Genomic DNA, 72,089 nt, shown 5'->3' with positions numbered 1-72,089 from the left:
TATTGGCTAGTTTTTTGTTTGTTTGTTTTTTAAATGTTTTGACTCCTGGGGTGCCTGGGTGGCTCAGTTGTTAAGTGTCTGCCTTCGGCTCAGGTTGTGATCTCAGTGTCTTGGGATCCAGCCCCACCTGGGGCTTCCTGCTTGATGGGAAACCTGCTTTCCCTCTCCTAGTCCCCCTGCTTGTGTTCCCTCTCTTGCTGTGTCTCTTGTCAAATAAATAAATAAAGTCTTTAAAAAATAAATAAAATAAATTTTTGACTCCTAATGGTTTGCCTCTAAAAAGAAGAGATTTCTCTCATTTATTTAGATTACTTTATATAATCATTATCACACAATAATTTATATTCATTCATTCAGCAAGTATTGATGCCTGTTTTCTATAGGTATGCTTTATCAAATAAACACATATGCAAGTTTAGTCATCCAATAACACAGAAAAGTATGAATAAAAGCAGTGGCCTTCTTCCTTCTTCCAATGAATGACAGCCTCACACGACAAAGAAAGCCTTCTTAATGGTTTGTATTTTTATTTTCCAATGTGATTTTTTTACTATATATCTCTTATTTGGTCTCTCCATTTATCCAGATCCAAAATCTATTGGTTTCCCAGTATGAAAACCTATGACTTAGTTAAAAAATCTTACCTTTCTTGGATCTCATCCTCTAGATGTTGAAAGTTTTGTGATTATTTTTTGTTCCTTAAGTAGTTAGCTTTTTAACTACTATAAGCTTTTATTTCTTTTTTCCTACTAACTTTCCACATGTCAGTTTAAGATAGGAGTATTATTTCCCTCATTCTTTACTGCATCTCATATCTCTTCTTCCTGATACCATATTCCATTAACCAAATTTTTCCTTTAAATTCTCAAGATTATTAACATTTACAATCTATCTAGCAACCAAAGCCAATCAACTCCCCAAACTCCTGATGCGAAAGGTCGAAATGTTTTGAGTTGGGGGAAAGATTTTATAAGTAGGTTTTGTTGAAAAAGCTATGGGAGGGTTGGGAGTCTTAGTACACTATAGTACTGACACAAAAATAGACATATACATCAATAGAGCAGAATAGAGATCTCAGAAATAAGCCTACATTCTCATGTCCAATTAATCTTCAACAAAGGAAGAAAAAATACTCAATGGGAAAAAGATACTTTCTTCAACAGTGTTGGGAAACAGGATAGCTACACACAAAATAATAAAACTGCACCACTTTCTTTTTTTTTAGTTTTTTAAAAAAATATTTTACTTATTTATTTGACAGACGGAGATCACAAGCAGACAGAGAGAGAGGAGGAAGCAGGCTCCCTGCTGAACAGAGAGCCTGATGCGGGGCTCAATCCCAGGACCCTGAGATCATGACCTGATCCGAAGGCAGAGGCTTTAACCCATTGAACCACCCAGGTGCCCCAAAACTGAACCACTTTCTTAACACCACACACAAAAATAAATTCAAAATAGATTAAGGACCTAAATGTGAGATCTGAAACCATAAAAATCCCCGAAGAAAGCATGGGGCAGAACTTTTCTGACATTGGCCAAGGCAACATTTTTCTAGATATGCCTCCTGAGGCAAAGGGAACAAAAATGAAAATAAGCTATTGGAGCTATGTGAAAATAAAAAGTTTCTGCACAGAAAAGAAAGTAATGAACAAAACTAAAAGATCACTGACTGAATGGAAGAAGATATTTGCAAATGATGCATCTGATAAAGGTTTAGTATCAAAAATATATACAGAACTTATACAATTCAACTCCAAAAAAAAGAACAAATAACTCACTTGAAAATGGACAGAAGATGTGAACAGACACTTCTTCAAAGAAGACATACAGATGGCCAACAGACACATGAAAAGATGCTCAACATCACTCATCATCACATACATGCAAATCAAAGCCACAGTGAGATATCACCTTATACCTGTCAAAATGACTAACATCAAAAAACACGAGAAACAATACATATTAGTGAGGGTGTAGAGAAAAAGATATTTTGTGCACTGTTGTAGTAGGTGTATCCACTGTGGAAAACAGTATGGAGCTTTCTCAAAAAATTAAAACCAGAACTACCATATGATCCAATAATATCACTATTGAGTATTTGTCCTAAGAATACAAAAACACTAATTTGAAAAAATATGTGTACCCCTATGTTTATTGAGGCCCTATTTACAATAGCCAAGATATGGAAGCAGCTCAAGTGCCCATCGATAGATGAATAGATAAAGAAGATGTAGTATGTGTATACAATGGAATATTAGCTATAAAAAAGAGTACAATCTTGTCATTTGCAACAACATCTATGGATCTAGAAAGTATAATGTAAAGTGAAATGAGTCAATCAGAGAAAGACAAATATCGTGATTTTACTCAAATGTGGAATTTAAGAAACAAAACAAATGAACAAAGGAAAAAAAGAGACAAACCAGAAAACAGACTCTTAACTGTAGAGAGCAAACCAATGGTTAGCAGAGGGGAAGTGAGTGGGGGAGTGTGTGAAATAGGTGAAGGGTTTTAAGAGTGCACTACCAGGAAGAGCACAGAATAATATATTAAATTGTTGAATCACTGTATTGGGCTCACCTGAAACTGATGTAACACTGTATATCAACTATACTGGAATTAAACTTAAAAAAAATAGGAGTAAGCTTTCTGATTATTTGCCTCTTTGAAAATGTCTTATCATACTTCATTCTTCAGTGATAATTTGCCTAGTTAGAGATGACCTGGTTTTATCAGCTTAGAAAAGTTAGATCATGCTGCTTGGACAAAGAGCCTCCAAACCTCAGTGATTTAGCATAAAATCTTATTTTTTTTTACTCAAGCTCCACGTCCAGTGCAGATTGGGAAGGAGTTCAGCTCTCAACAAATGCTTCTGCAATGATGAAGGCAGAGAAATGGTAATATCATACATTATCTCTGAAAAAAGCCACCTGGAAATGACATACTTACTTCCATTTATATTTTACTGTCTAAGGAAGTCACATGAATATACTTATCCAGGTAGACTAAAGGGAGTATGACACATTATGCGTCTTCCACCTAGAAGTAGTATACGTGACTTCTACTCATATTTAATCGACCAAAGCAAGTGCCAACAACCCATTTAGTATTAAAGATAAAAGTGCAAATCCTACAACATGCCAAGAAAGAGAAGAGAATCAGATGATTTGTGAATAGTCATAGTTCCATACATTGCTTAGCAATGAGTTTCCTGTCAATTTCCAAGACATTCTCTCATTGTCTTCTAACATCCAGTGAACTTTTGACTGCTTTTCCCTTGAGTGTGACCTGTGCACTCCCACAGGGGAAGGTATTAGAAATTTCATTTTAGCCTCTTATGCTATACAATTTTATGTTATTGTGATTCAGTGTGGATTTTTAAAAATTTCTTTTACTGGGCATTGAGCAGGAATTTTAAGACAGAAGTTTTGCACCCTTCAATTGTGAATGGATTCTTGAATTATTTCTTCAACAATTTTCTCTCTTTATGTCTTTGTTCTCTTATTCTGGAATCCCTACTAGTTTACTTCAGGGTAAATTAGAGGTTTGAAAATCTTACATAAGATACCAGAAAAGTGAATTATAGTAGACAGTTCTATGAACTTAGGTGAATGGTGAAAAAGAAGATCTGTCTCATGGGTCTGAAAGCACCATAAAAAGATAAAAGAGTGAATAGTCACTGCACATTTAGCTTTTTCAACAAATGCTTTAATTCCATCGTATTAGTGTCTTTTTCACCTGAATATTTTAACTCAATATTTTATCAAGGATATGAAGACTGTCTCAAGTTGTTTAAGAAAATTAAAAAGAGAAATTATTTCTTAGTATAATAGAAAGTATTGCTTAAATATATCTATGCCAGAAAATAAGAATAATACAAGTCAAATTTTTAAATATAGAATAATTATTTATGGGCACCTGGGTGACTCAGTGGGTTAAGCCTCTGCCTTCGGCTCAGGTCATGATCTCAGGGTCGTGGGATCGAGTCCCGCATTGGGTCTCTGCTCAGTGGGGAGCCTGCTTCCCTCTCTCTCTCTCTCTCTGCCTGCCTCTCCTAATCTACTCTCCATCTACTTGCAATCTCTGTCTGTCAAATAAATAAATAAAATCTTTAAAAAAATTATTTATAAATATAAGACCCCCAAATTATATCACGTTTATTTATTACTTATACTCTGTATTGATGAAGAATATTTTCAGCTGTAGGTAAAGCGAACAGAGGCAGTGGATGAAAGCAAAAAGATAATTATTACCCACCTAAAAATAAGTTCAGAGGTGTGGCCTACTATTGTTTTGAAAGTTAAACCAGATCACCGAGAAACACAGCTCCTTATAAGCCTTCCACTTTGCAAGCCTTAGAAGGTTTATTTTTCTAGTGGATGTGGATCCCTTATTATAATACTATTACTTATATAGGTGGCAAAAATTAGATGACTTAAGGGAAAATGGTTAATACATTTTCAAGAAGTCAGAATTACAAATTTATGCCTAGGATTTTCACCTTTACCAGACAAATGGTCTCATTCATTCAGCCATGTACTGTCCAAGACCAACCAAAGCTCAATTAAACAAAATGCTTTATAGGTGCCAGTTCTGAGATGTATGTGGGAAAAAGAAATCTTCTCCTTCACCATCATATATGAGTGACCAGTTGTCAAATCTTCAAAAATAGGAAAGTGATGTCATTTACCCCCTTGGGACCCAACAGTTTGGATAAATTCTAACCCAAAGGTGTCACATTCTATTCTCAACATCAGATACCTCAAAGAAGGTCCAAGTTCATTGCGTTCCAAGAACCAATGCCAAGAATAAGAGCCAAATACAGTTGGATTAACATGAAGGAAATTCTATTCTTGGGGCAACTTAGCAGCAATCAGGGTCCATGGAGCCTAGGATGAAATAAAGTGCCAGAGATATGGTGGCAAAAGTTACAGAACACATTTGCGGATAAAATAGACCATCTTTTGTAATGATTGATTTTCCTCTTTTTGTTCCTATTTGTTTAAAAGCTACGTGAAGGCAGTGCTTCTTCTGCTTTTAAGTTTAGAACTAAAAGAGGACAGATCAGCCCATAAGACAAAACCAGATCTATAAACACTCTAACAAGGAGGGATAATCACTAGTTTAAGCAAGTGTGTTCTTTGCATTTAAAGCAACATTTTGCTCTGGTATTATATTCATGTCCTTTTTATCCCAAAGGGTCTTGTATTTTGACGGTTTCCCTTTCACCAGTTAAGTGCTTAAAACCTGGAGTGGTACTTCTAGAAACTAGTTTATAAATAAAGTTGGCAGTTTTTTACATACCTAAAACTGATTTCATAATAGAAAGTAGCCAAAGGAGCTCTAAGATTAAGGACACAGGGTATTTTGCCTGCCTCTCTCACGAACAGGCTACGTAAGTGTTGGCAAGAATATAAGCTCTCTAGACTTTCTTGTCTGTAATGTGGAGACTTTGGACCAGGTGGCTAAAGTCTTTCCAGTTTCACTAGTGTACCATGTCAAGACGATGGATGCTGTCAGGCTTTCCCTAGGTTCACATCCCATGAGGCAACAAGGAAGCCAAGCACAGTGAACTCTCCTCTTCAGCCTGGCATACATCACACCACACAGAAAGGAGGTAGCTAGTTTTCACCCCATTTATTCCCTCTTACCTCACATGTTGTCATTTCTAAGCTAATTTCATGCTCTTACAACTTGGGCATGAAAGTTCTGAGAGTTTCCCAGCAGGCCTTTGGTTTGCCTGTTGACTTTGTGAATCCAAAGTCCAGCTTCCTTTGTTTCTTTCACTTCCTTTCTCTTTCTTTCCACATGGTTTAGATAACCTTATGCTGTCATATTCGATTTTCTAATTCTTCCTCAGAGTGACAAACCTACTGTATGCATTATACGGCATATGACAGATACGGAAATACAGATTCCTCAAATACAAACTATTGTATCATACCTCAGATAACTCTTGTCCTAAAAGCATTCACAAACTTGCTTGTACCTGAAAGAACTAAAACAGATTGTTCAACACCTCAGCTGTGGGGCTGAGAGATGGGAAGGCCCCATTTCTGAGCACATCCATGGAGAGGAATCTCAGAAAATATGTTACTAAAATTCTTCCAGACTGCAGTCCAACTCAGGTCACATGGAAACAGCTGCCATTTTGCAATGTCATCTACACTTATTGGCTCTTCTTCACGTCTCTATGATTTTATGGGCTGATACTAATGTCTTGCTCATCCACTTCAGCAACAGTTCAAGATACTCACTAGCTTATAGTCTACATGCATTGATGACTGATCTGTAGAGAACAAATAAAAGAAACACAATTTACCTCAAGTTATCCATGTGTTGTGTTGGAGTTTCTTACCATACAACACAGAACAAGTTCTCGGTAGACCAGTATCAATAAAGGAAGCAGGTACTTCATTTTTACTGATTGTCTGTTTTGTGCAAGGGACTATAAGGAAATCAGAGACATCTAAGATGTGCTTGTGAAGAGCCCAGAATCCAGCAGGGAAATGATCAGCCTATCATAAAAAATATAAGACACCTGTGATAAAGAGCATAATGCCTCCTCCATTTCCAAATGTCCAAGTTAAAATCTTTGGGACCTGTGAATACGTTATATTATTGACAAAGGAAAGTTAAGGTTACAGATGGAATTAAGGATGTAATCATTGGACCTTAAAATAGAGAGATTATCCTGGATTTTCCAGAAGGGACCAATGTCTTCACAAAGGCCCTTAGAAGTGGATAAGGGAGGCAGAAGAGATTCAAAGTGAATCAGAGTGAAAGGATTTTGAAATGCTGTTGCTGGCTTTGAAGATGGAAGAAAGGGGACATGAACCTTCTACTTCAGATGCTGTAAGATTAAACAGATACTATACAAGGGCCTCCAGGAGGAATGCAGTCCTGCCAACAGCCCGATGTTAGCCCAAGGAGGCCCACGTCAGATATCTGACTTACAGAACTAGAGGATAATAAATATGTGTTGTTCCAAGCCACTAAATTTGTGGTCATTTGTTATATTAGCAATGGAAAACTAATATAGCACCATATGATGAATGCAGAATGAGAGGTTATAACCAGTCAAAAGAGAGAGAGAAAATATGTATGAAAGCACTTTTTTCAACTTGAAATGTAATGTCCATTCTTAACAGCTGTAAAAAAAATAGTAAAAAGAGGTTAATAATAGTACTTACCTCATATGGCTGTAGTGAGGATTAAGTAAATCTATACATATAAAGTCTTGGAACAATGTCTGACATATAAGAAGTGACGCATGAATGTGAGGTGTGATCATCCCTTCAGAGTTTAGTCCAGCATAGTCTAGTGTATTCTGTTATATCACTTAATTTCAATTAGTATTATGTAGGAGCAAATGACGTTATCTCCAAATATGCCTCTTTGGCATAAAGTTTATTCTCAGTTGGTTATTTTTAAGAAACTGCAGACTGTAGAAGACGCTCTGGACAAAGTAGAAGTTACCCTTTTGTAAAAGACATTGGTACGTATAAGGAAAATCTCCACGTGGAAGGGTGTCTACCTCTTTGTACCAGGAAGAGAAGAATGGATCCAAATCTCTAGAAACTCTTATCAGTGGAGAAGGCAATGATTTACATCTTCATAACAACCTTAGCTTTGTTAACTGTGCTTTTACTGCTAACCTCTCATAACTGGGCTCTACTCTCACCCCAATCTCTTCTTTTGTCTTAAGCTGAAGGTGATGTCTAAGGTGGTGGCTTGGGGCCATTTCAAGAAGTTACTCAGCTTTCTTGCAAACCTCCTATATATAAGAGGAATATTGTTATTCAAGTTCTATTTTTCTCCTATTAATCTGTCTTTTTACTATAGGGGTGGAGGGATAGAAGGGAATTTGTCCTTGCCCACAGTATAGTTTCGAGCTCAGTTCACACCAGTATAAAAGTGTAGAATCCTGCATCTGGTTACTTGAGATCAAACCCTAGTTCAATCACTTTCTAGCCATGGGAGATTATTAGCTTTAGGCTCTCTAATTCCTAAAGCATTATCCTCCCTTCTCTTGACTATTAAGTAAGCATATAAGTCTTTTATTCCATATATATCACTGTTCGGTTAGGAAAGCAGAAATATTTGTAACTGGAGCCCAAAGGCTCCAAGAGCACCTGCTCCAGGTTTCCCAAACAGACCAGGTTCAGCTACTCATCGTGGACAAAACCCAAAGGCAGAGATGATTGGCAGCGAAATAGGGAAGGGATTTATTTCAATGAGGCCAACGCATGGAAGACTGTGGACTACTGTCCTGAAATCTCTCTCTGAAGTGTTGAAAATACGTCTGGGTTAATCTAAGAAAAATGTGAAATGAAAGTAGGTGGGTACGTGCATCTGGGCAGTAAAGGTCAGGTTGGTAGTTGTCTTGGGGTCAGTCACGAAGGGTCTCGCCCGGGTCAGGGCAGTTGTTCCTTGAGGGAGTAGTTTGGGTCCCCTTCAGGAAATGCTTTGCCTGAAGGGGCTTTTGACAGAGTTAAGAGATAAGCTGGAAAGAAGAATTTAATCAGAAGAAAATGGAGGTGGTTCAGGCGACAATTGGAGGTGGTTCAAAATGGAGGTGGTTCAGGCGACAATTGGAGGTGGTTCAAAATGGAGGTGGTTCAGGCGACAATTGGATCCTCTTTCACACTCTGACTTTTGGGAATGCCGCCTCCTATTGGCCTTCTGTCCCTGGAGGGTTGGTGGCTTTCTGCTGTGCTAATCTCTGGGTTGCTTCAGGTCCTGGGTAGATGGGGAACCACTCCGTGGAAGGTGCCACGGGTTGTATCCAGCAAGAGCTGCCTTTTTAAAAGAAGATTGCAGCAGCCTAAGGCTCCAGGGAGAAACCATTTCACTTCGCTTTCCTTCCATGCTCTGATCTCCAGTGCCTCTCACGGGTTGAACCCAGCCAGAAACCCAGGCAGCAGTGCTTGGGAAATGCTGCTTTTCTACCCAACACAGAGGAGTGGGAAGGGGAAGAAAGGGTCTGAGAGCAAGAAGCAAAATAAATGCGCATGGCATCAAAACAGCCCCTATATGACTGGCTTGTTTATGAGAGAAATTAAACAATCTAAATGGTGTGAGGCATTTACGTGGCACCTTCATGCCCCTCACACATGGTACATGTTCAATTGATGTTTGTTACTGTTGCTATTGCTTTAACTTCAAATACATAATGAAAGTAATGGAAGTGATGCTAAAATGTCTCACATAATCTAGTAGAGCAAACTACTCTAAATGCTTTCAAATTTAATATTGTTCCCTCTGAAGGGAGATTATCAAGGTGTTGAGCTTTGTACGGTAACAAAAGGCTGAAGAATGCTCTGGAGAGAACTCAGGGGAACTGTGGTAAGAAATATTTATTCGGTCTTTGGTTCCTCCTACAGAGCTTCTAAAACCCTAGGAATTTCCTGAGTGACAATGGTGAGAGGAGCATCTTTCTGTTATTCTTAATAAGCCCATACCTTTCAGCCATACCTGAACTTAAGTATTGAGATGGCCCTTGGGGTGCTCCTGGAGAGCTTCAGGATCATTGACCAAGGAACCAACCATGTGATTAGAGGGCTGAATATTGTACTGCTACCACACAACTTCCAGGGAGCGGAAAAGGGATAGATATTGAGTTCAATACCAGTGATCAGTGATTTAATTAATTATATCTCTGTAATGAATCTCCCAGAACACCCCAGAAAATGAGGTTTGGAGAGCTTCTAAGTTGGTGAATATATCAGGATACTGGGAGGGTGGTCTTCCTGGAAAGGACACTGGATCTCCAAGCCCTTGCACCCGTACCTTTCCCTGCGCTAATATCTTCCGTTTGGATATCCCTGAGTTGTATCCTTTATAATAAACCAGTACAGTAGTGCCCTCCTTATTCATTGGGTATATATTCCAGTACCCCCAGTGGATGTCTGAAACCATTGATAGTACTAAACCCTATATATTTTTCCTATACATACATGCCTATGATAAGGTTTAATTTATAAATTAGGCATGGCAACTGCTGATTAGTAACACTAATTGATAATACAATAAAGTAGAACACTTATAAACGTGTACTGGAACAAAAGTTAGGTGAATGTGGTCACTGTCTCTCAAAATATCTTATTGTACTATACTCCTCCTTCTTGATATGAGATAACATAGCTACATGATGAGATAAAGTGAGGGGAATGACACAGATCTTGTGACATAGTTCGTTAGCCTATTGTTGACCTTCTGACATAAATCAGAAGAAGGGCCATCTGCTTCTGGAATGCTGTTGACCTCAGGTAACTGAAACTGTGAACATCAAAACTGTGGTTAAGGGACAAACTACTATAATGGTATATAAAAGGCTTTTCTGAGTTTTGTCAGCTGCTCTAGTGCTGTCGAACCTGAGGAAGGCATCATGAGATCCCTTGAATTATAGCTGGTCAGTCTGAAGTATGGGAGTCACGGGCCTTGCAACTGAGCTGCTAAAGTCGGGGCCTGCCTTGTGGGACTGAACCCTTCATCTGTGGAGTCTGAGGCTAACTCTAAGTGGGGAACTGGAGAATGGTCCTGGAGAAGACACCATGGATTTGTTCTCAGGGGGAAGATACCCTCTCATTTAGTGTTAACTTGTTAAAAGTAAACAAAGCACAGGAGTGCCTGGGAGCCTCAGTCAGTTAAGATTCTTCCTTCAGCTCAGGTCATGATCTCAGGGTCCCGAGATCAAGTCCCGCATTGGGATCCCTGCTCAATGGGAAGTTTGCTACTCTCTCACCTTCTGCTGCTCCCCTGCTTGTTCACTCTCTCTCAAATAGTAAGTAAAATCTAAAAAAAAAAAAAAAAAAAAAAAAGTAAACACAACACAGAGGGACACAAACTTCACATAAGGTGACCAGTGCCAACAAACCTTCCCCTCATTCAGCTATGTGGTCTCACTTTGAACATATGTTGGTGAACTGTACAAATAGCTTTTAAAACATCTTTTCACAAAATTTAATAATAGTGCTTTGGCTGTCTCCTGAGTTTATTTAAGAAACTTATCTACTATATTGTCAGCATGGAAAATTTAACGTCTTGCCAAGTAAAATATACAGGCAAGTCTTTGGTAAAGTGTTTCATTTCTATCTTGTTGCACATATATGTTTAGTGTTTGCGTTAAAATGACTCTCATACAGTGTCTTTTCACTTCATTCCACTTTTCATTCTTTTTTTTTTTCAATTTATTTATTTTCAGAAAAACATTATTCATTGTTTTAAAAACATCCACTTTGTGTCTGAGATCTTAGCTTACTTTAGGTCACTGAAAATTCTTGTATGTGTATATATTGTCATACCTATCTCTCCATATTTCTGCTGAGCCCCAGACCCACAGGTAGCTACTGAATGGGTGTTTCTAGTGGAATTTACAATCAAAAATCATACAGCCAAAGCACCATATTAGTGTTAACCTCAAACTATTGCTCTTGCTCCTGCTGTTCATATTTTGGTGTATGAAAACCTCTTCCCCATTCCCAACATCAGAAATGAAGGATCGTAATAGTGTCTCTCACTCACTTCTTGCTTCTATCTGCTGATCTCACCTAACAGGTCACGAAGTTGTGAGTCTGCCATGTTCCAGGGTTTCCAGTCTGTTCCACCTTCCTTTCCTCCAACAACTGCTGCTGTTGGCTCATTCATACCATCCTGTGCCTGGCTAACAGCCCAAGATTCTTATCTCATCTCTTTACTTCCAATCTGGCTCTTTTCCCATCTGGTATCCACCATAAAACTTGAATATTTTCACCAACACAAATCTGATCACAATATTTCCAGTTTAAAAGTATTTATTTTTTTCCCCTCTAATTTCAAGTTAAATTTCCTTTAGGCTAGCCGGCAATGCTGACAAAATCTGTCACTGATTAACTCTCCAGCATTGTGCCCTGCATGTACTCTTTAATAATGTGAACTTACTTTTAGTATACCAAGTAAGCAGCCCTTCCTCAACAATGTTTTCCTGGAACTGCAATCTTATTTAGAAGCTTTTTTTTTTTTTTTTTAATTTTTTAAATGGACAAACTTTTATCACTGCAGTTATCAGTGCTTTCTTTTCTTTTCTTTTCTTTTCTTTTCTTTTCTTTTCTTTTCTTTTCCTTTATTTCTTTCTTTCCCCCCACCCCACATTCCTGTATCTGACTTATTTGGCCATAAGCTATTTGGGGGCTGGTGCCATACTTACTAGATTTTGTGTTGCAAGTGCCTAGAACTACGGTGTCCAATATGGTACCCACTAGTTACATGTGTATTAAAAACTTGAAATGTTGGGGCGCCTGGGTGGCTTGGTGGGTTAAAGCCTCTGCCTTCGGCTCAGGTCATGATCTCAGGGTCCTGGGATCTAGTCCCACATCAGGCTCTCTGCTCAGCAGGGAGCCTGCTTCCCTCTCTCTCTCTGCCTGCCTCTCTGCCTACTTGTGATCTCTGTCTGTCAAATAAATAAAAAAAATCTTAAAAAAAAAAAAAAAAACAAACCTTGAAATGTGGTTGGTCCATGTTGAAAGGCAGTATAAATGTAAAATACACATGAAATTCTAAAGATTTAGTATGAAAAAAATGTAAAAGGTCTCAATCAATTCATATTGATTACATGTTAAAATAATATTTTGGATACATTGAATTAAATAACATTTTCTGCTAAAATTAATTGTATGGATCTTTTTACTTTTAATGTGGTTTCTAGAAGATTTGACTAGATATGTTGTTTGCTTTTGTGGCTTACTTTGAGCATCTATTAGACAGAGCTGGCATAGAACATATATAGAAAGAGCTCAGTCGGTTTAGTGTCTGACCCTTGATTTTGGCTCAGGTCATGACTCAGGGTCATGTAGGAGTCCCTGCTCAGTGGAGTCTAATTCTCCTAAATAAGCAAATACATCTTTTGTTTTGTTTTGTTTTTTTAAGTGTTTGCAAAGGGAGGCATGCTTTTGGGCATGAGAGCTGGAGAAAGACTTTTGAGATTGGCATATGGGCATTGGTTAAATATGGAGGAATGAACGCAGAATTTGACTTAGAGTTCCCTTCAGACCCTTAAACAAATGGCAGGGAAATACATTAATTGAAAAACAAAAAACCCACAAAGACAAATAGAAAAGGATAGGAGATGATAGCAATACAATTTAAAAATAAAAATGAGTAATATATAAGCCAAAGAAAATCTTGGAATATGGTTGCTCTTCTGAGGGATGATCAAAGCATAGACCAAAAAGTTGTATACTATGAAGTATTTCAGAAAATACAAAAGAACACTTGGAAGTTAAAAATATATTGACAGAAATGAAAAACTCCTTTGAAAATTTGGAAGATGAGATTGAAGAAACCCAGAAATCAGTGCAAAAAGACAGAGGTATGAAATAAGATAAAAAGATTGAAAAATAGATGGATCAATTTAAGTCTTCCAACATCCCAAGAATAGGAGTTTCAGAATAAGAAAATGGAAAAAATAGGCAGAAGGAAATGATCAAAGACAGATATATTTAAAATAATTTTAGCTCTTAAGAATAGGGGTTTCTTAATTAAAGGAGCTCACTAAGTATTCTACACAGTGAGTGAAAATAGGCCTAGACCAAGAAGTATACTTGGAAAATTTTAGAGCAGGTTAGGCAAAGAAAATCTAGAAACTTCCAGATAGAAAGCGTTATGCAAAGGTTGAAATATCAGCATGCGATCAAATTTCTAAGGAGAATATCAAAAACCAAAGGACACCAGAGAAATACTTCCAAAACTTTTTTACAGAAATGATTTACAGCCAAACATTTATATTACCCAAGACAAATATCCAGTGTGAGGTTAGGAATAAGATAATTTAACATATGAAAGAACTCAAAAAGTATTATCTTCCATAACCACGCAACATTTTCAAGAGGCAGTTCCACTGAATTCAGGGAGGAAACCAGAAAACAAGAACCCATAGGATTCAGCCCAGGAAGGAGGCAACAGGAATTCCCAGAATGTGGGAAAGAAGTCCAAAGACTACAGCTTTCCAGTAGGCCTAGATCAACTGCTTTGTACTTAGGAGCACAACAGAATGAGTGAAGAAAGAATTTTTTTTAAGATTAAATTTTTAGGATACTTCATGTGTTTAAATGTACCATAAAAAGAGATTTATGTGCTTGGTATAGCATCTGGAAATAACTCAAAGATAAGAGGATAGTAAGCTAAACAAAAACAAAGCAAAGCAAATATAAAGTTCAGGAAAAGACAAATGTTTTGCAGGAAGGAAAAAAAAATAATTATTGTCCACATTGCTCAGCTTAGGATCATTAACACTGATCATTGTTCTAAACAAAATTACATTATAACTATTACGGATTCATGGGCAGAGTGACGTTTGTGTGTATGAGTGTGTTGGGCTTATGGGGGTGGATGTATATGGACTAACTCAATCTTTTTTCACAGAAAGAAAGTCAATGGAAAATGTCTAAAGCTTAGCCCTTGAACATGCTCTCCAGGAACACAGAAGCTTATAATAATCAGGGTTCACCAAAGAAATTTTATAAATCTTATATATGTAAGATTTAATATTAAAGAAATAAAACAAAATACAATATGAGATTTATGAAAGATATATATAAGGGATTGGTTCACATGATTATGGAAGCTGAGAAGTTCCATGATCTACAAGCTGGAAATTGAAGAAAGTTGATGGTGTAGTTCTAGTCCAAGTCTGTAGACTTGAGAACCAGGAGTTTGGATGGTGTATATTTCAGTTTGAGGGAAGGAGAAGACTGATATCCCAGCTCAGCCAGTCGGGCAGAAAATAAATTTTCCCTCCTCCACCTTCTTGTTCTATTCAGGTTTTCAAAGTATTGGATGATTATTCTACCCACGTTAGGGAGAGCAATTCATTTTACTCAGTCCACTGATTTAAATGCTAATCTCATCCAGAAACAGCCTCACAGACACACCCAGAAATAATGTTAAACCAAATATTCTAGCATCCTGTGACCTAGTTAAGTTGACACATAAAATTAACCATCATGAATGTGAACATAAAAATTATCCATTGAAGGAGCTTAATATGCATGCCTCTGGAAAATATTAAGCATTTAATTTATTTCTCACAATTAGTCTTGTAGAACTCTTAGAATTTTAAAGAATGACAATGTGCATTAATAAATATAATTGATTAATAACATGTGTGCATATGTACAAGAGCACTGCGCTGTTAGAGAATACAGACAATTATATCAGTCACAATCTAAAGACAAAGTTCAATTTTTAACACATGCTAGTGTATGCAAAATCAAACAGTCCCGACGTGGTGATACAAAGCCCCATCCTCAGATTTGAAAGAGCCACGGTTCAACTCCCAAACTTTGGCTGATGGGATCCAAAGCATCTTTTCAATTTTGTTTACACATTTTCAATAACTGAATGCATCCTAAAGGAACTTTCACAGAGTTTATAATTTGAACAAATTTTGGTATATGGTCTCTGCAAAGTAGGACTACTATAAGGCACCTATTTCCAAATAATAGGGAACATTCCTGAATGCTTTGTAAGTGTGAGGCATTTTCACAACCCACTAACATATATTTCCACATTCAGTAGTCTCATGGGATAAAACAAGATGTAAGTATAATTATTTTCACTTCTTTGATGATGAAATTAAGCCACAATGTATTCAATAATTTGCCCAAGGTTCTACATGTACTTTTAATCTTGACACTATAATGACTACTCTAAACAAATGATGATTTTTTTCAGAATAATTATTTTGAGAGGTGTATATATAAATTTATATATATATATATTTTTACTATCTCTGGTGTATTTTTTACTATCTCTGGTGTATTTTTATTTTTATTTTTTTTAATTTCTTTTCAATGTTCCAGAATTCATTATTTATGCACCACACCCAGTGCTCCATGCAATATGTGAATATGTGCCCTCCATAATACCCACCACCAGGCTCACCCAACCCCCATCCTCCTCTCATGGTTCGTCTCTGAGATTTCTGCCACTGCTAAAATACTATATTACAAAATACATGAAATTCCATTTCGGTATCAGCTTTCACATCACTATTGAACAGTCTCAACCAGCAGATATTTTGTTTTTCAGAAAGGATTTGCATTTTCTTTACTATTCAGCTGAACTGATGCTTGATAAGCTAAATTCATAATTAATTTGGATGCTATTTATTTATTTATTTACTTATTATTTGGTTAAAAACTGTACTTAAGAACAGAAAGTATGATTTGTGGCTAATAAATTTGTTTGAGGGGGTAATTCCCCCCCAAAAATTCCAAGTATGTGGTGAGCATCGTTATGAAAATATATGCAACTTCATATGGCAATGTTTTGAATGATAATATACATTTGAATATCTATCAGTCCATCCATCCATCCATCTATCCAACCATCGTATTTATTCAATACTCCTAAAGGGAAACAGAGGAGCTTGTGTTTAAGAGTAAATACACCATCACACTTATCAAGATCTTTCCCTAGGATCTACTTTTGGAGGATATACCTTCTCTGCCCAGTCTTCTAAGGAGCGAGACATGTTCACCCTTACTTTGCCTTGAATTCCTTTGCACCTAGCATTTGTGTAGTATCACATCATTGATCAATGGACACTTGCTTCTGTGAAGAGATTCATGACGACCAACATAAAAATTGTTCTATATTTTTAAACTAAATATATTCTAAAATATTTTGAAATGGATTATTGTCACTCCTTGAGTAGGAAACATAACTAAAAAGGAGTGTAGCTGCACCCCAGAGGGCATTTCTCAGAATCTGGGACCCTCTGCTTGTAGTTCCCAATCTCTTTAAAGAGAAATAGATGCTGTATTGCCACATCTTGAAATAGAATCTTATTTTTGAAAATCTTAGTCATTTTTATTCTCAGAATTTAGTCTCCTGACCTGTAGAGCGCTTATAGATCATATATATATTATTTTATTGAACTTGTTTTATGACATGATTACTTTAAAGAATACAACGGAATAAACCTGTTAAGCCCTAAAATCTCTATTAGTCAAAACCAAGAATCATTTTACTTACTTCATTGAGACCTAGCTAACACTTTAAGGACAACTCTTAAGAAAAGAGTCGAGATAACTCCAGGAAGTTAGAGTTACTCCCTAAAAATTGCTTCCCTTGTGATTTTGCTATTTCATCATTCAGTTTGGTGACAGGCTACCAGAGCTGTTGTTGTGAAACTATGATGAGGAGGTGGTATGTGCATTTTGTTCACTGTAACAGACATCCAAAGCTGGTTAACCAAACAATTAACTTCACTCAGATGAAGTGTTGAACTCATTATTTCAATAGTGATACAAAACCAGTCTAGGGGTGCCTGGTGGCTCAGTCATTAAGTGTCTGCCTTCAGCTCAGGTCATGATCCTAGGGTCCTGGGATCCAGCTCCACAGGAAGCTGACCTGAGCCGAAGGCAGCAGCTTAAGCAGGAAGCCTGCTGAGCAAGAAGCCTGCTTTTCCCTCTCCCACCCCTCCTGCTTGTATTCCACCCCACCCCCCTCAGTTTTCTTCCAGTCAGCTACAATCTAAGTATGTGTTCTTCGGGTTTCTGGAAATAAGAAAGGAGTTTGGGTTAATGTCCTTCCAGTTTTCCACTTTCAGCACAAATTTCTAAATTGTGGCTGAAAGTTGCTATGTGCAGCTATGTTCTTGTTGTGTGTTTTTATCATTCTCTTCTGTACCTTCATGCTTATTTCAGTTATTTTGCAAACTCTAGTCTTCATCAATGTTGAGTGACTGAACAACCCTAACTCTGAAACTCACTAATAGCAAGAAAGAAGAGTTTGCCAGTGTAGGGGAGGAAATTTTTTTTCTTTACTCTTCTACATTCTTTGGCTGGTAAATTGGTGTAAGACAGGTAAGCAACAGAATAACAAATTTAATTATATATGTATGGGATTCCCATAAGAATGTGAGACCCAAGGACAAGCCCTAATTGAAGTTTATATGCCATAGTTAGAGTGGGATAGGAGACTGGGGCTTCAAAGGAGAGGAGGGTAATTCACAAGACAATAAGAAGAACAGATGTTTGGTAATTAGACATTTGTCTGCCATATAAAGAGGTCATTCAGATAAAAGTTATCTCTGGTAATAATTCTCTCTTTGAGCCAGACTCCCTATCTAAATTCTTTTAGGTACTTGAGGGAGTGGTAAGTTTTTCCTGAGTCTGCTGGGTCTTGATTGCCTTCAACTCAAAATAACCTACATGACAAAGTGGCATATTTTGGGGTCACATATTGGGTCCCCTTCATAGAAAGAGTAATCATTTAATATAAGCCATTGTTTCTGGTTCTCTATTAGCTTTAGTAGCCTGAATTCTACTGTACGTCTCACTGATTAAACCTTACACAATCACTCCTCCAAATCAACAAAGATGTGAGCGACTTCCGAAAGAACTGCAACTGACTGGAAGAATAAACTTCTGTGCCCTCAGCTATCAGGGATACAAAATATATACAGAAATAGAAAAGAATGTCCATTTGCAGCAACAGGGATAGACATAGATAGAGGGCATAATGCTAAGTGAAATAAGTCAGTCAGAGTAAAACAAATACTATATGATTTTACTCATATGTGAAATTTAAGAAACAAAACAAATGAACAAAGAAATAAAGAGAAAAAAACAAAATAACAGACTCTTAAATCCAGAAAGCAAACTGGTAGTTAGTTGCCAGAGGGGGGGTGGGTGGGAGGAAGGGTGAAATAGGTGAAAGGGATTAAGAATGTACTTATCATGATGAGCACTGAGTAATGTACAGAATTGTGAATCAACATATTGTACACCCGAAACTAATGTAATACTGCATATTAATTATGCTTGAATTTTTAAAAAAGAGACAAGAATATCTTAAGTGTAGATGAATAATTCTATCTAAAAGATAAGTCACAATATTCTGCTATATCCCCACATCCAAATCATATAGAAGTTCTGGTAGTGACAGAAACATTTGACATGGCTAAAAGGCACTTAGGGAATACAACTAAACTGTGCTTGCCAAATATAGTTTGAAGTGTTATTGAAAGTTGGTGCAAATAAGCTGCATAATTTGTTAGTGACTGGAAAATACAAGTAAGGCTAGCATAGGGCAAAATGCTCACACAGAGACCTTTATGATCTTGTACTTCTCTTCAACTTCTTCTGCCAATGGGTTTGCCTCATCTCTGTCATCTATCACCATGGGACCGTGATCTGTAACTGAGCTACTAAAATTTTCACGGTCCCAAAGGTTTCATATATTATTTCTCCTAGATGTTTTTTGGAGTTCAAGAATAGATTTCTTTAGGATCTTAAGCTAAAAGATGTCTCAGGAGACATATGAGCCAAAGTGAGGAGGTTCTTGGTCAGAATTATATTGTATTTTATTTTTTATAACTTGTAAGTCAAAACCACAGAGACATTGGTTTCATGTCTTCCATTTGCTTTCAGAGGAATTACAATTTCCTTTGCCTGTCCTTGTTTTCTAAAGTCCCTCAAAGGAGTTAATATGACAGAAATATCTTGCTCTTTATAGTCATTCTTTTAGGAAAAACAAAAACAACAAGGAGAAAAAAATAATTAGCTCACAGTCTCTTTACATTTGAAAAGTTATTTGCTTATATTTTTTCTTTCAGGAGACTTTGGAAATCACTGGAGAATTGCTGTGTGGTTTAATGGACAGTGACTGTGTTTGGTAATCAGGGAGATGAGGGACTGAATTCCATCTTAACTGCTAAGTGGCTTTGAGATTGCTCTCCATTTGAATGTTCTAATCTGTAACATGGGGGCCATAAAGTCCTCCTAACATAGTCCTTCTGAGTGTCTGAAAGGAGACCACATTTAGACTTCAATCACACCATGGGTTTTTCCCTGGGTCTCGATCCTGCCAGTCTACCATGCAGGTTTTGGACTTGCCAAACTCCATAATGTCATGAACAAATTACTTAAACAATTACGAAATAAATTTGTTAAAATAAATAAATAAATAATTGTATGCAAATATATATACAGAGAGCTCTTTCTTTGGAGAATATTGACTAACACAGATTTTCAAAGTAAGATCCTTGACATTTGGTGGGTCTTCATTAGATTCTCATTCTATCACCATAATCCTAGGTGAGAGAAGGGTGGTGGTCATCTTTTTTTGATTTTTATGTTCTTTGTTTGTGTCAGAGAGGCAGGAGAACTGGATAAACACTGGAGCTTAAATAAGTCTAAGCAGTCAGTGATGAAGTGTATGAAAGACTTATTGGACACCAATCAAATATTTGATTTCTACTTGTCAATACAGAATTTGTTGATTCACATATTGATTTATATACCCATCCACTCAGTCATACACTCGATAAACATTTGCGTCACTATTATTTGCCAGTGTGCTGTCTGCCGAGGATATATAAATAATTTTCTAATGGGAAGATACGTATGCAAACCATTATGATAATCATCACAATCAACATTTATTTGATGAATTCTTATTAAGTGCTATACACTGTGCTAGTTATTTTCACATAGATTATTGCTTAAATCTAGGAAGGATTTTATGAGAGTGCAATATTGTAACTTAAAATAAGAAATATTTATTTGGCCTTCAATGCAGGTTTTGGTACAGAGCTCCCAAAACCCTTGGAAAGTTTTAAATGATGAGAAGACTTAAAATGTTTTTTAATACATTAATGAGGTTATTTTGGGAATCACCTAAGGATGGAGACTGGTTGACAAAGGAACCAACCATATGATTACAAGATTGGAATGTTCAATCCCATCCCCCCCCATCTCACCTCCCTTCCACCCCCAGATCTACCCCCAGAGTTAGAGGTTGAATCAATAGCTAGGGACTAATGATTTAATCCATCGTGGTTATATAATGAAACCTCCCTAGTCACCCAGAAGGACAGGGTTCAGAGATCTTATGGATTGGTGAACACATAGAGATTCAGGGAGGTATTGTGCCTGAAGAGAGCATCGAAGCTTTGTACCCCTTCCCTATACCTTAAGTTTGTTTGTTTATTTGTTTTTAAGGTTTTATTTTTATTTATTTGACTGAGAGAGCAAGTGTACAATAAGGCAGAGCAGCAGAGGGAGAAGGAGAAGCAGACTCCCCACTGAACAGGGAGCCTGATGTGGGACTAAATCCCAGGACCCCGGGATCATGACCTGAGTCAAAGGCAAACATCCAGCCAAGTGAGCCACTCACGTGCCTCCCCCCATACCTTGTCTTATGCATCTCTTCCATATAGCTATTCCTGAGTGTATCCTTTTATAATAAACTGGGAATGTGGTAAGTATGTTTCTTTGTGTTCTGTAAGCCACTCTAGCTAACTAATCAGATCTGAAGATGGGGTTCTGGGAACCTCTGATTTATAGCTGGTTGGTCAGAAGCATCAGACTTGTGACTATTATCTGAAGTAAAGGGGGACAATTCTGTAGGAATGAACCCTTAACTTGTGGTGAGATCTGATTCTATCCCCAGATATAATGTCAGAATGGATTTGAATTACAGACCAGCCAGATAATAACTCAAGAATCACTTTTGGGTGTGATGAACCATCCCTTACACACACGGGAATTGGTACCAGAATGTATGTATAAATAGATGCTGTCATTATATCATTTTTACAAAAGAGAACTAAGATTCAGAGAGATTAAGTAACATTTAAAGGCAAATATCTGATAAGCCTTGTAGCCAAGATTCTGAAGCCTCTTAGCCACTTTAATGTTAGCGGGAAGATATGGGACACAGGAGCAGTTCAGAGCCTATGAAGATTAGTCAGTTTCACAGTGAAGATCATCTTTGAGCTGCGGAGGTGAGAAGAAATAAGAGAGGACAGATTAAGAGTGCCCACACCAGAAATGGCTTTCCTTGTTACACCATCCTGTGTGGATGAGAAGATATCTAAACCTTTTTAAAAATGTCAATTATGTGATCTCATTTGGGTTTTAGAAAAGTAAGTCTGGTAGTAATAGGGAGGAAGACTGGATGGGAATTGGACTAGAGACAGTGAGACAGGTGAGGGGACTCCCAGTCATCTGGGCAAGGTTGATGGGCTGACCTACAGCAGCATGACTAGAAGAAGGGATGAGACATGTGAAAAGGGGAAATGAGCAGCCTGGTTAAGTGTAAAAGTTTAAGGCTTTCAGGAAGAGAAAAGAGTCCTGGAGTTCTATTCCTCTTCCAGGCTATATTTCTATTTGGGGTGATCAGACCAGAGAAATGAGGCTGCCATTTTCTGTAATAGTGACTAAGGACAACACTCACCCTTCTCTTGAGTGGCAGTAGGAGACTATGCTCAGTACTGTCTGTGTTGAGTTTAAGGGGCCTCTGGACACTGAGATGGAGATCCTCTTACTCTGTGCAATATGTAGGTCCAGACCTCAGAAGAAAGACTGGGGCTGGCATATTGTGAGAGCCAATAGCATTTAGGAGTGGTTGAGCCATTTAGGAGGTACATGAGGCCAGGGAGAGTGTGGATGTGGAAGAAAGAAAATGCTTCAGGTCAGAGTCCTGGAACACGGCACTATTTCAAGAGGAAACAACAAAGGAGACTCTGAAGAAACAACCAGAGAAGAAGGAAACAAAACAGGAAGGTTTATTCACCTAGAAACTGAGGAACAAATGTGTCTCAATAATAATGGTTATTAATGATCTATTTAATAATATTAACACCATTAGTAATTATTGCAATTTTATATTGCCCACAGTGTTTCACTGAATCTCCACAACACCCTCATACTATTAAGTCTTCTTAGTTGAGGCTCCATGATGTTAAGTAATCATCTAAGATCACACAGAAAGTAGGTATCAGAGCCAGGGTTTTAACTTGAGGGAACTGCTGCTAAAGAATTTGTGATTGACCATTGATGAGGAATGTAAAGGTCAAATGAAAAAAAATTATGAACTGAAAAGGAATTTGATACACAAGAAATGGAGCCAAAGCTGTATTTCAGTTGGTTAAGGAGAAAATGGAAGGCTTTTGTGTGTGTGTGTGTTGTTTTTTTTTTAAATGGTAATCCAAGTACTCTTTATAGAAATTTCAAGAAGGAGGGAAGATGAGAGAAAAGACTTTTCTTTTTATGACTTTAGTAGAAGCAGTGTTACATCATCTAAAATGAAGTTAATATGTTTAAGAAATGGAAAGTTGGTTCAGAGGGAGATTTTAACAATTTCTGGAAAATAGAAGTAGATAAAATTCACAGGAAAAATGACTGACTGGTTTAATACACCACACCTATCATGAAACTGATACGGAATTTTTCCTCAGTATTCAAACTCTTTGAGTATTTAAAAAGATAATAAATAGCTTTTGGTCATTTTATTTTTTGCCTTTTTTCTGTTTTCGTGAGTCTTTTTTTTTAAGATTTTGTTTATTTGACAGACAGAGATCACAAGTAGACAGAGAGGCAGGCAGAGAGAGAGAGAGGGAAGCAAGGCCCCCACTGAGCAGAGAGCCCCATGTGGGACTCGATCCCAGGACCCCGGGATCATGACCCGAGCCGAAGGCAGCGGCTTAACCCACTGAGCCACCCAGGCGCCCCTGTTTTCGTGAGTCTTAACCATATGAATGATGTTACACATATGACTGGATTTTCATTATTTGTAATCATTTATTGAAAGATCATGTTGTACTGTGCCATCAGTTGTCTCCCAAATTTAATTTCTGTACATATCACTGTGCGTTTTGTACTACTGAAGAGATCTATGAACTGACTTCTTTCCATCAAATGCCTGTAGACTCCTCACATTTTAGCAGTTTCAATTGACAAAAGAATTTCTATCCCTCTTAGACTTTCTCCAAGTGCTCAAGACTTTGGAATGGCCATATGCAGGAAACAAATGATTCTTCTGACATTGGCTGCTGAATGGCTTTACTTTCTCACACATTCTTGGACCATGTAGTGTTGTTCCCATGCGGGGCCTGTGACCTACAGATGGTTGTGCAGATTCAATACATGAGAAAAATACAAAGATGTTCATTATTACATTATTGTACATTTTCCCTTCTCTTCTTGTGGGATTGTTTTACAATGGCTAAATTTAGTGGTCGGCATTTACCACAAATGGCTGATGGCATAGGAGACTGGCATATAGAAATTTATTTCATCTGAATGGACTTCTAAAACACCATTCACATAGAAACAGGGGAGTCATAAATTTTAGCTGAAAGTTGATATGTATATATCTCAAAAGGGTCTCATTGGATAACGTAAAAGACTTTTGAGGTTAAAGTCACTGAGAACAGTAAGAGATTTGATTGAAAATATAGAAGAAAATAATATTTTAAATCAAATAAATGGGAAATCTCATCTTAAGAATTTTGGTTGCTCAAGTTATCCAATATTTTTTACTTCTAAAATTACTTTTATATTCCTGGGTGAGTTCATTATAACATACTTGGAAATCAGCTATTAATGCTGATCGATTGTGAAATGAAAACAAATTCATTTTTTGTGTTAAAGAAAGATCATATCTTCAATAAAAACACCAGTTTTGAGATTCCTTTTTTGTTTGTTATGTTCTCTATTTTGAGAAATGATAAAGTATCAGGACATCAATGTCAGACTTGTTTGGCACAATGTTTCCTTCCTGTTGAATACATTCACAGATAGTATGCTAAGGATATTTTAATGGTGTTCCTCTTGGTGGAGGAAGGTGCATTTTGAAATGCACGTTCACAGCTAATGGATGCAATGGGAGGGAATCATACAAAATTCATTCCATGATGGGGATAAAAGTTAGGAGGAGAAGAGATAATGGTTAAAATCAAAGATTTTGGAGTTAAAAAGGCATGGCTTCAAATACTAAGTTTTACTGTGTGATTTTGGGCAACCTTTAGATGTCATTTTACATCTTTAAGAGCTTTGATTTCTTTATCTGCAAAATGCTGATGTAATATTACTTCAAGCACTGAAGTCTACCGCAGTAGAAAAAGCTCAATAAATGTTAGCTTTGGGTCAAAATGAACAAGTCACCTTAATGGAATTGTGTTCATTAGGCTAATTGGGATGAATTTTTTGGGAAGCTTCTGAGGCAAGGCTGGGGTAGAGGTGTAAGAATGCACATCGCCTTTGTGGGAGGTGAGGGAGGACAGGAAGTGGGGATAAGAACTTGCCCAAGACAGCCCAGCGGTTTGGTATTGGGTGGAGTATCTGCGTCAGAATCTTGGTTGAAGAGGAACTAGCTGTTAAGTAAGAGGCTCTTGTTCTGTTCGAGTGACCACATGAATGAAGAAATGAGAGAGCAGGTTGAGAGATGAGTACCTCAGACGATGGTACACAAGACAGAATGTGGATAAATGGTTTGGATGGTGGTGTGAAAGTCACTAACATATATGTGGGGGAAGCACGGGGATGTCAAGACCTGTGAGCTCGGCTACTATGAGCTATAAGCCATATCGATGTGTGTTGTTAGCATTGTATTGTTGAAGAATGGGGTGAACTCTTGTAAGGGCCAACACCATGAACTTATGACTTGTGTGGTCACAAGGAACTACATGTTTAGTAATATCTGGAGTCATTTTTTGATTGCCATAACTGGGGGGCACGCTACTGGCATCTACTGAGTAGAGCACAGGATGTTGCTAAATACCCCATAATCCACACTAGAGCCCCTCACAGCAAAGAATGATCGGGTCTATAAATGTCAGTGGTGCTAAGGTTGAGAAACCTTCATTTAGTTTGGTGGCAGATTTATGAAAAGCAGGTTCATCTGTGGATCTCTGGACAATATTATTGTTACTTAACCTGGGAAGCTGTTAAATTGGCTGGTCAACTTCAGATAAATTAAGCTGTGTACAGTACTAAGTTGCACATTTTGCATAACATTCTGGCTAATGGATGGATGTATTTTTATAACTGAGTCAAAGTGTCATAAAGTTGAACTGACTTTATGCCAGAAAAGACTCATTTGACTTGGCACCTATAATTAGCCCACCAGCAGCACCTGTGTAACTCTTATGATCCTTATTTTTTAAATCCGGCCGTGAAAAGATGGATTCTGACTGAGTGGTCAGAAGTTTCTTTCCTAAGCGCCAAATCAAGCTTCTTGCTGTAGTTCACTTCTGGGTCAGTTTCCTCTTAGCTCAGAGAAAACATCTCACTCTGTTACTTTCACTGGCTTAAACAATGTCCTGCACAAAGTAATGTTTTCTTAAAAATTTCTGGAATAAAATCTGTAGCATGTAAAGAGGACCTTGTCAACAGCTTGCTCTGTTGTTTTTGTTAATCTGTTCTTGTGGATTGCAGAGATATTGAGCCAAATAGCCTTGCTCACTAGGGATTATTTTACATGGACCCAAATTGTGGGTTTCTTCCCTATGCAGGCAGGATGGCTGAAGCCACAGGGAAAGTATTTTATGACCACAGATCTGACACATACATCTAAGGGTCAGGTCAGATATATGGATGTGATGGCTAGGCATGTAAGAGGAAACAGATGATGGGAAGTGGATACACTCATTAACAAGACTGGAAAGAAGCATGAGATGAATGCTTTAATTACTGTGAGACAATCAAAGTCCATTTATGCAAGAAAGCCAGCAGGTTTGTTTTTCAATTTAAATTTTAAATCCTGGAATTTTCCTCTTTATGTCTTCCCCGGATGTTTCTTCCCATTTAGCAAGAGAGTTTGCTATCACTCTTCTGGGAAGCCTTAAGGATTAATTACAGTTAAATTGCATTACATCTGAGGGAAATTTAAATGTATCATGGATTCTGATTTCTGTGCTTTCAAATTGTTTGCATATTGGTTGTGTGGACTTTGTAAGCCCATTTAAATTTTAAAAAAGTGATTTTCATGATATTGTTGTATTCACCATGTTTTGTACACATCCTGGAACTCAAGACCAGAAAGCTTGCAAAATCTGGAATATCTCAGGCTCCTTAATATTGGAACTGTTTAATATGAAGAGATGTTCTACACATCAGATACCCACACATCTCTGATAAAATCTTAGGTCTAGTCTTTACATATAGTACAAACTGAAAAGTAAGAAATCAAGCCTATCAAATGCGACGATTTTAATGTATTATTTAACTGTATTTTTTTCTATGTGGACAAGTCAAACTTTGTTTCCTGAGAAAATTTTACATGTTTACACTGTTTTTATATTTACTCCTGAAAGTAAGCGACAATAACTTACTTTATGGTCTGTTTTTTGTCTGTTTTTTTTTTTTTTTTTTTTTTTTGGATGAGTTAACCAGGCAGCAATTAAAGAGAAAACTTATGTCATAGAATCACATTCTGTAGTGAGAAAACACTGGATAAGATATTGCCTGTAATGTGTTGAAACATTAACTACTTGTTTACTAAGCCTGTAGGGGAAAAGAGTGGGAAAAAGTTAGATATGAATTGTTTATATTGATTATCATTCACTGAGTTTAGGAAGTTATTACAAAGAAACAGATGAGCTCTGGTAATAATTAGCCTGATTGAGAGCATACATAGAAGATAATAAAAATCATGCAGGAATTTGGGGCCTCTCAGGATTAGAAAAGCCTCGTTACCCAACTGGAAACAGATAAAGCCTAAAAAGTTCTCAGTTTCAAGGACCCATTAAGACTCAAAGATCATTAATGGTAGATCTTTATCTCTAGCCTATTGGCAGAATGGCAATGTAGCCACCACAGAATTGAAAGGGAGAATGTTTGGACCTAAAAAACCAAGGCATGAATCAGGTTTGATGATAAAATCTAGAATAAACTTTGGGTATTATTATACATGGACACACAGAGTTCAGGGTAGGATTAAACATGGACACACAGAGTTCAGGGTAGGATTGCCAGATTTAACAAATAAAAAAACACAACACCCGGTTAAATTTGAATTTCAGATAAACAAATATAATATTTTATATAAGAATGTCTCACATATTGTATATTATATTTATAGAAAACATCTCTGGTGGCATACTTATGCTAAAATGTTATTTCTTGTTTATCTGAAGTTCAAATTTAACTGGGTATCCCACATTTCATCTGGTAACCTTAATTTTGATGCCTTCAGTCCTTTGGAGGCAACTATATTACAAAAATCCTATGAGCACAAATGAAAGACATCTTTGAGTTTTGGAGCCTTTAAACATCACTTGGGTTCCAAAAATTGCATGAGGAAGAAGTGAGCTAGGAAATATGAGAAGCCCACTAGGAAGGCATACTTGCAAATACCTACTTCAGATGTGGCCATGGAAAATAATGTTAGGAAGCTTCTACAAGTCAGAGCCAAGGGCTGCAGAGAACAATGGACAAAGGCATTCCTCAGACTCTATTTAAGGAAAAGCTTCCAGTGCTGGGACATTCATACCTACAGGTGGTTCACTATGATTTCTGTGTATGTTGCTCTTGAGTCTCTTGGTTTGCCTTGTCCTGGAAGATGATGAGTCTTGTTTGCCTTGTCCTGGAAGATGATGAGTCTTGTGCCATCCCTGAATCCTCATTTTATATTGACCGCGGGGATGCGAGTAGAGGTGGGGTGATAACTTGTACTTAAGGATTTCCTGGATCATGAGGAGCCCTATATGGTCTGGAGGGGAGAGATCCTAGACTTGGAGCCAAATGCCCTCACTGGATGGTGGTTCTCTCAGAGAAAGGTATAAGTCTTCCCTGTGTGGGAAGAAGTCTACATGTAAAAATTTGTAGGCTAGAAGGGTTGAAAAACCTGTCAGGTGTTTTCCCCATAGTGTAGGCAGAAGTCAGCAAATTGTTCCGTCAAATTCCAAATGGCAAATATTGGATGCTTTGTAGGCCAGCAGGTAAAATTGAGAACATAATATAGCTGCATATTTGACAACTGTTTTAAAATGTAAAATTCATTTTTAGCTTGTAGGCCATGCAAAGATAGGTAGCAGGTTGGAATTGGCCCAGGACTGTAGTTTCCTACCCTGGAGATTGAATTCTTAATAGGAGGCGGCTTCTTGCCTGGGATTTGATTTCTTCTCAGTCTCCCTCGCATTTTGGGCCATATGACTAATTCTCACCAATGGAATGTGAGCAGAAATAAGCATGTGTGGTCACTTCTGGTGTAAAGGTTCACATTTTCTTCTCTATTCCATCATCTGGTTTTCATGCAAAGGATAACCAGGAGAGACAGCAAGTAGAAATGCAGAACAGAAATCAGCTTGCTACCTAATAAGAGGATAGGGCAGATGTCTACAATCCCAGGAACACATGCATGGGTATACTATTTGAGATGGAGTACATTTCTATTACATTAAGCCATTGAAATGACATGTTTTGTTTATTCGCAGTTATAGATTTATTTTTTAAAAATGTATAACATAGCCAAAAGATGATGCTGTGTGGTCCCAGAATTTTAAGTGAATGTGGTTTCTCTGGTTTTTATTAGAAATATTTATTTTGTTATCTGCAAAACTTACAAAAGCATAGATCTAGAAATAACTATCAGGAATATGGGTAGAACATCTTCTATAATCCACACAAACATTTGTTGAAGTCTATAAATCATATATTTCAAAACAAGTAGGGGCACCTGGGTGAGATCAGTTGGTTAAGCATCTGCCTTGAGTTTCGGTCATGATCCTAGGGATAGCCCCCAACTTCGGGCATCTTGCTCAGTGGGGAGCCTGCTTCTCCCTCTCCCTCTGCTGCTCCCCCTGTTTCTTCTCTATTTATCTATCAAATACATTAATAAGTAAATAAAATATTTAAAAACAAAATAAAGGAAAAATAAATAATAAACACTATGTTCCTATAATGGTAGGTAAATCGAAATAAAATCCCAGCTGAAAAGTGCCTCCTGACCTCTTCTATCAGTCCGGAACCTTCAGTTTCTGCAGCTTTCCAGGGTCCAGGCTGTGGAAGGATTTCCCACTGCCTGCTTATGAGTCCGCTTTCCATGTCTGCTAATTCAGTTAGCATTTGCCCCTAGGTCTTCCAACTTAATTACATTTTGTTGCTGTTTAATCCTCCTTCATTCTTTTTATTTATGTGGGCATATGACTTTTGTTTTTGGGGAAAAATCCTTTGTTGACATATTTGTGAGGTCTTAGGAGGATGTGGAACCAGATATATATCAAATACACCCTGCCTATTTGTAAAATTAAGGTATTCTTTAATAGTAGGATCAACACAGTTTGGTGATGCTGGAAACTGTGTTTTGGAGAGGCAGAGTAGTTTCTTGAGAGGGAAATGCCTGCTTTTTATCAAAACAACCATCCTGTTAGGAATGGTGATCTGACCACCAACCTTCGGTGCCTAAATGACTCATGTCATTAAAATAGAACTGGCATGGTCAATAGAATCCACCCAGGTTTGTTATAAATAGCCAGGATCTTACATGGGGAATTTAACCTCATTCTCCTGGAATCCAAACCTTGTACCAATTTACTCTAGGCTAGGAATGTACTTTTGTTTTCCTCCTATGAAGAAAAGTATGAAAATGTAATTATACAGTTTGTTCTTGAATATGTTGGGTTTGGTAGGGTCAGGACACTTCTTCTCAAAAGGGCCAGATAATAAATATACTGGCCTTGTGGACCATATGGTCCTTGTCACACTACTCAACTTTGTCACTCAACAGCTGTCATAGACAGCAGGCAAACAAACTGGGTACTATTGGAGTGTATTGGGATAGCCTGATAGCTGGGTATGGCCATGGAGGATTTTTTTTTTTTTTAAAGATTTTATTTATTTATATGAGAGAGAGAGAGAGAACATCTGTGAGTTGGGTGGGTGGCGGGGGAGGTGGGCAGAAGGAGAAGGACAGAATCTCAAGCAGATACAAGCTCAATCCCAGGACTCTGAGATCATAACCTGAGCCAAAATCAAGAGATGGATGATCAACTGACTGAGCCACCCTTGGGGGCATTTTAAATGAGGCATTTCAGTAGCCCAGATAACAATGTAAGAAAATAAATTATTATTATCTAACACATCACTGCAAACTACTAAACAAATATCAGCTCCTGAAAACTAATTTTTAGCTAATTGGGAATTTCTTTTTATCCAGGAGATTACCCCACAGCTGCTAAAACACACCAACTGTAATAAAATAAAATAAAATAAATGGTTAGCTAATGTAAAAAATGATAGAAAACAGTTTGGATTGATATTTCCTTTGTTTTCATTTCATCTTTTCAAGTTCAGGGAGCTCTAAAGATAGGGTGGTATGCCGATCCTCAAACTTTAGCATGTACAAGGATCACCTGGGGGGCTTTTTAAACTACAAATTACTGAAGCCCACTACCTGGTTTGGGAGATCTGGCATGGTGCCTGGAAATTTGAATTTCCAACTTTCCAAGTGTTACTATTTCAATAGAACCACCCAGGGAAATCTTCACTCAACACCTACTTAAATAAATTCTCTAGGATTGCGATCTGGGCATATGAATTCTTAAAAATTCCACCCTGAGATTTCAGTATCCAGCTGGATTTGAAATCAGTGGCTAGATTTCATATATATATATATGAAATATTTATATATATATATATAAATAAGTTTATATAACATACAATATATGTTTTATAATATATATTTATATATAACATATTTATATGTGTTTTATATTTTAATATATATGTTATATTTATATATTACATATTATATATTTATATATATTCTTTCCCCTTCAGTGCTTTTGTTGAATAATTCTGTTTTGAAATCTTGTTTGTATCTGGCTATCAGTAAACGCACTTATTAGTTATTAAAAATGGACTTGAAAAAGGACAACATCTCCATTTGAGATATTCACAAATATTGGACAACTGCTTATAACCCTAGAAAACTAAACTTCTACTTTTCTACTCTGGTTTGTCATGAATAAGGAAAACTGATGAAGAAGTCTGTTTCCCACTTTCCTTCCAGACTGATGATTATGACCCCAATGATAGTGACGATGATGATTTAACCGATGCATAGACTGATGTCTTTCTACATTTCTATTTACTAGCACTCTGTGAGCTTGGATAAGTAATTGTGTCAACTGGAAAACTGAGTTCACTTTATAATACATCCCATATTAGATTTTAGAGTACTATATTAGATTTTTAGGGTATTTTTTTCCTTTGTTGCTATCTTAACTGGCAAGACCACCTGTGATTTCAAAACAGAGTCACATTTAAAAAGCATGTGCACTGGAATACCTGTGGATTTATGGGAAGTGGTAAAACAGAAAGAGAAATTGCATAAGACTGGACAGTGCAGTTGGGTAATTTTTCTTAGAAAACAACCATAATTCTTATTTTTTATTATAAATATCAAGTGATTTGGGGGAGATTCAAAAGCAATAAATTATTTTCAATGTCTCTGTATATTTTTAAAATAATACTGTGTTTTATGACTGCATTCCATTTTTTCTTAATCATTCTCTTAAATAAGTTAGGCTTTTAAAACTGTTTTCTTTGAAGTTCAGAGTTCAGTCCTCAAAAGTTTATGTTTTTCTTCTTTGCCCTTTATTTGCTTGTTTGTTTCCTGTTTGCCTCTACCAGGATTCCAGTTCAAGTGGAAAACTACTGGACTTCCTTTGTAGGAGGTCTCTGTTTGTAGACCCCATGCGCCTTTATGTATATGACTTTGCATTGACCTTCTACTTGTGAGCAGAGCTTTAAAAACACACGAGAACTTCTGGACTTTCCTTCCAGAGGTTTTAATCCTTTTTGAGAACTCTGATCCTTTAACATATAGTTTTATTAATTGTAGGACAGGACAATAAGAAAATGCTGTATACAAATTATTTCTTACTTTTAAAGATCACAGTCTAGTGTTCTAAAACCATCACCCAAGGGGGAAATAGGAAACCTCAATCATACTCACCTTGTTATTTTCCTTATTGGGATCATGGTATTGCATAAATAGACATTTGGGAGGGTCCTTCAGCACTGCAGTAAATTGAATTTTGAGTATCAATAACTTTGGAATAAATGTAATTTTCAAAAGCATATTTTTATTTTTAAATTTATTTTCATTATTTATTTTTAAGTTTTTATTTTAATTCCAGTTAGTTATGTTAGTTATATTAGTTATACAGTGTTGTGTTATGTTATATTAATGTTATATTAGCTGTATAATATGGTGATTCAAGAATTCTATATGTCACTCAGTGCTCATCACAAGTGTCCTCTTTGGGGTGTCTGGATGACGCTAGTTGGTTAAGTCTCTCAGTCTTTTTTTTTTTTTTTTTAAAGGTTTTATTCATTTATTTGACAGAGAGAGATCACAAGCAGGCAGAGAGGCAGGCAGAGAAAGAGACGGGGGAAGCAGGCTCCTGGCCTAGCAGAGAGCTCAATGCAGGGCTTGATCCTAGGACCTTGACATCACGACCTGAGCTGAAGGCAGAGGCTTAACCCACTGAGCCACCCAGGTGCCCAAGTGTTTCACTCTTGATTTCAACTAAGGTCATGATCTCAAGGTCCTGGGCTGAAACCCTGCATTGGGATTCACACTCTGGAGAGTTTGCTTGAGGATTCTCTCTCTCCCTTTCCCTCTGCCCCTCCCCCTGCTCAAGTATACTCTCTCTCTCTCTAAAATAAATAAATTAACTTAAATTAATAAATTAAACAATAACAACCACAACAAGCCAAGAGCCCTCCTTAATTGCTATCACCTATTTCACCCATCCTTCCACCGTTCTCCCTTCTGGTAACCATCAATTTTCTCTCCCTGGTCAAAAGCATGTATTTGGTCTCTTGCTCTAATCTCAAAGTCATTTGATCTGCAGATTATAGAATTGTCAATAAATGAAAATATGAAAAAAAAAAAGAAGGAAAAATATAATGGTTTGGCAGAAAGCATAAGGCAATCTAGTCCTTTGTTACCTAGAACAATTTGATAATGGGTATTCTACAACAATGTGGAGTTAGATTATACCACCAATTGTTCTGTCCTGGGAGAAAATCCAATTAGGAGAGAAAACCCAGCCTCACAATTATTTTATGTGTCACTTCTGCTGTCTTGGTCAAATGCCCCTTCTTTAATGATCGCTTAGTTATTATGAGTTTTACTGACCTTTCCCACACACTTTGAAAATCCATTCGAATTCCTTTCCTCCCTCGGGGTTTCTTCTCTTAGAATTCATTTTACTCTACCTCAAAATTTTCTGTTTTCATTTCCTGTTTTCACTCTCTTTTGGCCACTGTTTTTCCTTGCAGGTGAGATTAGTTACTTCCCCATTAACTCAGCCATGAATTTTTCTACACTGGACAGACAAGGATGGCAGATACTTGAGGAGACGAGACTCTGCCATTTTTCGGTTTGTTATCATGATGAAGAAAGGAGTGGTGCATTGTGAGCTGCCATGTTTTGGGAGACAAGCTTTAAAATGTTCAGATAAAGTAATCCCATAGCTTGAAATTATGAAAAATATGTTTTAAGAGAAGAGATAAACTTAAAGATAATAAAATTCTAACTGTAATCACAGATGTTATCAAGACTGAATAAACGGTGACAAAGACGTTAACATGATATCTCCACAATTAAGTAATGGAAAGAAAACGACATAGTAGTGAAGTAGTCAACAGTAATGAAGTTTGGAGCTAAACCACCTGACTTTGACTCTATCTACGGTACTGACCCACTGAGGAATACCAACCGTCAAGGTACTCAAGCTCTCAATGCTTCAGTTTCCCATCTAAGAAGTAGAGGACATAATTTTACCAATACTTCAGGTTTTTATGAAAACAAAATCAATAATACATGTAAAAAAAATTACCAAACTCACTAGCATTTGGTATGTAGCAAAAATATAAATCTTAGGTACTATTTTAAAGGAAAAGTTATAGAATATAGATGACAAAAATGTTATAAAATTAATACATTGAGATAGTTATAGGAGAAAAATATCCTCAATTGAGCAGAGTCATACAAACCATAGTTTTCTCCCATTACCACAATATGATGAACGAGAAAGATAAGCTCTCTGTGTTCAGTAATGCAACACTGAAGGAAAAAAGAGAAACAAATAAACCCTCATTTTTTTCTTGTAAACTATCTGGTCTGAATGACCTACAGGAGGAAAGAGATAGGAATGAACATAATTTAAATTCAAGATAAATGAACACTGGATAAGCAAACATGTAGGATGTTTTAAATTATAAATAGTCTTGTGTTTAGAATAAATTGTATGTGATTTGATCAAGATATGAAAAAGTGGAGATTGAGAAGGTTCTGGAAAGCTGGAGAAAAGCAAATGTCTTCCAGCATTCCAAAAAGGAAGAGAGTGAATTCCACACGTAGCATGGCAGTAATAGTATTAGTTAGAAAGGAGTAGCAGCAGCAGAGATAATAGGTAATGACAATGGTGTACTTACTATAGATTAACATAGTATATGAATTGCTTCAATTAGTTATAACTTCAAAAATTGTATATGAAAAAATTATGTAAAGTGCATATTGTTATTATTCAGATTTTACATTTAAGATAAATAAGAAAAAGAAGTGAAGGTTCTGGAACTATGCATTATGGAGAATGAATAAAACCCAAGCAGCCTGACTCAGGTGTCCTCATTTTAACCCTATTTCAGTACTGAACAACGTACATTTTTCATGTGTATTTAATTGACATTTGCAGAGGCATGCTGCAACAGAAACCTAATGTAAATAATATGTAGGCTTTATTTTAAGAATAATTTTGAGAGAAATAAAATGCATAGTAACTTTTCAACTGCTCTTTTTTTTCGCTAAGACAAAAAAATTGTAATTTGATCTTTGGTCAAAGTGATTTGGCTTATAATACCACACATTCGCCTGGTGTCTTTATTGAATTTTGTATTGTTTAATTTTCTAGCTAGTTGATTTATGACATCTTGGCATCTTTTTAGCAAAAACTGATGACATGCAAAACAGTGATAAAATGGGATCTTCAAGCACAGTACAAATTTGATGCTTCGACCCTCTTTGTTGATAGTGTAAAGACTAGCCAATATACTAAAAGGGCTACACCCTCTTCTTCTGTCAAATACCACGATGAGACAAAATCTTTGGGGAATATAATCTAAAATCATTGTTTGAAAGCTAGTGGCCTGTTTGTTCTCACATTTGTTCACTTTCTCATTCATGATCCCTTGCCTTTGATGTCCATAGATCTTTTGGAGGCCTGATTTCTGAGTATGGAAGATTGGGTATTAGATACTAAGTTGACAATCTTCTTCTTTCTGGACCCTGTCATCCTGGTCCTGTTACAGCATCCATTCCTTAGGCATTGCCTGTAGGTCAGAGCTAGTTGGCCCTCCCCTCTCCTGCTTGCCAACTTCTACACTGAGGTCTGGACCAGATATCTTATTTTCTAAGAAGTTCTAGCTCTTCTTGGATCATCTACATTTCAGTCCTCAATTTCAGCCTCTCATAGAGATATAACCGCATTTTCTCCCTGCATTGTTCTCATACTTGGTTCATTCCCCACTGAGGCACTAGCCAGGGTTAAGACAACACAAGGGCAGGGTTTGTCCTATTTCTCTATGTGACAGCAGCCTGCCACAGGATGACAAAAGTAAAAATATAAAGGAATGCCTTTTCTTTCTTTTCAAAATTTTTTATTATGTTATGTTAGTTACCACACAGTATATCATTAATTTTTGATGTAGTGTTCCAAGATTCATTGTTTACATATAACAGACAGTGCTCCATGCAATACATGCCCTCCTTAATACCCATCACCATGCCAACCCATCCCCCACCCACTCCCCTCTAAAACCCTCAGTTTGTTTCTTGGGAACAAACTCTCATGGTTCGTCTCCACCTCCGATTTCTGCCCCCCTTCATTTTGCCCTTCCTTCTCCTAATGTCCTTCGTGCTATTCCTTGTGTTCCACAAATAAGTGAAACCTTATGATAATTGTCTTTCTATGATTGACTTACTTCATTCAGCATGATCACCTTCAGTCCTATCTATGTTGATGTAAAAGGTGGGTAGTGATCCTTTCTGATAGCTGAGTAATACTCCATTGTATAATGGGCCACATCTTCTTTATCCATTCATCTGTTGAAGGGCATCTTGGTTCTTTCCACAGTTTAGTTACTATGGCCATTGCTTCTATGAATGCTGGGGTGTATATGGCTCTTCTTCTCACTACATCTGTATCTTTGGGGTAAACACCCGGAGGTGCAATTGCCAAGTTATGAGGTAGCTCTTTTTTTAACTTTTTGAGGAGTCTCCACACTGTTTTCCAAAGTGGCTCCACCAACTTGCATTCTCACCAACAGTTTAAAAGGGTGACCCTTTCTACAAATCCTCTCCAACATTTTACTGTTTCTTGTCTTGTTAATTTTTTTTTCCAAAGGAATGTCTTTTCTTAATGTTAACTATAGCTTGCTCACTTAGCCATAGTTTGAAATATGCTATAAAGAGACTGGTGTTAAAACTGTGAGCAGCCCTTAAAAAACTAATAAATGCAATAGATCTTCTATTTATCCTTCAAATATCAGCATGGGCCACCATCTCAGATGGCTTGCATGAGCTTCACATCTGTAGAGCTCACCATGCTTCTTCCCATCTCCATGGCACCACACTTTTGAAAAGTATTTGAGGAATTCCATTACTCTTAGGTTAAGATACAAACTCACTCATATTATGTTGCAAGTCATCTATCATCTGGCCCTGGCCATTCTAGTTAGTCACATAATATTCTTTCTGACCGCCATGTTCCAGTAGTGCCAAACTCCTACACTACATGTATTACTATACTATTCATTCCACTGGTGCCTCTAAGTTTTTACACCTGCTTCTTTCTCTGCTATAAATTACTTCTAACCCCTTTCTCAATCCTCTTACATCTTTATCTGACTGAATTTTAATAAGCATCTGGCCTCAGTTTATGCAACTTCCTCTTGGGAAGTATCCTGATGCCTAATGACTGACTTACATATCTACAGTTGTCGCAGCACAGAAAATTTATATTTCCAACAGCATTATTTATTTGTCTTTGTACCTCAAAAGATGTTTTAAGTTTCTTGTAGCCAGGAATGTTTCATTTATTTATTTATTTATATTTATTTATTTGAGAGAGACAGAGAGAGAGAGCAAGAGGGGGGGTGTGAGGGAGGGGAAAGGGACTCTCCAACAGATTCCACACTGAATGTGGAGCCTGATGTGAGGCTTGATCACACTACTCTAAGATCACAACCTGAGCTGAAACCAAGAATTGGTCACTTAACCTCCTGAGCCACTCAGGTGCCCTTCCTTTGTCTTTGTATTTCTATAACTTGGTATAATAACAGGCTAGTGGAATATAATGGATGTTCAAATTCTAAAGCATGTACACCTTTGTAAAGCCCTACCAACTGTTCTAGGTGCTAGTATTCTGAATCCATTGTAATTCAAATCTCCTACTTTCATATTTTATTGTTGGTCAAAACATTGTATAGTATTTCTCTTTTCATGAGCTGTTGTTGGTTGAGTGTTTTATTTACACAATTCCACTGAACAGTTTTCTGAGAAAGTAGTGTGGGTCTCCCATTTTTCATGTATTATTGCACCATTCTGGGATAGTTCTTTATAGTATAGCATACATGATTTTCATTAGTAAAGAGAAAAAAATGATCTCATAAAGAAAAGTAAATTTTTGCCTTGGTAGTAGGGCTTAAGTCTCATTGGAGTAAAGTCTTTTTAGACTCATTCTAGCAAAGCTTAAAAACACATATGAAAAAAGATAATGCTAATAAGCAAGTAACTTAACTGCCCACCAAAATAAAAGCCCACAGTCATTAAAGAATCACAACAGAATACTCCGGACACTCAGCAATCTAAATTCTCAATACTCAACATTCAATAAAAAATTATGAAACATTCTAAGGAGCAAGAAAACATTACCCATAATAAGGAGATAAATCAATATAAATAGATGTTTTCATGTTTCTGTATTTGATGGTTTAGCATCTTGGAATCCCTGTCAGGGTCAGCCAATTCCTAGGGATAGTAAAGGAATTTACTACAAGCCTGCCTTTTACATGAAAGCCAAACAATCCAGAGCCCTATACCGCAACCAACTACTTTATCCAGCTTTCTCACTCAGGCTCACTTGTCCCCCGTCCTAATTACCTGAGGTCCAGGTGCCAACAACTGGAGAAAACTCCTATGCCGTAGAGCTTGCTGAAATTGCTCAGATTAGTTAATCTCAAAACCCTGTTTACTCTGCTTTTCCCATTTCTGCCTACGGGAGCCACAATGAAGACCCTAGCCCACATTTCTTTTTACTCCCTCTGCCTTCTGATGGACCCTGTGTGACCCCTCCTGCAATGGCGTGCCCCTTCCTCTTGAGATTGTGAATATAACTCTATCCTCCCCATGGCAATAGTCTTCTGGTCTATTGGGCTTGCGATATCTGCTTAATAATAAAACCCACATTTTAAAACTGTGCTAGAGATGATGTAATTTACAGTCAAGCATGTCAAAATAACTTTTATAACCATATTCAAATACTCCAGTTTTTAAAGGAGAACATAAAGATAATAAGAGAGGGAAGGAGAAGAGAGAAGCAGATATTTAAAAATGGAAATAGTTTAAAAAAAAAAAAAACTATCCAGATGAAACACAAAAAGAAAAGTCTAAAAATCAATCAATCAATCAATCAAACCTTAGCCACTTCCGGGACAGTATTAAGTGGTTTATCAGCTGTGTAATGGAAGTCTCTGAAAGGGGAGGGAGCCAGAAATATATTTGAAGAAATAATGACCAAAGTTTCCTAAATTTGATGAAAACTTTACCAACTCACATTTCCAAGAATCTCAATGAATAGGCAGGAGAACATACATGCACATAGATAAAAGAAGAAGATATTAATATACAAGCTTGAAGACTTTTTCTGTGTACATATATACACATATGTTCTCTGCACACAGAAAGGAAACAAGCAAGTAAGCAAGCAAAAGTAAGCAGGAAGGAAGGAAGGAAAAAAACATCCCACCTTTTTATCAAATTAGTAAATACAATGATAAAGTGAACCTTAAAAGTATCTTCAGATAAAAGACACATTAACTTCTAATGAATAAACAGGAAAGCAATTGCACACCTTACAACAGATACTACTGAAGTCTGTGAATATAACATCTTTAATATCTAGAAAGGCCCTTGGGGGATGCAGTTCAACCCACAGGACCATCCATACAAGAGCTGGATAAGTGGGGACTGAACTGTGCAAATGCCTGTATTGGTTGGAGGGGATTAGCTCATGTTCGCATAGAATTGACTGTTATGAAGAAGATAAAATGATGAAAATGGCAATACAACAAGACAGACAGTGTCTGTAGCATAATGGATTAGCTTGACAAAGTTAGAGAGCAGAAAAATTTTGAATTAAGAAATTAAAACAGGGGTTCCTGGGTGGCTCAGTGGGTTAAGCCTCTGCCTTCAGCTCAGGTCATGATCTCAGGGTCCTGGGATTGAGCTCCACATCGGGCTCTCTGCTCAGTGGGGAGCCTGCTTCCCCCTCTCTCTCTGCCTGCCTCTCTGCTTATTTGGTGATCTCTCTCTCTCTGTCAAATAAATAAATAAAACCTTAAAAAAAAAGATATTAAGACACCTTTCCCTCTGCATTAGAAAATGATTTTTTTTTTAAATTCTACTGCCAATTTAGGCTTATAAATTCTGTGATTAAAAATATTTTTACAGAGGCACCTGGATGGCTCAGTGAGGAAAGCCTCAGCCTTTGGCTCAAGTCATGATCCCAGGGTCCTAGGATGGAGCCCCGCATTGGGCTCTCTGCTCAGTGGGGAGCCTACTTCCTCCTCTCTCTCTGCCTGCCTCTCTGCCTACTATGATTTCTGTCTATCAAATAAATAAATAAAATTTAAAAAAAAAGTAGGTTACAGTCTCACTTCTCCAGGGCTTGGTTACTAAGTACTAGGTTTTAGAAAAATCACTATTCCTACTATTATTATTATACCAATTCGGGATAATGATCATTTTTCTCTATTTCTTTTCACTGTTAAGTCAGGGTATGAGTTAAATAAAATTCCATGAATAAATTTATCACTATGAAATGAAATTTGCCTCACTGTGGTTCTAGTATTGCATTGGTTATATCAGGTGATCTTTCAAAGTTCTTTTCTCAACAACAATAAAATACTCAGTCTTGACATATCCACTGAAAACAGAACAGATTCTTTTGACTCAAAACTATAACTAATGGCAAAGTAGTAGAAAAATCACACCCATGTAAAGATAGATACATTGCTCTTACCTCTACAGAAACAAATACTGGGTGCATTATTAAAAATGAAGTCATGTTTTAATATTTTTTGGATCAAGAATTAAGTGTTAATTTATTCCTTCCCTGAATTTGTTGAAAACTATTTTTGTAGCTTGAGGTACATTTGAGGAAATCAGGAATCTGGACTTGACTCAAGATTCCACCATTTTTTCTAGGTCTTTTGTTTCACTGTGTTTTCTCCCAGCTGACCATCTTTCTGCATAAAACAAGCCAGTCAACAGCTCTGGAGCCTTGACTATCTAAACTTTAACCACATAGGAGGAGATGGACTCTATTTGCTACAGCTCCTAAATATTCTCAACGAAGTCTGACATTCACCCTTGATCTATCAATTGTGTCTAGGCATGGAATCTTGGAAAAGACTGTCCATTCTGTGTTGGGTAATGATCACTAGACAAATCCATTTACGGTGAAAGAAATAGGGAACTAATAGAATGTATCAGAGCTCACATGAAACCATCTACGTGGGTGCAAAGTTAGTGGGACATGAAGAAGAGAAGCGATTTCTGGAAAGGAAAGAAGTGCTGAGTAGATGTCCCCCCAAATGGGAATCCTACAATTCTCTCTCTCTAAATCTTTCATAAATTATATGTGCATTCTTTTGTGTGTTGTTTTGCTTGTTTTAAAATGTTTTTAATTGTTTAGTTTTATGAATCATATAATCTTTTTAGAATTGTGTTACTTTTTTTTTAGTATATTTGATATGCATTGTTATGAAGGGAGAACATTTCTGATAGAAGGAAGGGCATATTAAAATCACCTAAAATAAACAAAAAATGTGTTTTGCTCTAATCATGGCAGATATGTTAATTAGCATGTTTTAAAACTGACTTTTCTTTAAGTAATATAGAGTTGAATATATTACTGAATGAAGATTTTGCTAACATTAGATTTGGTTACTGGGGCCTATGATAAACCTCACATTAAAGCGTATTCCCATTTTCCCTTCTTCAATGGTATGATACTTAAAAGAGCATAAATATTTTGATGTTCACTAACATTTGAAGTTAAAACCTATAAAAGAATGATAAATGATATAATACTATCTATAAGCTAGGCACTGTATTCCTAGTCTGTAACAGAACACCAAAAGAAGCAAAAAGAAAAGAAAAGTTATATAACTCCTAAATTTCTCTTGATTTGTGTCAGATCTCCCCACAATTCTGCTGTATGGGTAACTCATTTACCTTAAAAAATGAATCACTGGGGCACCTGGGTGGCTAAGTCCTTAAGCGTCTGCCTTTGGCTCAGGTCATGATCCCAGGGTCCTGGTATCAAGCCCTGCATCAGGCTCCCTGCTCAGTGGGAAGCCTGCTTTACCCTCTCCCACTCCTCCTGCTTGTATTCCCTCTCTTTTTGTGTCTCTCTCTGTCAAATAAATACAAACTTTAAAAAAAAAAAAAGAATCACATGGTTGATGATGTAATCATTATTACCATGCACTTACAAAGTGATTAGCAATATCAGTATAGCTATTGACTTTCACAAACATCTTTACACTCTATCCTGATTACCCTCATATGGCAAGGGGTAATATTCCATGTATAGTAGTGGGCAATGTCATCATGATATTCGTTTTAAAAAGCACGAAAATGTAAAGATCCTTTCTGAAGGTATTGGAGACTGCAGATATGAACAGTTGTAGTCATTATATGTGCTTTGTGACTGTTGGCTGAATGGCTTCCCAATCAAAGCAGAAAGAATATTTGCATTTCCCTCAAATTTTTCCAAACATACCACAGGCACAGACAGAGTCTCAGAGTCATACTGAATCAATGAGGCTTAAGAAAAACTGACAATAAGGAGCACCAATCATGAAAGAGAGTCTGATTAAGACATCTTCAGAAATAAAGACTTTGGCAGCTGCTGGCAGTTATGTCTTTTGTTACGATTTTCTAATCTCTTGCAAAGAAAGAAATGTAATGTATCTGACAGTTTCCTCTAGTAACTGCTCAGGCAACTGCTGGGTCTGGTGGAGACAGACCATCAAAAATTGCCTCCCCTTTCATTCCATGCATTCCTGCACCCCTTTCCCTTTTGTCAGAATGTTAGAAGGTTCCCTTCCACTTGCTACATTAAAATGTCTGTATTGCATGGAGCACTGGGTGTGGTCCATAAACAATGATTCTGGGAACACTGAAAAAATAAAATAAAATAAAATTAAAAAATAAATAAAATGTTTGTCATCCATTTCTATTAGTTCTAGAGAATTTTGATTTCACATTCAGGATAGCTTTAAAATGTTTCTGATGGTTAAATTAGCGTTTGAGTAGAATATGATGGATAATTTCTGATTTATTTTTGTTTTACCCAATAAACATCTGTTTTGCTACACACAAAACTACTTTATAAATTTATTCTTTTAGTAAATATGGCTTGAAAAAGGATTTTAAATAACATTTAGTATTAAGTGATATCTTCAAAGTACATTTGAATTGTCACTGTTACAAACACTATTTAGGACTATACATGTAGAATGTAGAAAGGAATAATGCAACCTAAAGCTTATAATATTATTTAATAAATGTTCATTTGTTCTTATATCAGATATAATCTTGTATGTTCATAGATGTTTGCGTGAGTTTAAGGAAGAGACATTTGATTGCCCAGGTGAGACCCCGCCATTCTCTGGGGAATTGTGAAGGGTTCTTGCAATGGGGTTGCCACAAGACCTCAGCAGCCTTAATTTCTGCCTCACCAAATAAGGATGAGTTCTCTTACATAGTTGCTGTGACCCACAGTTAGCCTTAGAGAAACAAACCAGAACAGAATCCCTTAGGGACAAAATGAAGATACTCAACACAGGCGCATGAAGTAGAAAGAAACTTAAGCTCCCCTAACAGGAATTTACACTCTTCTCAGAGATCAGCAGAAGATGGCAGGCAATCCCCAAACGCCAAATCTCTTCACGCCATCTCTGGACTTTCCTGTTCCCTTGTCTCAGCTATCCTAATGCAAATGAGAGAGAAAACCAGTAGGCCACCAATCATCTAAGAAGCCAAATAGCTCCCACATTTATCCCATAAAAATCCCTTAGTCTGGAAGCAACTTGGAATTCTTTGCTCCCATGGCCTTGAGTTTTCTGACTTGCAAATAAAAACCCTTGCAATAAATTTATCTTTCTGTTCTGTTTTATTCAGTATGCAGAGTTTGTTTTCAGACAGCTTTCTATGAATAAGATCTAAACTATTCAAATATCGAGTTAGATTGTGTAGTGTTTGCTATTGTTGGGTAATTTAGCTTATCCTAATTAATTCATACTAGAATTGGTATGGTAGTATTAAAAAACACAACACTGAAAACATAAGGTGCTGACTCAGTTGTTAGGTAGTATTTAGCTTCTAGAAATATGACTCCAGAGACTGGAGAAAAACAAAGGGCTTTATTACTCATGGTGCAACATGTTCAGATTGGTTCTCCTTTGTACCCATCGAGGTGACTTGAGAGACCCAGGAGAATGGTGTGCACCCGGTGGATTGCATCACACCTGAAGAACTCCAAGTTTAGGACAAGCAGATCACTGATAACCGGCTGCAAGCATAACTGTCTGACCTTTGCCCCAGAGGGAGACATTACCTTTATTTTACTGGAGAACCAACCAACCTGCCTTCTGCTGCACAGAGAGAGACTGTGGCTCCCAAAGCTGTCTGCATATTCACCTGCTATAAAAAATGATCTGGAACAAAGGCAGCTGGTGCCCATAAGACCGGCAGAAATGTCAGAGACTTGTGGAGGACTGTCCCCCGTCATGTGCTATTTCTCTTTCCTTGATCGGTCTTTCAAAATCCACCTCACACTCTACTCCTTCATGAATTCTTTCTTTTCTTTTTTTTTTTTTCTTATTGTAGTTTTTTTTTTTTTAAATTTTTTAAATTTATTTTCAGCATAACAGTATTCATTGTTTTTGTACCACACCCAGTGCTCCATGCAATCGGTGCCCTTCATAATACCCACCACCTGGTACCCCGACCTCCCACCCCCCGCCCCTTCAAAACCCTCAGATTGTTTTTCAGAGTTCATAGTCTCTCGTGGTTCACCTCCCCTTCCAATTTACCCCAACTCCCTTCTCCTCTCTAACACCCCTTGTCCTCCATGCTATTTGTTATGCTCCACAAATAAGTGAAACTAGATGATAATTGACTCTCTCTGCTTGACTTATTTCACTCATGAATTCTTTCTTAACTCCACTGATTAAGTATGCTTTCCTCCTTATAACCCTACTATATATTGTGTTTTTTTTTAATTTAAATTCAATTACCCAACATATAGTACACCATTAGTCTTAGATGTAGTGTTTAAGAATCCATCAGCTGCATATAATAGACAGTGCCTTCCTTAATGCCCATTACCCAATTACACCATCCCCTTCTCCCAGGAACTTTCAGTTCATGTTTCTTTTTTAAGACACATGTTGATCTGCACTTTTTTCTATTTCTTTTTCACCCTCTACCCTACAAACTGAATGTTTCTTGATAGCAGGAAATATTTTACTCATCGTTATATCTCTAACAGGAGATGATACATCTTTTACTTCTTTCTTATTCTTTTTTTCTAGAAGCTGTTTGACTAACATAATATCTCATGAAATTCTCCCCCAAGAATCACATAAAGCAGCAATCTTTTAGTGAGATATGATCCACAGACCAGAATAATAAAAAGCACCTAAAATGTCTTTTCAATGTATGAATTTACTTGTCAAATGACATCGCGGAAATATTCAATAATAAGAGAGATTTTGGATATAGCTCATCTTTAAAGAAAATCCAGGCTATTTTGTAATTACATGATATATTCTTATTAACAGTATGAAATGTTTTACTATTACTAACATTACCTCTGCCACCACCTGGATCACTTCGGTCATGTTTTCTTCTATCCTCATTGATGGGCAAGCATCCTGTGGAGTGCTAGAACCTGTGTTAAGCACATCATCACATTGATTCTTTCATTATTTTTCAGAATTCTAGGATATTGGGATTTTTATCTTTTCATTTTCAGATCAAGAAATCTAGGCTTCTAGGGACCTTGTTGGCTCAGTCAGTAGAACATGTGACTCTTGATCTCTAGGTCATGGGTTCAAGCCCCATGCCGGGCATAGAGCTTACTTTAAAAAAAAAAAAATCTAGGCTTCTTTTATTACTATTATTATTATTTTAAAGATTTTATTTATTTATTTGTCAGAGAGAGAAAGAGAGCACAAATAGGGGGAGCAGCAGACAGAGGGAGAATCAGGCTCTCTGCTGAGCAAGGACCCCAATGTGGGACTCGAACCCAGGACCCAGGATCATGACCTAAGCTGAAGGAAGATGCTTAACAGACTGAGACACTGAGGTGTCCCTAGGCTTCAATTCTATGTAAATTCACATAGCAATTTTTTACTTAATGCTGATCTGACTTCATAATCATCTTACAATCATAAAGGCCTGGGGTTAATTTATAGAGACTCACAACTAAGTCTTTAATTGATTAGTGAGGGAATATTCTCTCCTGTTTATTATAAGATATTTCTTAAGCAGTCTCCAATTCAGTTCGACAAATTGCCATACCCTGCTAGTTCTCAGCTAGTGAGGAGGAAACTCTCATCATGTGTAACTATAAATTATCTTCACTTTTTTGCTGCTTCCAGCTTTGAATGCAGAGTATTAATTTATAAACTGCTATAAAAACAAAGAGGAGTAAAAAACTCAGTGACTCCTTTGTGGAACAAGTCCCAACCCTGTGATAATAATGTTCATAATATTTTGGGTAGCTCTTTCCAAATACCAATCAATGTAGTGATGATTTTAAGGATTCTGAAAGTTGACATCAGACTTTTTCTAAAGTCAACATCAGGATGATATCTGGATTATCACCTATTACTCATGGCAGAGGGTAACAGGGAAGGTAATTAGAGACTGTTTCCTGGGCAGTATCACTGGGCATCATAAACCTAGCATTCTGATTTGTATGTTTTTTCTTTATTTTTATTTTTTTTCCAATTTATTTATTTTTTTTTAAAGATTTTATTTATTTATTTGACAGAGAGAAATCACAAGTAGGACAAGTAGGCAGAGAGGCAGGCAGAGAGAGAGGAAGGAAAGCAGGCCCCCCGCTGAGCAGAGAGCCCGACGCGGGACTCGATCCCAGGACCCCGAGATCACGACCCGAGCCGAAGGCAGTGGCCCAACCCACTGAGCCACCCAGGCGCCCCTCCAATTTATTTATTTTCAGAAAAACAGTATTCATTATTTTTTCACCACACCCAGTGCTCCATGCAAGCCAGGCCCTCTATAATACCCACCACCTGGTACCCCAACCTCCCACCCCCCCGCCACTTCAAACCCTTCAGATTGTTTTTCAGAGTCCATAGTCTCTCATGGTCATAGCTACGTCACCCTAAACCAAACCTTCTAGCTGCACTACCTCTCATTGAACCATTCTACAAGGAGATAACATTTTTTTTTAATAGAGGAAATTGTGCTTCATCTCACATCAAGGCATGCTATTTAAATCTGGGTGACTTCTAAAGTACGAGATGGTTTTTCACTGGATTTGGCTTTGGTTTTTTCTTTCTTCCATCAGACGGTCTCACACTGCCAAGTTTTGAAGTTTGCATGTTCAGGTTATTGAGAGTCTTGTTTCTCTGAGTGCAGATAGAGTTCAAGTTGCTTAAAATAGGGAAAATTTTGCTCCCTACCCCCTCCCAGCTACAAAAAAGCTCTGGTTTGACATTATTTGATTTAGGTCAAAACTAAAAATAAAATTCCTCCAAGTTGTGACTAAACAAGGATAACTTCTCAAAAGCTAACTCTAAAAAAGTCACAATGGAGCATAAAGGAGGTAGATGAAAGTAGATTTTGGCTTTGAAACTTAAACCTTGATGAAGTGTTTTCTGAAAATAGCCACAAACCTAAACTGTCCATGCTATGCTTTCTAGATCTGTGAGCCTCAATTAAAACTCAATTTTATTGTTCATTTACTAACCACAGTCCACACATGAGACTTTCAGATTTCCAGTCTTCAAACTAGGTGTTGCTTGATTTTCATACATTCATGAGAAAGCCAATTGCCAGCATTTTAGAATGAGGAAGTATTTCATGATGCTTTCTCATAAATATTGTCAGGTTTTAATAAAACTACACCCATGAAAATATTGTGAGAAGACATTTTCATTCCCCCTCAATTTTCCTTTCTGGTGTTCTTTCTTTCCTAAGACCCTGGCATCTATCTGTCTATTTGTCATACCAAGACTTTCTTACATAAGGTCCATGTCTAGATCATCCCTCCTTTGGCAACATAACTTCAGGTTTTACCTAGTTTTCTTGGCTCCAGGGTTTTTTGTTTGTTTGTTTGTTTTGTTTTGTTTTGTTTTGTTTTTTCCCCCATGACTCCTCTTACACCTATGTCTTTTCACTAACTGACCTTCCAAAGAGCCATTCAAATATATTTTTTTTCTTCTCTATTTTACTCAACACCTGTCATTATTTATACACTGTCTACTCTGGGCCAGATGCTATTAGAATCATTAAAGATATGGAGATATACAAGACAGTAGGTTACTGCCTTAAAGGAGTTTATATCCAGAGGGAAGACACCTAAATAAATACATAGCCAAATGAAAATGAGAGAGGATTGCTGATTGCGGTGATTGCTTAGAAGGTAACCATGGTGATTTAACATGAAGATCAGTGATTCGGGTTGGTGCCTATGGCAGGGGGTGGGTGATGGAGAGAGCATATTAAATAGGAAAGTCAGAGAAAGCCTCTCAGAGATATTTTTCTGCTTAGGCTTAAAGGTCAAATAAAAGCCAGTTGGGTACATTCAGGGAAAACAAAACTCTACCTACCTGTCCTAGGACAGTGTGTCCAGAAAATGGTCCACAAGTGGTAGAATGATGTGAAATGGGGTAGAAACGTAGGGAGGGCCCTACTTTGAAAAATGTGCTTAATCCATCATGAGATGTTTGGATTTTGTTCTAAAAGCCATGAGATGCTATTGTGAAATCAGCAGTTTGCTCAATTCTGAAAATAGTGTTTTGCCCTGACACACTATGAAGTCAGGAGCATGTGTTTATTGACAGTGTGATGCCTTGATCAAGTTAATGTTTTTACACTGAAAAAAATTTCAGGCAACAGGAGCTATGTGTCATGTTGAGGTAAAAGGAAGGCTTTTTAGAAATGTCCTAAATCACGTTAAGTAGGCAAGTGCCTATTCTGTCTAAAAATGTCCCTTGACATTTTTAATTTTTCCCAGAAGTCATATTTTGGGAGTAATTTAGGAAATCTGAAAGATGCATTGACTCTATCAATAATGTTTTTGGCATCTGTGTGACCTGAAAACATTTGTATAGGCTTCAAGTATTTAATTTCCTCATTTGGAAAATTTGGTTATTAAATACTATTCTCAGTATCATGTGTTACAGGTTAATATCAATCATGTCACAGAAATGATTAAGAATAGCAAAGATCCTGTCCTTAGGAAATTTTCAACCTAAGGCAGTCTACATATAGATATAATTAAGAACAAGTCTTATTGGAAGTATATGTTATGATGGATTATATATGCTTAATGCTCAGTATTATTTTTGGAATCTTTTTCAAGTTTCAACCAATTGCATCATATATCCTATAGTGTAAAATTGTTATGCTTTAGTTGCTCTTCCTACAAATCTTTTCCTAGATTTTACCTGGCATTTTCAGGCAATATAGGCAAGTAGTATCCATAGGAGGCAAAAGAGAGTTCCCTGAAAGGAGGACTGGCTTCATAGGTGTGTAACCCGAACTGTCACACGAGGTTCCATGCTTGGAAAGGTTCTGCTGACATCTTGAGATTCTTAATGATTTTTTCCTTGACCTTATGTTTTATAAGTGGAATTTGATGGGACAATGGAGCTTTTTTTTTTCCCCACTTTTTCCACTGAGCTCTAAAAACTGTCTAACCTGTCCTGAATGGACCCAGCACACGCATGCCTATGGTCATTGATCTGTGGGAGCCATAGTTTCATTTATTTCTTTATGGTCATCGGACTATGTAATCAGTTTAAGCAACAGTTGGGCGTCAACAATTTTGAAAGTTTTGAGGTATGAGATAAGCTTCCAAGGTGTGTGCCAGGATGATGAGTTACAAGTAAAATATTTCCTTTCCTATAAATTGTGGTAAACCTGTCTTCAACTGTAAATGTTTTCTAAATGTGTGTTGCTAAATACCTACTCCTTTAAAACCGAAGTTGCAAACTAAGGGTCAGTGGGTCAAGTTAAGTCTATAATTATGTTTGACCAGCATACAGATTTACAAATATGAATGTGAGTGCTTTTACCTGGGTCCCGACAGTCCAGGAAGCCAATGGTCTAACCATTTGATGATCCTGTATAAGCTAGTTATATGAATTGGATTACATTTTCTGGGCTTGGAGAGCATTAACAGTGGTTCCTAAACTTTAGCACACATCTAAGTCACCTATAGACATGTTAGAAAGATCCCTAATCCCATCCCCAGAGTTTCTGATATAGTAGGTCTGGGGTGGGACCTGGTCATTTCTAACATATTCCCAAGTGACCACTGGTACAGAAAGCACACTTTGAGAACCACTGGTCTGAAACAGTGACTGCCATTCATGCTACTTGCCAAAAACTATAATAAACATCACCTACTCCGTTATGTTTAAGCTTATGTAAAGAAAGTGTATATATTTTATTTTATTTTTTAAAGATTATTGATTTATTTGAGAAAGAGAGAGAGAGAGATCGCCCCTGTTCACACGAATGGGGGAGGGGCAAAGAGAGAGAAAGAGAAGCAGACTCCCCACTGAGAAGGGAGTCTGGGATTGGGGGCTGAATTCCAGTACCCTGGGATCCTGACCTAGCCCAGAGAAGATGATGAACTGGCTGAGCAACTCGAGCGGCCCTGAAAGCATATATATTTTAATTAGTCAAGCTAATTGAATACAAAATGTAGCTGTGATGGCATATATTAACCCAAGCAATTAGTCAATCCGCGAATGTTTTCTCCCCTAAAGGGAAAACTATCCCACTACTCAGCAATCATATCGCAACCTCATTTCAGAGTTCTCCATTTTGTCTACCAACAGGATTTGCTTTTTCCCAAAATAGTAGAAGGGTTTTAAAATAATCTGATTTAAAATGAAGTAACGTTTTGTCATCCTCGTAAATATCAAGAGCCATGAGGTCATGGAACAAGATTGTGGGGACTGCTGATGATCGATTCACATTGGATGGGCTCTTATCTGACTGTCGAGGAGTTGTCAGTGCCCTGAGCCCACCATGCCAAGAGTTTCCAAGATATTTGAGAACTCTGTAATGTCCTTCACTTACGACTCTAAGCTGGCAGCCGTGGGGCTCCAAGCGTTCCCAAAGAACGCACGTTCACTCTGGAGTCATCGCTTTCCGCAGTCTTCGCTTTGAGATTTAGTGTCAAGTCATTCAAACAATGTTGCTCCGTGATCATAATCAGCCATCCGCTTCTTAAATGCACACCTTTTAAAGGATATATGATATGTCTGTGTGGTGACTATCCTGGTTTTTCTAAAGCTAATGTGTTTTAAAATCCCTCTTTATGTCTGTTTCCATTTGTTTAAGAACTCTGCTTGGATAATGGAATGGAAGACTACTTTAAAAGAAATCAGCTTCTTAATTTTTACCTTTTTTTTTTTTTTCCATTTCTTTCTCTTTTGTAAAGGGTAATTATTAACACGTTTTTATTTGAAGCACCGGTGGAATTTTCTTTAAAACTTGCCTTTAGCGAGTTCATTAATTTTACTCATTCCTTTAAACTTCATCAGGCATAACTACAGTTCATTTAGTTTTATATTCAGATCATCCAATTTCTGTAATAATGGGAGATTGTGAGAATGGGAATAAATTAAATCTGCAGATCCACAATTATGCCCATGCCTCTTTATTCCCCTAGACTGCAAATCACTCAAACTGCAAACCATGTCTCATTTATCTTTGTCCCCCGCAGCAGTGAACATAGAGTTGCTGTGTATTACAGCCGATATTCGGTAAAGGTGGATTGAATCAAAATGACCCCTCCCACCCCCACCCAACATACACACACAACTTTTTGTTTCAGCTTCTCACTTATTAAAGAGGGGTAATGGTTTCCATCTCACCAGTTTCTCAAAAGGACTAATGAAATAATGTATGTAAAACCCTCAGCTCCATGCCAGGTAATAAATGAGCATTCGATCTATGTGGGCTTTAAATTATTAATAGCTACTCTTAACTGCTTTTCTGATTATTACTTGTATTAATGGCTTCAAACTCTCCTCTGGTAAATGCTTTAATGAGAGGGCCATTTTACTGAGCAAATTGGACTACGTTACCTTCTCTCTTCCTTTCTTCTGTCTAGTGGTTTGTTAATTCCTTCATATTCCTGTCATTTGAATTGATGTTAAATCCCGACCTTAACAAAACACTCTAATGTGTGCACTAAAGCCTTAGGGTCAAGGATATAAAGTTGTGATAGAGCAGAAGCAGAGTTGCAAAATAAACACGGGACATTCCCTCTTCTCCAAAGTTTCTGCTCTGAGGTGAGGAAGGAGGCATGATCCTAGTGGTGTCTGGACTGAGCGTTTAGTGCAGCGTGAGACAGAATCATTTTTTGTTCAAGGTCATATTTTAGTCAGTCATTTATGCTAATACCTATTGCATATCATTCTAATATGTGATACTTCATTAAATTTTCCCTTCCTCTGAGGGTTTATTCACAAGATAATGCTGCCAGATGAGTCAGAAGATCTGGGATATTTTCTACTCTCTCACTTTTTCTTGGACATATCACCAGATGTTGCTGGATACCAATCACTTCACTTGCAGAGTAACCTCTCACATAGAAATAATGTTGCTCCCCAGCAAAGGAAACAGTTAACAAAGCCAAAAGACAACTGACAGAATGGGAGAAGATATTTGCAAATGACATATCGGATAAAGGGCTAGTATCCAAAATCTATAAAGAGCTTAGCAAACTCAACACCCAAAGAATAAATAATCCATCAAGAAATGGGCAGAGGACACGAACAGACGTTTCTGCAAAGAAGACATCCAGATGGCCAACAGACACATGAAAAAGTGCTCCACATCACTCGGCATCAGAGAAATACAAATCAAAACCACAATGAGAGTACCACCTCACACCAGTCAGAATGGCCAAAATTAACAATTTAGGAAATGACAGGTGCTGGCGAGGATGCAGAGAAAGGGGAACCCTCCTACACTGTTGATGGGAATGCAAGCTGGTGCAACCACTCTGGAAAACAGCATGAAGGTTCCTCAAAAAGTTGAAAATAGAGCTACCTTACGACCCAACAAATGCACTACTGGGTATTTACACTAAAGATACAAACACAGTGATCCAAAGGGGCACGGGCACCCGAATATTTATAGCAGCAATGTCCACAATATGGAACCAACCTATGGAAAAAACCTAGATGTCCATCAACAGATGAATGGATAAAGAAGATGTGGTGTATATATATATATATATATATATATATATATATATAATGGAATACTATGCAGCCATCAAAAGAAATGAAATCTTGTCATTTGCAATGATGTGGATGGAACTACAGGGTATTATGCTTAGTGAAATAAGTCAATCGGAGAAAGACAACTATCATATGATATCCTTGATATGAGGAAGTGGTGATGCAACATGGGGGCTTAAGTGGGTAGGAGAAGAATAAATGAAACAAAATGGGACTGGGAGGGAGACAAAACATAAGTGACTCTTAATCTCACAAAACAAATTTAGGGTTGCTGGGGGGAGGGGGGTTGGGAGAGGGTGGTGGGATTATGGACATTGGGGAGGGTATGTGCTATGGTGAGTGCTATGATGTGTGTAAACCTGGAGATTCACAGACCTATATCCCTGGGGCTAATAATACATTTTATGTTTATTAAAAAATTAATTTTTTTTAAAATTTGAAGTGATAAAAAAAATAATAATATTGTTGCCTCCTGGGACTTGTGAACAGTCTTCCCAAGGCTGCCCTAAGGGCTGCCCGGGTTGAGCACTGCACAACTCAAGGGAACAATTCACACATATCCACAACAGTGCTGACTATTTTTTCCACTTCTGTTCATCCACCAACGAGTAAGTAAATTAAGCAAACAGGTGTGAGAGTCTTTGGTAGTCATGCTATCCCTTCCCTGACATGAAGAGGCATGGCCTATTACATAAATTATTTGTGCACATTTCCAAAAGCAACCGAGAGAACAAGGAGGCCATTAGCCATATTTTATGGATTTACTTTCTGTTTTTACCACTTAATCTTTAAATGGACTGACTTAGGGGATGTCCTAGAATTGAGGATTTTGCATGAAGCCATAAAGACTGTTTAGGGCAGGATTATGAAGCAAAAAACATTGTCAAAAATCTTTTTCATCTAAATATAGTTTTGTTTTGCTTTTTTTTTGAAGGAGCACAATAGATCATGTTTCTCTGCAAATATGTGTAGCAGATACAAGAGAATCATCTCTATGTATTAGCCACTTCTGGTACTTCACATATAGGAGGATGTGGGGCTGCACAGTAAACCCAGAGCAGCCCAGCTGTTGGCAATAAGGGCTGTCTATGTAATTCAGGACGAAGGTCAGATTTGCCTCTGTAGCACATCCTGTTGTTTTTTTTTTTTTTAGCACACAATTTCATATTTCACTTCTTGACTTTGTGGAACTTAGAATTACTACAGGGGAGAAAAGTATAGTGAACTCTCGTTATTCACTGGAATGGTGCCAATGGAAATTAATAGGCTTTTCTGTAATTATTGAATCATCTCCACCAATGAAGTATTGGACACTCTGGGATTTCATAGGAAGAGACCCATGTGGTTGCAGAATCCGAAAATCAGTGAAAGCCTTCGACATCAGTCCCATCTCTATTGGACCAGGTTCAGCCTGCCTCCAGCTTTTCTTGGCCCTACCCTTTCCCCTGTCGTGGGCAAGACATCAGGTTATCATCTCCAGTCTTTTAACTCTGGGGTTCCCCAGTGGCAGTCCAGAGGCACTGGGATTGAGAACCTGAAAGTGTGGGAGACGTTAGCACCCCTTGGGGACAACGTTTCACGAGGAGAGACCAGAAATTGGAAGTAGCCGGCATATTTGTTCTCCTTCTTTCCTCCACCAGATAGACTGTACTGAAATCAGGTCTGATCTCCCTGGAGACCCTTCTTGTCTAACCATGTGTTTTTCTTCTAAAGCTGTGGCCAGTTCAACAACTCCCCACCTTTTACTCATGTCCTTCTTTTCTGCCTTGCCTTCCTTTGTCTCTTACACTTGCCCTGACATTGTACCTCCCATCCTTCACCCCCATCCCGCAAAGCCTTAGTGTGTAAATGTCACATCAGGCTCTGTGCTTTGGAACCTGGGCCAAGCCATGCTTTAAACGTTTTGTCTATGGGACGGGAAATGGAGACTCAGAGCAATTACATTACTTTTCCGTCGTCAAAGATTGTAAAGTACATTTTGAAAAAGTTCATTTCCTTTGCTCTCCTTATTAAATATCTATGAAACAGCTACCCTGTTATCAACATCCAGTTTAAACAATCCTTCCCTGTATCGCCTTCACACCCCTTCCAACTTGTGATGACCAGTCTCTGATGAATAAAACACATACATTTTTATTTTCCTACTATTTGACTACTTCTGTCTCATAATTTCAGTTAGACTATGCCCTGTCTCTGTGTAAACTAGTAAGTTCCCTGGGTGCAAGAAGCTCATTTTGCTTCTTTTTTTTTTTAATTCCCTGGAGTTTGGAATCCAGTGAAGGAACTCCTTTCAGGTTACACAGGGAGCTTTGGTACATCTAAACAATTCTACCTCTCAGGAACGTTCCAGTCTCAGTGAGCCTTCTGAGAAACTCTCCATTGCAACTTTTGAAAAGCCAATGACAAATTATTTGATACTGCTGTCCTCCTCACAGGTTTTGTGACTTTTTCTCTAACATCTTTCTATCTGTATTCATGCACTTTTTTTTTTATTTTGGACATTATAATCCTTTTGTATAAGAGGGATAAATTATCTCCCAAAGTGAAGTATTTTAAGAGTACATACTCTTTCTCTTTTTTTCTTTTTTGAGAGAGAGAAAACAGTGCAGAGGAGAGTCAGAGAGGGGGCGAGAAGCAGACTTTGCTGAGCAGGGAGCCCGATGTGGGACTTGATTCCAGGACCCCAAGATCATGACCTGAGCCGAAGACAGATGCTTAACCCACTGAGCAAACTACATGCCCCATACTACTTCCTTTATGCTTTCCAGAAAACTTATAGGACCTAGTATAAGGTCTTGGATGTATGCATTCTTAAAATTAACACTTTCACATGATCTCCATGTTGAAGGTAACTAATGGCAAATTTATGAAGTGTTATAAGTAAAAGGCCACTGATTATAACAGGAAAACTATTGAATTCAGGATGAGTAGTTCAACATTTGAACCTTAAAATTATAATATATTCATGGAGCAGATACAGGAATACCTCCTTTTATTGTGTGTCACTTTATTATATTTTGCAGACACTGTTTTTTACAAATGGAAGGTTTGGGGCCACCCTGCATCAAGCAAGCCCATCGGTGCCATTTTTCCAACAGTATTTGTTCACTTTGTGTCTCTGGGTCACATTTTGCTAATTCTTACAATATTTCAAACTTTGTCATTATTATTATATGTGTTATGGTGATTCATGATCAGTGACTATGACTCACTGAAAGCTCAGATGATGGTTAGCCCATTCTTTAGCAACAATGTAATTTTTAATTAAAGTACATACATTTTTTAGACATAATGCTATTTTATACATATTTAATAGATTACATACAGCATAAGCATAATTTTTGTAAATATGTACTGGGAAACCAAAAATTCATTTGACTCGTTTTATTGCATATTTGCTTTATTGCAGTGGCCTGGAACCAAACCTGTAATCTCTAAAATGTATGTCTGGACCAGCTCCTTTTCTGTAAAATGACCCTAATCAAAGTAACACATAGGAAACTTAGAAAAAATGTGATTAAAAATCTCCAAGAATCAAGTGAATGTGAAGCTGTCAAGTCAAGCACAGCTCTATGGAGTTGACAAATAAAGTCGTGCCAATTTGAGATATAGCTTTGGCACATTTGACAATTTTGAACTTTTCCATCTCTTGGAATATGTTGCCTCAACCAATAGGCCATCATTTTCCCTGTTGATCATCTTCCCCCCCCTTAGGAGTTTTTGCAGTTTTATGGCATCCTCCATTCATGAGTAGTGGACTCACCCCTCATTTTCCTTCCATACTAAAATCTACTTCCAGGAAAAAAAAATTGGTCTGTTAGAAGCAGTAACAATAATGTCAGAAAGCACGGTTTACCAGTTGCATGATCCTATGAGTTGTTCTAAGCTTTCCCAATGTATTCAGTTTTTGGTCAGGCTTAGAATTCTATTTCTTGTGAACAAGGGATCAAAAGAACCTCAACTTATATGAGCACTCTGTGAGATAACCTGAAAGCAAAGTTATTCTGTAGGAAGAGTCATTTGAAGTGGATTTATGAGGGACTCAGGATTTAGGTAGGTAGTTCTACTTCAAAGTACCTCCTGAGCAGTGTCTTTTCTTATTCTGTTAGTTCACTTTCTTACGTTTTATTAGTTCTTGGCTGGATTATAGACTTTCTATAATGTTTCCATAATAGACTTTCTATAATATTTCCAAGGACAGTAATTCTGAACTGACCGTCTTAGTCACTATTTGTATTTATAGAACTCACTTATCTTTTTTTTTAAAGACTTTATTTATTTATTTGATAGATGGAGATCACAGTAGGCAAAGAAGCAGGCAGAGAGAGAGGAGGAAGCAGGCTCCCTGCTGAGCAGAGAGCTTGATGTGGGGCTTGATCCCAGGACCCTGGAATCATGACCTGAGCCGAAGGCAGAGGCTTGAGCCACCCAGGCGCCCCTTATTAGTTCTTTATGGCCTCTTTGAACACTGTTCCCAGCAAAAGCCAGACAAAGAATCCTTCCCTCCATAGGCAGTCATGTGACTTCTAACAGGTGACAAATAGTGTTTGGTTGTCTATTTTTTTTTTTTTTGGGGGAATCTTACGAGCCAATGTTAATCATTGTCTACTTACATTATTTAATTAGAATTTTTTAAAATGGTGATTTTCTAACTCGACCAATCTTTCCACTTTTATAAATTTGGGCTATTTTTATAAAGAAAATTTCCCAAAACTGTTTATTAATTCTGAGGTACAACTAATATGGGAAAGGCACATTAAATACTTATTTTTCAATTTATTAATCAGTAGAAAATAGAACTGGTCACTGAGCATCCTCCAAATGTGATAAATAAATTATTTTTTCCTCCTAACACAACTGCGTATTCACGGATTTTAGCATACTCGAAGAATTTGAATCCATTGGAGCTTTTATTATACTGAAGCTAAATTTGGCAGTGGAACCTTCAATCATTTCTTTTGCCCTTTTAAAACGTAGAACACTCTGATAGTCTCCTTGCTTTCTGGTAGGACAAGATGTTCTAGGCCTCTCTTAAGCATTTTTCATCTGGGACCTTAATCAGTTATTTTCCAAAAAACTCTGATTTTGTTTAATGGGAAATACTAATTAGAGACCACAGTATGGATGCTAGTTCATGTACAATTTTTAAACTGAGGGATATTTACTGTGAACTCATTAATGAATGCTAATATTTCTGTTTTTTTCTCCTGTTTCTAGAATATGCTTTTCTGTGTGCTTTACTATTGACTTGGGGTCACAGAGTTGAGGGATGGGGTAATAGGCATATTACCAAGGGTGACACTTGTCGCTTTCCAAAAAGAGCACTTAAGAGCCAACTGTGACTTTCCTTGCTCTATTCCATCACTGGAAATAGAAATCCTGTGTTCTGACAACATCATAATGTGATGATGAATCCTTCCTCAATCCGAGTGACCACAGAGAACACAGCCACTCCCACTGGTCACCATTCATCATTTTGCTCTTCTGAGAGTTAATCCTCTGTTGTTTAAGCCTCTGAGATTTTTGGAATAATGCATTCTGCACTGTAATCCTGACTGATAAAACATTTTTTTTTTACATGCAGAGAAATGCTATGTCAACCTTGTTTCTTAGTTTAAATTCCTAATCTAAAATTTGCTAATGTAGTTAAATTTCTATTCCTCTCTAATGACAATTCATTCTCTCTTTCAACATTCAGCACATTTATATTTCTTTTGACATATAGTTTTCTAAAGTATAGTATAATAACCCTAAGTGTTGACTGCCTTGCAGACATACCTGTTGATCATTTTAAGCAAGTTTGGATTTGAGCTGCTTTTTCCTGGAGCCAGTCTGTGAGACATATTAGAACACTGATTTATTTAAATGTGTTCGTATTCTGCCATGTATATAATCTATAAAGTATATTGTGTTCATAATCTGACTGAATGTTTCCATTTTCTGTACTATGGAGATAGGACCTCATGAATATATATCACATATCTATCACCTCATAGAATATTTTCACCATAGCTGCAAATTTACTTTATTTTTGGAAACATTTTCATCATATTTTGGTGATGCATAATAACTTTGGGCCCAAAGATATCTACTACTTCTGCTACATGACTACATATAATAGAGGTCTGTGTAATAGGACAGAATCAGTACATAATGCTGGCACAAGCAAGTGCTTAATAAGTATTTATTAAATCAAGAACAGAGGATATATTCCACTGTCACCACCAGGGACAGTCCATAGCAAAGACTTATAATGTAAATGCACAAACTCTGATCCTCTTGCCTTAAGGTGGGACCACTCAGTGGTGTGGTTTTTGCTCAAGATCACCCAATGGATCAGGTCAAGGATGAGACACATCCTGGCTGAGCCCTTTCTTTTCCTTTACATTTTCCTTCTCTCACTCTCTTACGAGTTTTTTCCTAAAGACTAATCCATCAATATAGTATATGCATTTAAATTTCTGTTTTGTTCTCTGCTTCTAGAAAATCTAACCTAAGAGAGTTGGTTCGAGATACTACCTTAGGAAGCCGGCCTTAAGGATGAGATTGTGGAGTTGAATCTCCCACCGGCTGTGCGACAGTGAGGACCACATTACTGAAGACTGTGTCAACACTGAGTGTCCATAAAGGTCAGCATTCCTTGGAATGCTGTAGTAATAAAATGCCAATTTTTCATTCCTAATGAACTGAAATAGGATGAAGGTGGGCATGAAGAATTTAGTTGTGCAATGTGTCTGATATTTGAGAGGGATAGGGAGAGAGTTATTAGAACAACTCTGGTACTGGGGCGCCTGGGTGGCTCAGTGTATTAAAGCCTCTGCCTTCAGCTCAGGTCATGATCTCAGGATCCTGGGATCGAGCCCCACATTGGGCTCTCTGCTGGGCAGGGAGCCTGCTTGCTCCTCTCTCTCTGCCTGCCTCTGCCTACTTGTGATGTCTCTCTGTGTGTTAAGTAAATAAATAAAATCTAAAAAAAAAAAAAAAAAAGAACAACTCTGGTACTGAATGACTATTTCTCCTGATTACAAAGGTGAAAATGATAGGCTCCAGGAGGTCAAACACAGATTCAGAAAAATATGTCAGAGGGTCTCAGGAGTAATGTTTTAAAAGCCCTCATTCCCTCTAGCTTGAGAAATGACTGATTGAAAGCCTAGGCTTACAATGATAAGAGAACTTCAGAAGTGATTGAATTATCAGCTCATCAAATCAATGCCAAAATAAATGCTCTGATAAGGGAAGAGTGGGGCCCTGCATCTAAGCATGGAGATATTCTTAAGGACCGGACACTTACCCGATTTCTTGGAACCTACTGAGCCTGATCCACATCTCCCTCTTCCTCTGTTGAAAGTCATAACCTCTCTCTACTTTCCTTTCCATTCAAGAACCCTCAAATAGGTTAGGATAATGTTGCCTCCCTCAGGGGCTGCATCAACTCCCTACCCCCTTACCAGCCCCTCGCCCATGCTCCTACTATCCTACTATCCTACTATCCTACAATAACTACTATCACAAACTTAATTAATAGTAGCTCAAATCAAAGCTTCTGTGTCATACGGGGCATCTTTACTAAAGCAGGTAAACAACCTCTAGTGTGGCTATTGACCCAGTGAGTGCATTATTTTTCAATCATTAGAAAGTAGGATTAGAAAATAATAGTTCACATGTAGCAATAAATGGTGTTTACCCATTGTTTTGCTTTAGAGTATGTTAAGTCTGCTCTTGGTCACAATATATAGTCTGATAGTCCTTGGTCCTTCTGGATATTCTACAGATCCCTCATTGGTTCATAATTTGATGACATCATTTTGACTGGAACTGATAGGCAAATAGTGCCATTTCCAGATGCCTTGGTAAGAAATATGTACTCCAGAGGATGTAAAATAAATAAATAAACTAGAACATTAAAATAAACTAAAACACTAAAAAACCTACTACATGGGTATTATTTTAAGGGTTCCAGTTGTCTGGGGGCAACCCAGGATATCCCTTCCAAAGTTATTGAGCTTTGTAACTTCTCCCACTAAAACAGAAGCACAAACCTGGTAGACTTCTTCAAGTCTACCTATACATTGCAACCCATTTATTAAATGTTGTGGAAGGTCTCTAGCTGTACGTAGGGAGCAGAGAAAGATATGACTTTGTGGGCCCTATAAATAGTCCTGTCCATAATGTCGAGTGATCTAGTAGACTCCGTGATTTGGGATGTAATCTGTGGTTTATAACAAAACAAAAAAGAGCTCATGTGGAGTCTGGCAAACTCCAAAAAGAGCCTTGCAGTGAAAATTCCTAGTGTTAAGGGGCAAGGTCATGCCATGTGCAGACACGAAGTACACATCATTAGTAAAGCAGCTTTTGAAACGCTACTGAGCCCTGTTAGAGACAGAACATACAACCATGGGACATACAGTGACCTGTTGACCAGAACTGTCCAACAGCAGCTAGATACTCTCAGAGCCCCCAAGTCCTGAGTTTTCATGACAAAGATGGCTGGTGATCATCACTGATTGGTAATTTTCAAAGAGAAAAGAATTCAGAGAATTAGAAGAGGGAATATTTGAGTCTCTCCTCTTCATACCTCTTAAAAACAAACAAACAAAAGAATTCCTATATGTACATGATATTTGTAGCTCTAGTGAAAAGAATGAGAGAACTTTTTTTTTAAAAAAAAGTTTAAAAAAAAAAAGTTTTTGTTTTTTTTTTAAAGTGTGATGTTTTAAAATAAATATTGGAAACCATTTATGGAAAGAAAAAGTAGTTATAAACTCTAACGTCATTTTCCATGATATTAAATTCCATTCTGTTTCTATAAAACTTCTCTCCAAAGCAGAACAGATAATTTTGCAGTGGTTTTCAACTGATTTTCAGCTTTTTCGCCCAAGGAAATCTACACTAGGTGATATGGACATCTTCTGATTGGAGAAAGATCACTAATTACATTTTGGGACCAGCAAGTTACAGTTTGGGACCAGCAAGGATACTCAAGGTGGATTGCCCTCCCACTGAGAAGATCTAGTAATAATACACAGTTTATATATATTTTTTAAGATTTTTAAATTTATTTGAGAGAGAAAGAGATAGTGACAGAGATAGCAAGAGAGAAAGCACAAGTGGGAAAGGGAAGGAGAAGCAGACTCCTGCTGAGCATAGAAAGCAATATTGGGCTCAATCCCAAGGCCCTGGGATCATGACCTAAACAGAAAGCAGACGCTTAACCAAATCACCAGCCACCCCCAGTTTATATTTTTTTAAAAAAGAAAGTCATTTTGATAATTTTTCTTACACCCTAACATTGAGAACTATCTCTGCCTCCTTAATATGATATTTGAAGGTATTGGCGAGGGTTGGAGTACTCTAGGAGTAATCTGGGCTTGCATGAACAAAAGATATACATATCATACCTGTGTGATATTCTGCAAAATTAATGTGTCCATGATCCATGAGGTACAGGCCTGTATATTCCCAAAAAGGTGTCAATTCCTTTTATTTAATACTTTGGGAGTTAATACTGAATGCATATAAAATCTGATCTTGGGTTGTCTAGGAGACATCTCCTAATAAAAGACAAACACTAGAATAAATGTACCGTGAAAACTGAAAATCACCGAACAAGGAAATGTGAAATCACAAGTTGCACTGGTAATTAAATTGCATTGTGTGAAGATCACAGATGTGTTTCCTGTTAATATTCAGTCCATTGAGCTGTTTAATTAATTTATCCTCTGTTTCAAAAGAAGAAAAGCAAATGAAAGTGTTAAATAGACCATTAAACACTGAAACTAGAAAAATCCTTTTAATTGTCATCTATTTAATTTGTTAATTAGATCACATGGTTAATTTAAATGTTTAAAAAAGTAACAAATTGTTTACTGATCTTCCATAAAATAGCTTATTTTTTTTTTATTTTTAAAGAAAGTACTTTGAGTTTAATTGACTTTACCACTCTACCACTCTACCAGAAAATAACAGCAACTTAGCAAAATGTATAATGCTATGGCTAGTTAGAATGTTTTCTGGAATGGAATAATTCCCATTTCTTTATAGGTAATTATATATCATTTGATATATTCATTTTAAATGATGCTTTCTAGTAAAAATATTTATTGCATCATAAATTATGTATTTCTTAATATAATCAATTATTTTATAATCTATATTTCATGAGCTGACCTCTTCTTTTTTGTGAATTAAGTTTTATTGGAACACTAACTTGCACATTTGCTTACATACTGACCATGGATGCTTTCTTTCTACAACAGCATTGGTGATTAGTTGCACATAATACCTCATGACTTACAGAACCCAAAGTTTTTACTATCTGTCCCTTTACAGAAAAAGTTTGCTGACCCCTGCTATACCACATAAAATAAAGTAATATACAACATATCTTATTACCTATATTATGTACATGATGGCCTTGTATTTTAAATTACCAAGTAGTAACTGCTTTAGAAATCTCTCTCTATTCTCCTAATAGGTGTGGAAAAGTGCTCTGTTTTCACTCAAAGCATCTGTAGAAAGTAAGAATGAAAGAGTATTTATTTATATATTTATTTCGTGGGTCAGTGCCTGTTGAGAAGTTCTAGAGAAGATTCTAATAATAGCCAAGATCACCTGCTTTCTGGTGCTGAATTGAGATTTGCTCTGCCAGTTCTTGGGAAGAATCCGGAAGGATTTCAAAGGAGGCTGTATCTGGTGATGCAGAATCCTCCACAAGCTGTGACCTTGCTACTCTCAGAGTGAGCTTCAGATGAGACTAACAGAATCTGTTTCCACTCTTAAGATAAAGGGACACTTTGACCCATTAAAATAATTTATTTGAATAATTTGAAATAAATTTATTTATTAACTATTAATATGGATATAAAGATAAATTATATATAATATGTAAAAATAAATTATATACTTATGATTTATTAGTTATTTTTATTTTAATGAGCAAATAAGAAATTTCTTGTAGAGAATGATTAATTGAGACTTTAAGCCTATGACAACTTGTTAGAAATAAAATCTGAAAGAACTGTGTCTATTAGTGTGTATGGGTGTGTGTGCGTGTATGAGTGTGTTTCTTTCTTTTTGACGCCAAACATAAACTAGATCTTTTGCTTGGGAATAAAACAAAATTTTCAAAATGCTGGTATGAGTGGGGAGGGTTGGAAAACTTAATCTGGCAAGAGTCTTGTTTGGGAGGGTAAAAGATCGAGGTGTGGAGCCATTTTAAGAGGGTTAACCTTTAAGAAGGTTTTGGATTTAATTCCAGGAGAAGTCAGAACTGGGTGGGTCAACCACTTCAGTGGGCAGGTCACAGTATCTAGGAATTCACTCAGTGTGCATGAAGCCAGGATTCTGGGAGATCTGTCCAAACAGAAAAAAGAAATCCAATAATAAGGCTTGAACAGGCAGGATCTAGGTCCCTCGGTGCACAAAGAAAGGAAAAACAAAATGACATACTTAGGCATTGGTTTTCCATCGTGTAGATTGGGCCTCGGTGCAGGAATGCAGTCTCCAGAGAGAGCAGGATACTGGGTGGAATGACAAACTTTTGGATTCCCAAGGGAATATCAAGACATTTGATCTCAAGCATTAGAAATTTAAGGAATGATGGTAAATTAAGAACTAACCCCAGGCAGTTACATTTGCCTAAAGGACAGAGATACTTGAGGGAAACTGTGCCTGTTTCTAGGTCCTAAAAGTAGAACTATTTGAAATTCCCTGTACTCTGGTGTGTGACAGGAGAAACTTGGGCCTTCCAATTGTGACTGGAGTCAGCTGTGAAGTTGGTCAGAAGATAGAAAACAAGTCAGGGCCTGTTATATTCATTGGTGTTTCCTTTGGAGCCATCCAACACATGTGAATTGGACAACATAGGCCCCTCTACTTGGGAATAGAAGAGGGTAACGGGGAGAGTCCTCTGACAAATTTCAAAATATACTTACTGAACGAAGAAGTAGTAGCCATAGGACGTATCAGATATTGTGAAACTCCCATATTGACTTTATTTTTTAAATTTTTGTTGTATTTTATTATTACTATTAATTTTTTTTGGTGTTCCAAAATTTGTTGTTTATGGACCACACCCAGTGCTCCATGCAGTACATGTCCTCCATAATACCCACCACCAGGGTCACCCAACCCCCCCACCCATCAGCCCCTCCCCACCCAACCCACCCAACCTCCACCCCTCCAAAACCCTTAGCTTGTTTCTCAGAGTCCACAGTCTCTCATGGTTTGTCTCCCCCTCCGATTTCCCCCAACTCCCTTCTCCTCTCCATCTCCCAATGCCCTCGGTGTTATTCCTTATGCCCCACAAGTAAGTGAAACGATATGATAATTGACTCGCTCTGCTTGACTTATTTCACTCAGCATAATCTCCTCTAGTCCTGTCCATGTTGATACAAAAGTTGGGTATTCATCCTTTCTGATGGAGGCATAGTACTCCATTGTATATATGGACCATATCTTTTTTATCCATTCGTCTGTTGAAAGGCATCTTGGCTCTTTCCACAGTTTGGCAACTGTGGCCATTGCTGCTATGCACATCATATTGACTTTAATTTGGTGATCTGATTTGTATGTGCTGCGTTTCAACTCTTTTTTTTTTTTTGCATTTCAACTCTTAACTCCTGCTTCCTGCACCTACTTCATACCAGATCTGATTTCAGAGTTTCTAACGCCAGCATGGCAATCCTCGTTTTCCCTAGGAATTGATAGTTTGATATGTTTTCTTGACCTCAGCTGTACTCTGGCTCCAGTTAACCTGTGTTAGTGACTCAGCAGGAAAAACTCACATCCCTGCCACATGCAAAATGATGATCTTGCTATTTTTTACCCTGCTTTGTTCTGCTTCTCCAATATCTATCTAGTTGGGTTGTTTCCCAATAGCATGACAATGCTGACTTGTATAGAGGCCGCTCTTAGACTAAGTGCTCCAAGAATACTTGTTTATTGAATTAGGAAGACAATTAAGAGGTTTTACTAATTATTAGATCACCTCGAATCACAATGGGAAATCAAAAGAGAATGCCATGAACTCTAGCTGTCTATTCTAAAACTTAGGTGAATATATATAACATATCTGAATACAAGTATTTGATATGTATTTAATATAATTAATATATATTTAATTTATATATTTAATATATATATATTTGAGCTTCTGAGCATTTACATGTTTGCTTACCATGGGTTTTTAGAATTATTTAAAAAATTAAAAGATATATATATATATATGTAGTGGATGAAAATTTAATTACAAATGCCTTAAAATAGGAAACTAATAGGGATAGTATTAGTATTAACTTACAAACCCATGCTTCAAATTGAAAGAAAAGCTCTGGAGTGTAATAGACTTATATCACTTCCCGTAGCCTTACTAGAGAAAACATACTTCTTACAAATGCTAGGGAAACATAAGCTTGCTCTATTTTAGGTTTACATCTCATTTGTCAAAGCATAAGATACATACTTGTAGTCCATTCAATTATTCATAAAATCATAAAAATATTGGTTTTGAAAATAAAGATTGACACAAGATAAGAACTTCCAGGAAATTAGAGAAAATGTGGGATTTAATTTAATAACAAATCAATTGGCCATTACAAGAGAAAATTTTAAAATGATAGCTTAGAAAGAGCTATAAGAAGGAAAGTAGGTTGCATGGTTTTTCCCTGCATAATGACATTGAAGAATATTTTTGGAGCCCAGATAAGAAAATAAGTCAGTGAAATTGAGGAAAAAGAGATAAATCATAATGGAAGGATGATGTCCATTCTGGGCTTTTCCATGGTAAAAGTCTGCATTTGAACTTAGCAGGAATATAAACTAAATTTAACTAATAAGTCAAGGTTTTGTTAGATTTTTTTGTAATTCTAATTTACCAAATGATCATTGTATAGTGACACTAATTCTATACACCAGTGGTTATTGACTAATTGAAAGGCCTTAACTATGTTTTGCAGTATGTATTTTGTAGCTAACTGGTAGTTCCTGGGATGATTTCAGATGGTATGCTAATAAAGATTTAAAACATTTTTATTTAGGCATTAAATATGAACTTGAAAATGTAACTGGTGCATTAAAACCAGGATTAAAGTAGCTGCCCCAAATTTTGTTTTTTTCCCCCTAAATTATGTAAGTTAAAAATGTGAGAGTGACTCTAAATGAAATGTTAAATATATAATGAAACATGTCATACACAGATTTGACAAAATGTGTAAAAGTAATGTAAAGTCAACTGCTGTTTTGGTATCCTGAAATAGAATTCCAATGAGACTGGGTCTTTTCAGGAATTGAAATGCTTCCATTTACTGCTGGCATACTTCCTTCCTGGTTGAGTGAGGTATTTGTGAAGTGAAGACCTCAATGAGAAGGGATTTGGCTAGTATTGATAACCATTCCTGGAAAAGACAGGAATCCACTTTGGAACAATGTTGTCTTATTACAGCTCACAATTGCTATATAGAGATTTTAGAGTTGTAGATATAAGTTGATTTTTTTTTTTTTTTTTTTACAACAGGTAAAACTTCCTTCTATTACCAAGGGATAGTCTTTATAAGATCATTGGGTAGAAGCATCCAGAGAAGCTCTTAAAACATTAAGAGTTACACTTCTGAAGAAAATAAAATGTGTCAGCTTCTAAAGCAGACAAGCACTCTGGGAAATTAGACCCTGTCCTTGAGGGAGGTAGCAGCCGAAACATGTACTCCCAACAGGAAATACCAGACTTCCGTCAAAGGAGAGGTGCCCTGGTTAAGTATAAAATGAAGATAATATTCCACTTTGCCATTCTTTTTTTTTTTTTAAAGATTTTATTTATTTATTACAGAGAGAAAAAGCATGAGAGGGGGGAGGATGAGGGGAGGTAGACTCCCCGCTGTGCAGGGGGTCTGATGTGGGACTCGATTCCAGGACCCTGGGATCATGACCTGAGCCGAAGGCAGATGTTTAACTTATTGAACCACCCAGGCACCCTGCTGTTATTTCTTAACTCTCTGGATCTAGTCTATAAAATAACTTAATGGGTTCCTGAGAAGATGAAACAAAATTCACATAGCAGGCATTCAATAATAATATGATTTTTTGCCCTGAGAAGCTGGTCAGTGTGTATGAGCATGTGTGAGTGTGTGTGTGTGAGAGAGAGAGAGAGAGAGAGAGAGAAAGAGAGAGAGAGAGAATGACAATTGTGATATTGAAGAAACCATATTGCTTGGAGAGACATGGGGGGAGTGTGGACAGCCTTAATTTTAGACCCGAAATCGCTCAAGGAAGAACTTGAGAAGTTCTTTCCCCTGTGGAGCTCTGGCAGTAAGGGCTGCTGGGGTGACAGCAGCAGCTAGAGTTACCACAAAGCGTAGAAATAGCAAGGTTGACTTGGAATCTTCAGTGGGGAATTGACAGCAACATGAGTGAAGGGAGACCTTGAGATTTCAGGGAATATCCAGGGAAAGAAAAGATGACCCATTTTAAGTCCCAACACAAAGACGGTCTTTGAGAGTAGTGTAACATGATAATTACAGTGGTGGCCAAAATAAAGGATTCTGAACTCGAAAAGGTTCAGTGCCAGTTATACGCCTTTAGACAAGTTATTTAGCCTCTTAAATGTCTGTGATAAGGACAGTGGCATTGATGCCTACCATCATCGGAGCATTCTGGGGGCAGGAAGTGAGAAATCCAGGTAAAGTGCCCACTGCTGTAAAGGCACTAGTAAATACTGGCTCTGAAGGGAAAATAAAAGAAATAAAGAGAAACAAAACAAAGCAGTGTTATCTGCCATGCTATAGTGTTGAGAAACAAACAAACAAACAAACAAACAAAATGGATTTTTGTAAGTACAGTTATCCCAAGCGTTAACACATGCTCACACTGAATCTGTGATTACACATAAAATGTGTGTGGTTTTCTTTTTTCCTACGGAAGCGATAGATTTCATACTGAAACTTTGATTTTGGCACTTACTAGGAAAGCCAAAACATCAAGGTTTTCTTGTCCATATTTATGATAATTAAATATTCATCTTCAGAGTTTCCTTTGTCAGAATGCCAGTGAGATCCATCCCTAGACATCCTTTGGAATAAAGATGAGTAGCCTTAAAATAAATAAAATCTTAAAAAAAATAAAAGGGGTGCCTGGGTAGCTCAGTTGTTAAGTGTCTGCCTTCGGTTCAGGTCATGATCTTAGGGTCCTGGGATTGAGCCCTCATCAAGCTCCCTGCTCAGCAAGAAACTGCTTCTCCCTCTCCTACTCCTTGGGGTTGTATTCTTTCTCTTACTATCTCCCTCTCTCTGTCAAATAAATAAATAAAATCTTAAAAAAAAAAAAAGAGTAGTTTTTCTTCTCAGCTTTTAAAATAAAGGAGCCTCTATTTCCAGGGAATTAGTGACAAGCTAATATGTTTGAAAATATCTGCCCTAGCAAATTTGATAAAATGTTTTATAGAAATGGGAAAGCATCAAAGTAAGGAGAGAGAATGTCAGTTGCTCTGAATGTCAATTGCTCTAAAAATTCTAGTGTGAAACTTCATGCCACTGGGGAGATGCCACTGGGAAAGCACTTGGAGGAGGATACCAAGACTGATGCTTATGCGTCTGACTTCAAAGATCGCCGGAAGGTACCTCACTGTTCACATTACAGGAGGATATGACCAAGGCTCTTCCTGTGCCAGGGTCCTCCTAAAACAAAGAAATAACATTGAAATGTTCACACATCAGCCTTGCGTGCAATAATTTTATTCTTTTCTGTTCCCGTTTCTAGATCTTGAGTATTTTATATTTAGTCATGGGTATTCCCAATGCAAAAACTAATCCTTAGGATACAAATGAGAAGTTTGTCTTCAGTGTGTGATGGCATTCAGAATAAAGAGTACTCAGTGAACTAAAAGAGGGTCTCTGTCTTACTTTACCCATGTAATGGATTTCCATAATCATTGCTCTTATCCGTGCAACACAGGAAGTGCTTATGAAAACTGAAGAACCTTACAGAAGTGCCTTTTGTTGGCATTTGTCAGGTCTGTTGCCTCTCTGAACTCCTGCAAAAGTACCTCTGTAAACGCTGAAGGGCTGAAGAGGGGGTGTTTTCTCGTTCTGACTGTTTTCTCATTCATTCATGACAGATTATATGAAAGGTGCTTGTTTAGAGTGGAGCCCAGATCGAATTATTTAGTATCCTGTGCCTTAGTATCACCATCTCTCAAAAATCAGTAATAATAAAACCTATCTTGTTGTTTGGAGATATTAAATAGAATATTGAATGAAAAGCACTTAAAACACTATGTGACTTTCAGTCAATTCTACGTAAGTATTAGTTGTCATTATTATGGAAAAGTATGCATGTAAGTTAGACATATGTTCCCCCATGAATTTGTTTTCTGACACTTTAATTCTAAGATTAAAGTATGGACTTATCATCTCCTTCCCATCTTGTGTACATTTGTAACGATGCCTATTACTGTTGGCTGACAGCCACAGCATCTGACCCTAATGGTTAAGGAAAGAGGGATGTAATTTTGGGGAGGCGTTTTTTGTTTCATTTTGTTTTATTTTTTAAGTCTTCACAAATTTGACATAGAAGAACAAGTGGCTTCTGAATTGAATTATGCAACTTAATATGTTTGGAATAAAAACAACAAAATATATTTAAATATGGACATTTCTGGGGTAATCCTTTTAACTGTGTCTTCACCTAATGTAGCAGAATGGAATGTTAAGACTAATTTAATTTTGATAGATAGCTTGAATTTCTGTGCTGTTTTATATATAGTTTCATCATAGATTGCTTTTTTAAAAATTTAATTTAGTTTAATTTTTTTCAGTGTTCCAAAATTCATTGTTTATGCACCACACCCAGTGCTCCATGCAGTACATGTCCTCCATAATACCCACCACCAGGCTCACCCAACCCCACACCCCTTTCCCCTCCAAAACCCTCAGCTTGTTTCTCAGAGTCCACAGTCTCAGATGGTTTGTCTTCCTCTCTAATTTTCCCCAGCTTGCTTCTCCTCTTCTATCTCCCAATGTCCTCTATGTTATTCCTTATGCTCCACAAGTAAGTGAAACCATATGATAATTGACTCTCTCTGCTTGACTTATTTCTCTCAGCATAATCTCCTCCAGTCCTGTCCATTTGCTACAGAAGTTGGGTATTCATCTTTTCTGGTGGAGGTATAATATTCCATTGTATAAATGGACCATATCTTCTTTATCCATTTGTCTGTTGAAGGGCATCTTGGCTCTTTCCACAGTTTGGCAACTGTGGGCATCGCTGCTATGAACATTGGGGTACATATAGACCTTCTTTTCACTACATCAGTATCTTTGGGGTAAATATCCAGTCATGCAATTGCAGGGTCATAGGGTAGCTCTATTCCTAATTTCTTAGTGAATCTCCACATTGTTTTCCAAAGTGGCTGCACCAACTTACATTCCCACCAACAGTGTAAGAGGGTTACCCTTTCTCCAGATCCTCTCCTGCACTTGTTATTTACTGTCTTGT

This window comes from Neovison vison, chromosome 6 (assembly GCF_020171115.1).
Source record: "Neovison vison isolate M4711 chromosome 6, ASM_NN_V1, whole genome shotgun sequence".
In the NCBI taxonomy this organism is placed as follows: domain Eukaryota; kingdom Metazoa; phylum Chordata; class Mammalia; order Carnivora; family Mustelidae; genus Neogale; species Neogale vison.
Note: the sequence above shows the minus strand (reverse complement) of the source record.